Genomic DNA, 72089 nt, shown 5'->3' with positions numbered 1-72089 from the left:
TTCAAAGAACCAGCTTTTAGTTTCATTGATCTTTTCTATTGTGTTCTTCATCTCTATTTCATTTATTTCTGCTCTGATACATGCACCCCAATGTTCATTGCAGCACTATTTACAATAGCCAAGACATGGAATCAACCTAAATGTCCACTGACAGATGAATGGATAAAGAAGATGTGGTACATATATACAATGGAATATTACTCAGCCATGAAAAAAGAATGAAATAATGCATTTGCAGCAACATGGATGGACTTAGAGATTATCATACTAAGTGAAGTAAGTCAGACAGAGAAAGACAAATATCATATGATATCACTTATATGTGGAATCTAAAAAATGATACAAATGAACTTATTTACAAAACAGAAACAAACTCAGACTTAGGAAACAAACTTATGGTTACCAAAGAGGAAGGGTGGGGGGTAGGGATAAATTAGGAGTTTGGGCTTAACATAATCACACTACTATACATAAAATAGATAATCAACAAGGACCTACTGTATAACACAGGGAACTATACTCAATATTCTGTAATAACCTAAATGGGAAAAGAATCTGAAAAAGATTAGATATGTATATGTATAACTGAATCACTTTGCTGTACAACTGAAACTAAGACAACATTGTAAATCAACTATACTCTAATAGAAAATAAAAATTTAAAATATATGCGTTTAAAAAAATAACAAATTTAACCTCTAATGCAATTAATAATTTAACTTCTGATATCAGTACTCCAAAGCTGTGTGTGCGTGTGTGTGTGTGTGTGTGTGTGTGTGTGTGTGTGTGTGTGAATGAGAGAGGAAGATGGAGGAAGGAAGGGAGGGAAGAGGGGAGGAAGGAGGCAGAGAAGGAGGCGGACACAGAGAAATGAAGAGACACAAAGAGAAACACAGTATTCTGGCAAATTCAAAGAAGTTTAAAGGTTGGTTTCTCTCCTACATCACCATCCACACAACTCCACACATACATCTTGATTTTGTGTTCTCAAAACCATGTATGTGTACAAATACATGTGTAAATCCTCCTTTTTCCCTTTCTGTTTTTACATCGTTTCATTCAATTTTATAGATGCAAAGTCTTGAAATATTGCCCAGAATCAAATACAGACTTGGTATCAGAGCTCAAGTTCACACCGGGTCTTCACACCCTTAGCCTTTAGCCTATAAGCCCTCTGATCCATGTTGGGGGCAGAGAGGTGGGGGGAACGGACTTGACTCAGGTTACAAGGAAGCCAGAGGCTTGGTGCTTGCTGTTTCTAGCAATGCGAGATTATGAGGCACAGATATTAGCTAAAATCCTCACGTGTTGATAAGGCAGAAACACAGGGACTATTGATTAAACATATGACTTGTTTGTGAACAAGATATAGTTCCTGTTTGTAGAAACCTAAGAAAATTGGGAGAAACATCTAATTTCAAAAACTAAAATGCCAAAGCAATTTCTCAAAGCCTTCACTGATGACAGAGAGAAAACACTTATGAAATTCTGATATGTGAAAATTGCAGATCTAAACTCCAGAAGGTATTTCTACTCTACATTTGGAATCAGTTAAATTAGTAAACATACCAAAAGGCATTTGCACTTTGCAGCATATTCTGCCAGTGACAGCAGAAAAGGTGAAGAGCACCAAGGGATTAATCAGAGACAGATGGAATTAAAACCAGAAGGGCTAAAACGGCCCATGGGTCAAAGGGAATTAAAATCTGGGCAAAATGTCCACATAAATGAAAATAATGCAATATATTCTATTGGGACATTTAACTGAAAATCTATTACAGTTACCAAGCAGGTTTCAGCTAACCTCTTCATTCTGCAAACCTTGGAGAAGTTTGTAAGTGAACTTGACAGCACATAGTGTGCTTCAGACGGCCCAGTGTGCAAAAGTCTTCATTGAGACTGGAAGTCTTTTCTTAGTTCGTAAAAATAAACTTCCTAGGAAAAGGACATGCACGTCTGTATTTATTTCTGTATTTGTTCTACATAGCACTTTATAAACTTGACTCAGTGCTTTGTGGTCATTTCAATTCAGCATCCCTTGCCACATTCCGAGGAGATAAGCAGTGACTGTGCCCACTTTGCAAACGATAAGGATGAGATTACACACATCATTTTTCTGGATTGCTCAGCATGAGAACAGCGGCCTGGGAACGCTGTGTGTGCCTCCTTGCCACACTGCCCATCTCCTCGCTTTGGAGATGCTCTCTGAGAACCCTGCTTTTCTCTCCACCCAGGTTCCTAAACCTCATGTGCTATGTCTGGTCACCCTCTGCACGTATGAGAACGCTTTTTGACAGCCAATAAAATATCTGCCTTCTACCTCTTCCCCCAGGTCCTCATGTCACAGCCCATGATGGGCAGGTCTGCTGAGTAGAAAGAGCCCAGCTCAGGACCTGGGACAGCCCCCTAGGTCCAACAGTTCACCAGCCCATCCTTTAACTGCTCTGACCTTCGGTCTCCTCCATCATGGTATTGGGGTAATTCTTCCTCTTCCAATTGTTCTGAGGATTATGTAAAGACAAATGCCAAGTGGGAGGGGACTGCCATTGCCAGGGATTAGTTTCCTCCTGCACCCATTATACGCACACACCCTAAACACACACACACACACACACACACACACACACACACACCTGCCATAGGTTCCTGGGAGTGCAAAGTGCTCTACATTTCTAAGCCAGTTTTCACTTTTTAAAACATTTCACATAGTTGACTACAGTGGTCTGGAAGACTGCCAGCTACCTCTAGCTCTCCACCCCTCACATCTGCCTGCATCCTCCTAGAATCTACAGCTGGTGTGTTGCCAGGCACCTGGCCATTCTGGAGGAAGAGCCCATTCAGAACCCAGTTCCTCCAGTCCAGGTCCTGCTGCATAACTGGACTGTGATGTCCAAGGGAGACCCCCCAGGGGAGATGCGCAAGTGAAGAGAAGTAAAGCAAAACCTGAGGACCCCTATTCCCCGTCCTTGAAAGAGCATTGGTCCTGCCCCACCAACTGGGAGTATTTTCCTGGGTACCTGTACTGACTTGCTGCTCACTTGGGCCTTTCTCAGAGGAGGGAGGGCAGTAGAATGGTCGAAGGGAGGCACAGGTGGGCCGGCTTGCCAGGCTGGCAGCCCAGGGGAAGCTGCATCTGCATTAGTTCAGCTTGAGCCTAAGGGCTAGTCAGGCCCACTGAGCAGGCATCAGGGCTTCCACACTAAGCTGGACTGTCCCTCAGAGAGCAGGTGCTCTGGTTCCCGCCTCCCCGCCGCCAGAGGCTGGGAGGTTTGAGGTTTTGTCAAAAGTCCTTCACTGAGTGAGTGCTAGACGCGGAGCCAGCAAGGGCAGTGGGTATAAATCTCATCTGAGCCACAATAAGCGAAATCTTAACTACACGAAAACCCAGTTCGTATATTCTGGAAGACCACACCTGGGTCTGATGCAGCTGGCAGGAAAGCTAATTCTATTAATGCCACTTCTTATGCTATGGTCCTGGAGGCCTTGGCAACAGAACTCATAGTGTGCTGCCTTTTTTTCCCATGTGGGGTGTTCTGTTCCCACATTTAGCAACTCAATATACACTCAATATTTTTAACATGAAGTTTCATTTCTCACAACATGAAAATTCCCAAACAGAATTGGACGAAGTGGTTCTCAAACAAAATTCTCTTATTTGAACTTGGGAAAGACAGCAAGGGGGTGAACAAGTGTGTACAAAAATAGACAAAGAGGAGGTTCCTCTGAGCACGTAAGCAATCCCTGAGAGGTTTTTTAAGTGTCCTGCATCATCTTTGATCAGCGGTGGTGGAATGCGGTACTGTGGCGCTGGGAGCTGCACGGGTACCAGCCAGGCCGACCAACCACACAAACCTGCCAGCAGAGGGTGGGCAGGGGCTTGGGCAAAGAAAACACTAGAAGGTACAAAGGGATGCATACAAGACAAAGGTTCTGTTCCTAGGAGAAGCGGATCCCTGAGCAAAGCCCTGTGGGGCTGCCTCCACGGTAACAGGGAGTTTAAGGACCCCACATCCACCAAGGAAGGCTCCAGCATCGTCTGAAATGAGACTCTCCAAAAGGCCCAGTCCTTCAAATGCCGCCATGTGAAGCCACATTCCATCTATAGTCACTCCACGCATCAGGATCATGGCTCCAAAGGCCACCAACAATGATTCTCAAGCTAATACCACCAGCCTGGATCTGTCTTCCAAACCCCATTCACATGTATCCACAGTTGGTTGCATGTGTCCCTGAGGAATTTAAGTGGCATCGGGACTTGGCATGTGCCAGCCCCAGCTGCTCATGTGGCTGCCCGTCAGCCAGCCCTTGATGTTACCCCACATCCAGTGTCAGCAAATCCCATTGGCTCCATCTCAAAAATGTATCCAGAATTTGACCACTTATGATTGTTCCCAGTGTCCCCAGCAGGTCCAAGCACCCTCTCTAGTATGTGTTATACCCTCTCTACTATGTGTTATTGAACAAGCCTTCACTTTGCTCTCCTCTCCTGCCCCTGTCTCTCTCCAGTCTGTTCATAATGCAGCAGCAGACTGACCATTTAAAAATGTTCCAGACACCCACCCCTGCTCTCAGTCACCAGAGGCTTTCTGGTTTGCTCAGGGCATGATCATGCTGCGCCCCACCGCTCTGGTCTCCCCTCCTACTGGCCGCCCTGCAGTTCTTTGACCCCACCAAGCACACTCCCACTTCAGGCCTTTGCACCTGCTGTTCCTTTGGTCTGAAATGCTGGTTCCCTCACTTCCTTCTGTTCTTTATTCAAAAGTACTCTGAATGAGGCCTTCCCTGACCACTCTGCTAGAAACTCCCTTCCCTTCAATACTTTATAGCCTCTTCCCCTGATTTATTTCTTGGTGTTAGCATTTATTAATGATGGCTCTAGCCACCTCTTCTCTGTGGTTTTAAAAATGCACACTGGAAATTATCTTAGCCTTGATAAGGAAAACAACTGTGTCTTCGTTTTTTTAGGTTCCCCTACATACCTATTAGAACAGCTAAAGTGCAAAATAGTGACAATACAAAATGCAGGCAAGGATGTGGATAAACTGGGTCACTCATCCACTGCTGATGGGAATACAAAATCTCACAGTCACTCTGAAAAACAGTTTGGTGGTTTCTTTAAAGATTAAACATTGACTTGTTAAATGACACATGACTGCACTCCGGATCATTTGTCCCAGAGAATGAAAACATGCAAAAGCCTGTACACAACATTCACAGCAGCTCTGTCTGTAATAGCTAAAACCTAGCCCCCCAAACTGTGGTATCACAGAATATTATTCAGCAGTAAAAAGGAATTACTGATACGTGCAACTTGGATGGAGCTTAAGGGCTTTATGAGTGAAAAAAAACCATCTCAAAAGATCACATACTCTATGATCCCACGTACAGAATGTCTTTAAACTGACAAAATTATAGAAATGGAGATCAGATTAGTGGTTGCCAAGGGGTAGGGATGGTGGGTGAGGAGTGGGTATGACCACAGAGAGATTTTTGTGGTGATGGAACAGTTCTCTGTCTTGATTGCTGTGATGGTTACATGACCTACACGTGATAAAATGACACACTCTGGACAAATGTCAAATGCCTGGTTTTGATGTTATACTGTATCATGTAAGATGTCACCACTGGGAGAAACTGGGTGAAGGCTACACAGAACCTCTCTGTACCATCTTTGCAACCTCCTGTAACTTGAACTTGAATTTATAACTTGAATTTGTAACTTGAATTTATTATCCTGTTTAATGTTGGTGGAAAAGCTTTGTTTTTTGTCTGAGAGATGCTATGTGGAATAGTCAAAGGATCAGGGTATTTAATTATGAGCTCTAGCTATGCCCTATTTGAAGAAAGTTTGAACATACCAAAAAGTAGAAATACAACTAAATAGGGGCTAGTTGTGCAGGAGAAAAAAGACACTTTTCGCCTCCCTGAGTGTTTCAAACAGCCAGCTGCTCAAGGATAGCCCCAGCTGCACATAGCGCGGCCAGCACCAGGTCCAGGGTCACAGTTGTGAACTGCAAATGGAGCCCCTATCCTGGAAGTTAGGGGACCTGTGGTGGGGTCCCCTCTGACCAAACCCCCTGTGCCTGTGCAAACGTCTTAGGACTGCCGGCCTCAGCTCTCCCCTCTGTACATGGAGGCGATGGAGCCCCAAGGCCCCGCCTTGCCTTCACCTGTGTCTGCCTTCCCAGACTCACCAAACAGCACGGGGAGGGCCCTGCACATGCCGACTGTGCCAAGGAGGGGATGCCCAACCTGCGGCAGAAAATAAATGTGGCCATCAACAATGGCTGGGCTGGAAGGCAGGGTGTGTGGCATCGCAGTTTGGCTTGTCAAATGCAAGGCCTCTGCCCGGCAGCCCCACGCCACACAGGAGTAAGAGAAATCCCCAGGCCTGCCAGCGAGGGCCTTCAAAGTCATCTCAGAGGTAAGAAGCCAGCAGCCTCTCCCGTGGGCAGAGTCCACGTGTCCACGAAGGATTCTCCAGAGGCAGCAAACGGAGCTTTATCAGCACAGGTGGCTGACAATGAAGGCTAAGGCCAGATGGCGGGGGCTGCCGATGAAAGGGGAGAAGGCGAGCGGGGCAAGAGGGTGGCGGCGGAAGCGCCTTTCACAAGCGAACAGAATGGTACTCCTTGGAGTGAACACCCAGGACGTCTTTTCAAATTGCGGTAAAATATACATAACATACAATTTACCATCTTAACCATTTTTAAGCGCACACTTCAGTGGCATTAAGTACATTTGCGTTGTTGTGTGACCATCACCACCATCCACCTCCAGAAATTGTTCACCTTCCCGGACTGAAACTCTGTCCCCATTAAACACTAACTCCTCGTTCCCCTCTCCCCTCAGCAACCACGATTCTACTTTCTGTCTCTATGCATTTGACTATTCCAGGCACCTCATATAGGTAGAATCATGCAATATTTGCCCTTTTGTGTTTAGCTTATTTCACTCAGCATGTTTTCAAGGTTCATGCATATTATAGCATGTGTCAGAATTTCATTCCTTTTTTAAGGCTGAATAATATTTCATTGTGTGGATATATCACATTTTGTTTATCTGTTGATCCATTAATGAACATTTGAGTTGCTTCCAACTGTTTGGCTCTTGTGAATAGTGCTGCTATGAACACGGGTGTACAGATATCTGTTCGAGTCCCTGCTTTCAGTGTCCAGGACACTATTAACAGTGCTTATGCTCTGGCTACATCTGGGTTTCCCAGCCCAAGGTTACTTCCAAAGAGGCTATGGGAACTTGCTTCCTTAATCTGTCTGAGCCTCATGATCTCACCTCTAAAGTGGAAATCATGCCATAGCAGATGTACATAGTAGAGACAAGAGTAAGGCTGTGTTTCGGTTTGCTGAGAACTCTCACTTTTCAAACCAATGGAGGCTCATTCAATTCACCCCTGTATCACCAACAGGAAGGACTGAGTTTCCAAGAACTCACTCAGCCAATGTGTGTGTGTAGGTACCAAATGGGTCTGCGTAGGAGGAGTGGTGAGGACATACCAAATCACCTAAAGTGAAATCCAGAAGATTGTAGGAGGCCACATAAGGCAACAACCCAAAAGCAAAGCCCTAGCAGGTCACAGTCCTGCCCAAATGGAGGTCTCTATGGGCCTTCGGAATTCCTCGGTGGGATTCAAGGGTCAGATAATTAATTGTTAGAGATTCCAGGTCAAGACAGCAGCATGGGCTTCTGGGAGAGGAAAGAAGGTGCTCAGCATTCAAGCAGAACTTGAGGGCCCACCATGGTGGCAAGCAGGGTCTGACATGAACAATATAGAGCCCAGGTTTCAGAGTACCTGAAGTATGAAGTCAACTGTATGTCCCCATTTGCCCAAAGCAATTCCAGTACAGGCTTGCTGTTACGGCTTAATCACTTTCAAAAGTGCCCCATTCTTGGTTTGAAAGATAAATTATATGGTCACTCTAGGTATTAGGGAGGTTACCAATGCAGGGGTCAGCACAGGCAATTAGGTCAAAGGTACACAGCAAGGTCTATGTCACCAGGAAGGCAGGAAAAATGCCCTGGCTGAGATGGAAGGAGGGCCCTCCTGGAATGAGCACACTTGACCCTCTCAACAGTGGTCGTGGTGGGTTGAATGGGGTGGGAGCAAGTGTTGACAGCTGAGGGGATTGCTTTCCTACAAAGTGTTTCATCTCTGTTCAATGAAAATTGTTGAAAATTTTTATCTTGCTACTAAAAGGGTAGGAAAGTTGACGCCTTTGGTTTTTCTATGAATCTTGTTTGGCATCTACCATGGAATGCAGTCCCAGTGCACTGTGGTTGACACCTTCCCTTGAGAACCACACAAAGCCTTGGACATTTTTGTTTGTTTGTTTTTGCAAGGCTGGAATGGCCCAGATGAGAACACCCAGCTTTGTCCCCTCGTTCTGTATTTTCACTCACGGTGTAGCCCAGCCCTGCTGGCACAGTGGCACAGCGGGATTCCTCATCCCCAGGATGAGGCCCAGACAGCCAGAAACTTCCGTCAGTCCAGGGTTCGCCCACAGCTCAGGTGAAGGCCCCCATTCTAAGTTCTCCTTTTCCTCTCTCATCATTGCAAAAATCCTTCAAGTATTAGCAAAGAGAATTCAGCAATATATAAAAGAATATACGCCATGACCAAGTGGGGCTTATTCCAAAAATGCAAGCAGCGTAGTTTAATATTGAAAAATTAGTCCATGTAATCCAACATATTAATGAATGAAAAGAAGAAATCACATGGTAATATCAATGGATGCAGAAAAAGCATTTGACAGAGCTCAACACCCATTTATGATAAAAACTTTCAGAAAACTAGGTGTAGATGGGAACTTCTCCAACTTGATAAAGAGTATCAGCAAAAACCCTTCTGGTAGCATGACACCTAATGGTGAAAGACTGAATGCGGTCCTCCTAACACTGGGAATAAAGCAAGGATGTCCCCTCTCACCACTGCTACTCAACATCATCCTGGAGGTTCCAGCCGGTGCAACAAAGCAAGAAAAAGAAATAAGAGGCATACATTTTTCCACCTCGGGAACTGGCCCCAGTATACTTTCCTAGTACCAATGCTGCGTGGGCCCAGCACCCAGGGACTTGTTGAAGCCCTTATCTGGGAACCACCCAAGCAAAGAGGCAAGAGAGCAAAGTTGCTTATGAAGGTGGAGGCTGGAGCCAGGTTGAGCTCTGCCATGTGGCACCTGCGTGACTGTGCAAGTCACTCACCTGGGTGTGTCTCAGTAGTTTCATCTGTGAAGTGGGGTAATAATAGTATCTGCATCATAGGGACCTTGTAAGGCTTTAAGAAATTGATACCCATGGAGCATTTAGAATATGCCCTGTCAAATGGTAAGTTGCATGGAAGTATCAAGCTATTATAAGAGATTTTAGTGGTTACTCTGGGCTTCCTTTATGATAAGGAAGAAAAGAAAAAGTCAGCGGCCTCAAGTGGAGCTATAGAAAGCCGAGGGTTACTTTGAACATCCTAGAATGTGACTTTTTCTGGGGATATTGCAGTTCGACACTGTATAACAACATGGTGGGCAGGCTTTTGATCAATCAAGCAATTTCCAGAGGGGTAAAAGTGGAATATGATCTTTTCCTTCCCTCTTTCTTTGTAGCTCAGGCCACGATCTGGGGAAATATTCCCAGGCCTCATCCCTACTTTCTTGTCCTCCGCCAAACAGATTTTTCCTTCTGGTCTGAAATGCCTTTATTTTCCCCCCTCCATTCATTCCTCTCTCTCAGGCCTCTCCTAGCCTCTCTTCCCACATGCCTATCATCCTGACTTTCCACATTAAAACCTGCTTGTAACTGACGTAGACCCCTGTGAAACTTCCAGGCAATTAATCTAATTCAGCAGAGCTTTGGAGACCTCAGTTTAAAAAAAAAAAAAAAAAAAAAGGCCACAAGCTCATGTTTCTCTCACATACCATTTAAGTGGAAACTACAGAGATCCATGTTGGGCCAAGAAGTGAATAAAGCCACCTTTTATTATTTTATTTAAGGAAGAAATTAAAAATTCAGCTCACACAGTTTGGAAACACTTTCTATCCTTAAACCTTTCTCCATGTTTACTGCCCACTATAAACTGGGGAGGGGCGGAAAGCAACCAATGCAGTAAAATCACAACAAAGCTGGAACAAATATGCAAGCCTCTGCAGAGGCCAGATTTATGGTCAGAAATATGGAGTGCATCTCAGCAGGGGCAGGTCATGAAATAGTATGAGCTAATTTCAGGGGTGTGAAAACAGGCATTGTTGTTTAGTTAACTAAAGTCATACTATTAAGCGATTCTCAAAAATCAATTAGCCATATGTTATAACCAAGATGACATGTTTTTATAACTTCTCTCCCAGTGTTTTATTGCCAGAGGATGCTCATGTGGGCACTAGAACAAAAAAATGAAACACCAACCCAAGAGTAAAAGTGCAGAAATCCAGCCAAGGTTAATTAGAAGAGTCCAATCTGGAAATGACTGAGTCACTGAGCAGGCCACATGGCATTGAAAAGATTCCTTCCCAGGGCCTCCATTCCGTTGCAAAAAGCCATGGGTCATTTTTTTCTTTCTCTTTGTTTTTCTGTCCTTTTTAATTTAGCACAGATACAGCTGTGAAAACTGAATATTCTATTTGAACTCCCACATTTATGCTTATAACTGATGGTTCCAAGGAAACGTCACTTTAAAAGCTTTCCATGGAAAATGAAAAACGTACTCCTCAGGGGGAAACCCTGGTGGCATGCTGTTGTTAATGGCAGATTTTGTTTTCCTGACTTCCACAAAGGGAACAAAAAGTGAGGGCAGAGCTGTACCCCTTCCTCTTTGTTACTTGGGAGCTAGGTAAGAAACAGACCTAAAGAGGATGTACAGAGACTATAATATAGAACACACAGTAGGGCCCATTTTTAAGTAGCCAAAGTTTCCTCCCCTTCCTGTATCCCCTATCCAGGAGTGGGATGTATTTTTCCACCCCTTGGATCTTGGGTGGTCTAACGCTTCAGTCAGTAGAACATGGCACAGGTGATGTGTGTCGGTTCCCCACCGGCCCAAGCACATGGTGCAAGGTTCCACTCTTCTTTCTGGAACCTGCAGCAGCTGTGTGAACAAGGCCAGTTGCCTGCTGAATTATGAGACACCCATAGCTCACTCTCCCATCTTCCTCAACCAACAGGAAGACAACCACCAGACAAGCAGCTGAGGCCACCCAAACCGGCAGGCCCCACCCAACCTGTCAGCTGATCAGCGATGAGCCAGCCCTGCTCCATCAGATGAGCTTGCTCTGAGCAGCAGAGCTGCCCGACTGACCTACAGACTGGTGAGCACTAATAAATAGTTGGTTAAGTCACTAAACTGTGGGACAGTTCCTTACCAGGCAAAAGCTGATGGATGCAGTCAAGATACCCAGAGGGCAGTGTTCGCTGTGACAATTCCAACCACACGGTCCAGCAGTATTATCACCCTTCACACACGCTACTGCACATCACCAGTCCTGCAGCTCTGCAGTTCCCTCAGTTTATGTACAGACAGTCCCCAACTTCAAATGGTTCGACTTAATGATTTTTCTGTGTTATGAAGGTGCAAAAGCAATTGCATTCAGTAGAAAAGGCAGTACTTTGAATTTTGATCTTTTCCTGGGCAAGTGATATGCAGTTCAATACTCTGGTGATGCTGAGCGGTGGTAGCTGCAGCTCCCAGTCAACATGTGATCATGAGGGTAAAGAACTGCTACACTGACCATTCTGTACCCAGACAACCGTTCTGTTTTTCACTTTCAATACAATATTCAATAAATTACATGAGATATTCAACACTTTTCTAAAAACAGGCTTTGTGTTAGATGATTTAGCCCAACTGTAGGCTAATGTAAGTGTTCCAGCATATTTAAGGTAGGCTAAGCTAAGCTACGATGTTTGGTAGGTTAGGTGTATTAAATGCATTTCCAAAAAGAGCTCCACTCCTGGGTGTATCTCCAACAGAAAGGAGTGCTTGTGTCCACCAAAGCCATGTCAAACATGTTCCTGGCAACTTTATTTATAATAGTCAAAAACTGGGGAGAACCAAAAGTCCAAATTCAAATTATCTTTCCAAAGTGGTTGTACCAGTTCACCCTCCCACTAGCAGCAGACAAGAAGTTGTCGCCCTGCAACCTCCCCAGCACTTAAGTTTATCACTCCTTTTTTTTTTGCGGTACGTGGGCCTCTCACTATTGTGGCCTCTCCCATTGCGGAGCACAGGCTCAGCGGCCATGGCTCACGGGCCCAGCCGCTCCGCAGCACGTGGGATATTCTCGGACCGGGGGGCGAACCCGCGTCCCCTGCATCGGCAGGCGGACTCTCAACCAGTGCGCCACCAGGGAAGCCCCCATCACTCCTTTTTTTAAATCAGTGTAATACTATCTCCATGTGTGTTTTTAATTTGAATTTCCCTAATGAGTTACAAACAACTGGTTTTTGAAATCACGTCTATTTAATTGCAAATCCAACCCTTTCCACTGCTCCGCTAGGTAAGATTACAGCTTGATATAACCTCGTCCTTTGCACAGCTCCTATAGCCATCCTCAATGGAGGATCACTTCCTTCAGAGAAGTGATGTTCTGCCCAGTGCTGGGGGCTGGTCATCACCCCCCCATCTGGGTACTGGGCATTGTGGGAGAGGGCAGGCTATCGATCCTGGCACCCATAGCATAGAGCCCATGCTGAGAAGAACCCCTCTGTGATTTGGAGTTTGTCTATAACTAGTTCAAGGTTAATTGCTAATTGTGGTCAATAAAACCCAAAGGAGCTCCAGACAAGTGAGACACATGTGGCTGCATCATGAGAACAGGTTTCTCAGAGGTGAAGTTGGGGCCAAGGCCCTGAGGGTGGGTGAGACCTAACAGAGGAAAACCTGGGAATAGAATGAGTATCACATGCAAGGAAGCCAGGGAGGCAGAGAGAGGTGTGACCGAAAGAGAGTTTGTGCTGGCTTTGGTGACACCAAATCCATGCTTCTGAAATGCTTTCACCGTCTCGGTCATTGACGTTCCAGATTCCTACGGGGCAGAGACTTTGCCTTCTTCTTACTAAAAGGGAAACAATGAGGTTTGCCCTTAGGTCTCTATAAAAGTGAACTTAGAGACATTTTAATCCAGGTGACACAGGTGAGCAGGAAGCCAGGCTGTGGCCTGAACGTTGGGAGACATATATCAGAGGTGGGGAGAGCTTGCGTCTGTGACTGCACTAATGGGGGCGCCGGCGCCCCAGCTATCCTACTGAGAGAGACCTCAGGCAGGGTCAGTACGGGATCAAACCTCCTTTTAGGAACGTCCCGCGGGTAAATGTCCCAGACAGAGTCAAGGCCAGATGGACTTTTTTTTTTATCTTTTGAAGAATGTGAGTTATGTGGAGAACTTCACTGTTTTGTTGTTTGTCCAGTTGCTAGACGCTTTTTTAAAAAATACCATCAGAGAGTGGGTCCATAAAGGTGGGACAAGTTTGAAGTGAGATTTGTAGAAGAAGACTGTACCTGGAACACCTATGAGGAGCATATTAAGCAAGTATTTCTAAAAGAAAAAAAGAGAGGATGAATTAAGAATGAAAGGATGCATGACAAACTCGGGATCTAACCTGAGCTTAGTGGCTTTTAGGACGGAGAGGCACTGCCACCCCTCAGCCACGTAACTTTGGTTCTATCCAACTCTACATGGCCTTGGCTCTCAAATCTTTACAATGACATAAAACCAAACATAAGATAAATAGCTAGTAGGAAGCAGCTGCATAACACAGGGAGATCAGCTCGGTGCTTTGTGACTACCTAGAAGGGTGGGATAGGGAGGGTGGGAGGGAAGAGATATGGGGATATATGTATATGTATAACTGATTCACTTTGTTATAAAGCAGAAACTAACACACCATTGTAAAGCAATTATACTCCAATAAAGATGTTAAAAAAAACACAAAAAAACATCAATTCCATTTCAATTTCCCTGCTTCACAGCACCCTACTGCTCCCTATCGCCTGCAATAGCAAATCCTAAGTCTTCATTGGGGTGGATAAAACTCCATGTTCTGGGCCCATCCTACAGTCCCATCCCTGCCCCACTGCTCCCTACCCTCCAGGCACTGAGATGTTGCACATCTTGTTGGTTCTGCTGCAAACACCCTCCCTCCTTCCCAGCCTGAGGAACTTCTACAAAGTCACCACTCTCTCTCTCTGCATCCAGGAGAGCTCCCTGCTCTGGCTGTTACCACCTTAGGGTGTAACTATGTGTCTATATGTCTCTCCCACTAAACTGTGAACTTCCCAGGAGTAGCAATGAAACATTACTCTTTTATATAGCCTTCCCTCCTTCTGCCATTTAGTACCTGGCACATAGTAAGTGCTTAGTAAACAGTGGTTGAAGATATTAAGTATTTTCTTTTTGAAAAAATGAGCAGAATTCTAAGCCCCACTGCCCCACCACTTCCCCTTTGCTTTCTGAACCAGCAAGGGGGCACTGAGCCAGTACAGCTGAAGACATAGCCTTGAACACATTCCACAAATTGCTATATTCATCCCTATTTGCATTTGGGTGGGTTTGGCAAGTCTTTAATTGCATGCATGCACTTTCTGGGTAGAGTATACAGTCCTGGGATTTCCCTCTCTGCAGGGGTCTGCTGCCATGATCCCTGCTCCCCTCACTCTGAGGACACAGAGACCTCCGTCTGTACAGAGGCACATGGGATCTAATCGCTTTCACTACCTGATTAAAGCAATTCTCCCCAGTGGGGGATGGGGTGTGTGTGCAGAACTATGCTATAAAAAGACTTCGAATTATATACAGTCCCTCTGCACCAATATTTCCAAATCAGTCAATTTGCTGCAAACAACCAAAATCTCATTCTCAGGCCATTAACTAAAATAGGAAAATACCATCTTAAATTCTAAGAATAACAAGGGACATATTGTAATAGGTTTCCAGTTCTGGACAAGTGGATGGGTGCTTAGCGTGATGGAAACCTCAAGAACTGGGAACATGACTTTTTCTTTCCCAAACCCTCTGACTCGGAGGCCGCACTCTCAAGTAGGCCTCCAGCGCTCCTGACCATGACTTCCGTCCCTCATCTTTCAGATTTCACAGCTACGATGCCGCCCAGTAATCAGAGTCAGAAGCCAAGCCAGGAAACAAAATCCTTTTTTTTTAAACTAACTAAATAAATGGACTTGGTATTTATAAGGGGTCTGCTGAAGGCTCCTTCTTGTGTGTTGCTGTTGTCTAGTCTGTTCTGTTTTTGTGGGAAACTGAAGAGAGTCATACATGAGCAGGAAGAGACTGGATCCTGTTGAACCATAAGAAACAGTTCTGCCCTCACTCCTGAAACTCTCTCCTCGAGACCCATTGATGATGGGTCTTTAGTGCCAAAGCCAGAGGCCCTCTCTGCCTTCAATCTGGGCCTGGCTTGGCCTTGACCTGTTAACTAGAAGGTAGCAGGGACATCTGGGTCTGGGTATCTGTTCCAGGAGTCACCAGATCAGGAGAGCAGGGTGTGACCTGGACTTGAATTAATGGGAACCGACACCTTGCAGCCCTGACACTGCATACATCTGAGGTGGAAGGCTTAGGGAGGTGGAGTGTCCCACCATCCTCAGGTACGAGGCCTCCCTGGGGGTCTGAAGGCCCGGCCCCACCCACCATGAACTCCCTGGGGGCCTGTACCCGCCACCATTGTGAAAATCCCTAGCAAGTCCTCTGACTGTTGTGTACCCACAGCCGACCACAGCTCTGCCTCCCTTCTCTCCTCTTCCCTCTGGGGTTCCCCAAGGACACGGTCTGTTCTCTGGGGACCTGAAGCCCTCTCCTCTCAGAAGTGACCTCTGACTTCCTTCATCTATGAAACCTACCAAGGCCCTTCAGCTCCGTGGGTGGTAGAGCTAAAAACTTAGGGAGCAATTGATCAAATGTGCCTGAGGAATAAATGGGTGATGGGGTCTCTGGGACAGGTCCTTCTTCACAGACATGGCTGGAGTGGCGGGGAAAGTTTGCTATTTGGAGGAGACAGTGGGCTCCAGGGTCTTCTCCCTCAGGCCCACGGGGAAAGCCTTCTCTGGAGAGGGAATAATTGAAGGCAAAAGTTATATTATGATCCTCCTCTCACCAGGCCCCTGAAGGAGTGAGCCCTGTTCCCTCCCTTCAGCCTCTGGCCTCTACTGCATCACAAGCTTTGTGAGTGCAGGGCCGGCCTGACCTGTCAGTTCACCACGGTCAGTAAATCTCACAGTTTCATTGATTCAGCACTGAGGATGGGCTGCTGGCTCCCATCCGCTCTCCTTCCTGAAGAGGAGAGTGGGGTGTGGGGAAGGGCAGGGAGAACGCCTTGGCTGAGGCCCACCTCTTTGGCAGCCTGAGCCCTGGAGTCCCCTGTCAAATTCGTTCCCTCCAGAGTTCTTTCTGAGTGCGAGCTCAGTCGCATCATCCTCGCTTAAAGCTTTGTTTTAATAACAACTCATTATTTTCAGGATAGAACCCAAATGCGTTATCTTTCCAAGGTTCTGGTGATTTCACTGCTGGGGCCTCTCTAATATCACCTCCCAGCAACCCTTGCCGCTGTGTTGCGCTCCAGCACAGCAGACACCAATAGCTCTCATTCATCCATGCCTCTCTGTCTTCCCAAGTTCTCTTAGGGAAGCCTCCTGGCACTCTAGCAGCCAGGCTAACTCATCCCTGCTCCAGGTCCGCTTGTCCCAGCCCTGCTGCAGCTCTGCGTGGGCTCGGCGGCTCCCATGGGCCCGTGGCAATGCCTTCCCGGGCTAGTGCCCAGCATCCCCTTCATCTTAACAAGTTTCCCTGTGACACCAAGGCATAGACCCTGCTCAGTGCCCATGACTGTGTCACCTGGTGGTACAGGGGAGTCAATATCCAGTGGAGAAACACTTTAACCAATGGGGGATCAGAGTTTGAGAATATATTGTCCCCCTTTATCCTTTGCCTCTCAATGGACCATGACTCTATGTGTGAAGCTTCTCCGAGAATGGTACCCACTCAACTGAGCCATCCGTTGCACTTAGCTGTGGCCATATTAATAAAGCACCCATCCTCTCACATGTTCTCTCTCCTTCTAATCCCCACTCACTCCTGCTTCCTGTGATGCATTTCTGAATTAGTTTGCTAAGCTTGCCATGGCAAAGGTACCACACACCAGGGGGCTCAAACGACAGAAATTTATTTTCTTACAATTCCAGAGGCCACAAGTCCAAGACCAAGGTGTCAACAGGGTTGGTTTCCTCTGAGGCCTCTCTCCTTGCCTTGTAGGTGGGCACCTTCTCTCTATGTCTTCACAGGGTCTTCCCTGTGTGCACGTGTGTGTCCTAATTTCTTCTTATAAGGACACCAGTCATATTAGACTAGGGCCTTCCCTAAAGACTTCATTTTACCTTAATTATCTCTATAAATACGCTATCCCCAAATATAGTCATATTCTGAGGTACTAGGACTTCAACATATGAATTTGGGGGGGCAGCACACAATTCAGCCCATGACAATTCCCTAATTCAGTAATAGCCCCAAAATCCTCTGCTTTCTAGGAAACTAAGGCTAATACCTTGTCAGCTTGCTCCACAAAACTAAAAAACATCGGAGAACAGGAATCAGGCCTCCTTTCATATTGGAATGCTTGATGCATTAAGTAGGGCATGAAGTAGGCACTAAATAAAAACATCCAGAGGAATGAGTGACGTCACATGATGTAATTCATGAACGCCCAGAGTTTCCCCATTCAGATATGTCTTCTTTGGGGATGGATTGCTTTCAGTGTGTGTAAAATGTTCGCCCCCAACAAAATCCAATATAGAATAGTGTTTATTACTTTCTAAAAAGATGTCATATGCATTATTTTATTTATTCTATTGCAATCACACCCTAAGAAACAGGTGGCTGAGATAGGAAGCTGAGTACAGAGGGGACCGGCCCAAAGTACACCCAACAGAAGTGGCTGACAGTGCCTGCTTGCATCTGGCATCAACCAGGCCCCTTCCCCAGCTGAGACCTGAGTTTGCTGAGTGCCTTTGGCTCAGGCCTGAATGTCAAACCTCTGCCATGCATTCCAGTCCACAGGGCTACTGATAAGTCACCACAGAAAAATCCAGAACAGGGAGAAAAGCCTTTGGGGCTCAGGACCCTCCAAGGTGCTACCTTGGCAAGATTCCTGCAGCCAACAGTGCTGTAGTTTACTGTAACTCATGGAGGCATTGCAGAGTATCTGACACAGATGCTCCAAATAGACCACAGATGGGCACCCACACAAATGTTCATACGGCATTTTGAAAACCTAGTCACCGGCACCATCACATCATCATCATCACCATCATCTTCATCATCATGTCCCCGCCCCGCCACACATGCATGCACATGCACATACATCTCTGAGATCCTCCCAGACCATTTTGAACCTACAGCCATCACCCATCTCTTTCAGCATGACCCACACTGGGCTCCTAGGACTATCTTCAGGTCTCCCCTTTTGGATACTTATTCAAGCCAGTCTGAGCACTTTCTCTCGGGCATGATGTCGATAATCACTTTTTGGCCCCAAACACTGCAGTGCAGGGGCCAGACAACAAAAACAAAGCAAGTGCACTTGCTTTCTCAGATAAATGGCTTTACTGCTAATACTTTCTAAAGGAAATAGCAAACGTGAGCAAGGGGTGAACATTAATTTGGAACTTCTGACAGAAAAGACAGAATGATAAATGAACAAAAAGATTTGCTAATCTTTGTGGTCCTCATAATGAAGTAGAAGGTGGTTAGATCTTAGAGGGCTCTTTCAAACGTCCCAGCAATCTTTTCAACCAATGGATTATGGATTGATTGAACTATCTGTCTGTCTCTCTGTCCGTCTGTCCAGGGGGACTGCTTGAGTCATAATAACCTGCCAGCTTCACTCTAAAGCAGAAACTAAAGAAGCCACGTGTTCTGGGACTCTTAACAGGAAATGTTTTCTCTTCCGTATTTTCTGCTTTTAAGAGAAGATGCCCAAGACAAGGCAGTGAGGGACCAAATCAGTAACAGCCAAGGCAAAGGGGCTTTGGTCTAAGAGCAACCAAGAGCAGTAGCAAACAGAGAAAGAAGAGCTGCTGAAACTTATTTGGGTTTTATGACCCTGAGCACACCTGGTCGCGCTGTTTCCCTTCCCATTAAACTCCCCCTTTCTGAGCTCACAGACATGGTCTTTGGTGGTCCTGGGATAATGGGCGTGATTTGGACTAGGCAGGCCCCTCTTTCCCACGCCATGGGGGAGGGCTCCGCGAGCTGGCTTAGAATGCTGAAAGCCTCTGAGCAGCCTGCTCTGTGGCCCCTTGCTCAGGAGGGGTCGTGCAGGCAGGCTGGGCTTTGAAAATGCAGGGGACTGTCTGCCCCTAGAAGGTGGGTTCAGCCACCAGGGAGACAAGCCAACTGAAAGGATTTCCCCAAACTCACACCAGTGCATCTTCTCCCGGGTCCTCTTAAAACTCGGACTGCAAAAAGATGGTGGTTGTCTGACTCCTGCTGCACATTCAGGACAAACATTTATCACACTGAAGGGCCAGTGAGGCCATTGTTTTGATCTCTTGTTTACATAGTCCTGGTCTCTGCAGCATTCCAAGGAATCTGTGTCCCCTGCAGCCTCAGGGACCTCCTGGGGCCGGCATCACCTCCTTGTGCCTGTTTCCCGCCACATGTGTTTTTGCAGCTTTCACTGCCTCCGCTCACGTGACTTGGTGGCCCTGGCTGGCTCTCACTGGGTAGCAAGTGCACTTGCCCAGGGAGTGGGCCCCTCACATCTGTGCCCAGCAGGGAGCCGGGGCTGCTCATCTGAGTTTGACTTCCACTATTCTAAACAGCGCTCTGGGGTGGTGTTTTTTCTCTTTCTTTCTTTCAAATTTCAAAGTATTTAGTGTCATGTTATCCCCCCAGATGGAGCAAGCCAAAGTTAAATGATAAAATAATAGCCAAACTCGATTGAGTGGTAAGTCAAAGGCATAGTCCTAAATGCTTGGCATGCAGTATCTCAATAAACCCACATTTGACAAAGAACCAGCAAGCTTCCTGAGGTCACACAAGGGCCAGTGAGTGGAGTCACCAGAATTACAGTGCAGGTCTGATTCTGATTCCCAACCTTCCCTCCTAATGACAGCGTTATCCCATGTTTCAAACGATCATCTCCGGCTCCTGTCGGATCCACTTTCCCCGGCTTTGCATCTCCGCTTGCTCCATTTCATTGGTTCTGAGAGGCCCGAGTGGGCTGCAGAGTTCTCCACGTGTGGGGCCTCAGAGACAAAGCTCCAGTGTCTTTTCTATGGTCACAGGGCTTAGCTGGTCTCCCGTTGTGGGAACAGCCAGACCTGCAGACAAGCTTAGTATTTCCTCCTTCAGATGGCGTCCTGCCCTAAGCCCAGTGCTCAGAACCCACACAATCAAAAGCAGATGTGCTATCCTGGAATCTGAAGCTCTGGGGTTAGATATGACTTTACGATCACATCAAGTTCATCCCTGAGGGCCCTGCTCCAGGCTGTTCGGTGAAACCTCCCCCATCTATTCACCCAGACGAGTTTTAAATATCTGGATTACAGACATTTCTACTCCAGTCCAGAAATGAGGAAATGCTCTTACTCCCTTAAGAGTCTGATCACTTACCATCTTCAACCTGATTTCTCTGTCTCTTTGAACTTTAATATTCCCTCTGCACCATAGCAGTCTATGTATTTAGGAACACCATTAAAAGCTGAATGCTGGTGAAATTTGAAAAGATTCAGTATTTCTCCGAAGCACATGAGTCCTAGTTCCTGAAAATATAACTCTTATATTACTTATCATCTTTGTTAACAGCAAACATTTATTCAGCATCTACTGTATATTCATTAGAGTTAACCGTGGGTGGACAGAGTGGTACAAATATACAAATATGTGTAAAAAAATCGTATGTGACGTCAAGGAGCACATGAGATAGAGAACGACCTGAACACTCCTAGCACTGATGTGAAGCAAAACCCGAGTGTGATGAGCTATGACAAAGGCAATGATTTCCACTAGGGTGGAAATACTTTATGGAGAAAGGGGCCTTTGACATTTTGATTGAAGATAAGTGAAACTTTGATGGGTAGAAAAATTACCTATGGAGGATGCTTCCCAAACGAGGAAAGGACACAATACACGGAGCACCAAGGAGTAAGAAACGTTCTGCCACAACCAGGAAGTAGAAGGTGTGACTGTGACTGGGGGAGGTCATGAGGGGAGATGATGGGGCAGCCGAGTCATGTCCAGACTGTGGAGGGGCTTGTGGTTCGGGGGGCTGGATATGCATCCATTGCTTTCAGTCTCCACGTGGTGGCCTGTCCAAAATGTGAAAACCAGGGGAAGAAATGGTCAGGTTGCCTTGGCAGCAATGTGGACGCCACAGCTTTCCTGGCTACACATTCCTTGAGGTGAAGAAAAAGCCATTCTAGGCACCATTCCACCTGATCACCTTCTGGGCCTCCATTAAGGCAGGTAAAACATGGCCTTTCCAAATCTCCACGCCTTCCCCTTCCACCAAGCCCGGTAACAAGTCTCTTTCTCTCTACTCTCACAAACACCCTGTTTGCGTTTCTACGAAGACATTTAATCAATCTATCAGGATGATTTATGGGCCCACCGGCCCGCTCACTGAAGAGAGAACTTGTAAGAGAGGGATGGTTTCTTACTCTTCACACCTCACAGGGTCACTCGGGACAGTGTTAGAGAGACTTGTTTGTTCAGAATCACTTAGTGAGTACACAGGAAGCACAAAACAAATGTCTGTATGTGAGCAGGGGATGGAGGCTGGGTGGGTGAAGGACACACCATTTTCTATTTCCAAGGGGGCGTCAAGGCCATAAACAATGTGAGAAGCTGCTGGAGTCTCAGGGAGACAAATAACTGACAGGAAAAGGCTATTAAATGGGGTGCTGGCCCTCCTTCCATGGAGCCAGGCCCTGAAAGCACATATGACCACTCTTCCCAAACCAGAGATAAACATGGTGGAGTGAACGCCTGGAAACTCAGCTTTAGGGTGGCCTCGGTGGCTCTGGGTGGGTTACAAACTTGCATTAAGTAGTTTCTAGGGACAAAACAGTCAACTGGCTGCCGTGAAGGATGGGAGATGAATAGATCGAGCTCAGATGAGATAAAGTTTCAAAGACCCTAGGAGGACAGATAGAGCCCTAGGCAGTGCCAAGGAGGAAGAGCTTGCCTACAGCTTGGGAGAAAGAGTTGGGCCCTAATCTCTGGCAGAGTGTGCCCGAGTATTTCTAAACCATTCTCCTCTTATACCATGACATTATTATATTAGCAGGGAAACGGCTCTGCAAAGCATGAGAGAATTAATCTCAAGTCAAGGTCGTAGAATTAATAGCTATAAATGAAAACTGGCATTGTATACTGATTTAAACATTTACAAACTCTTAAACCAGGGTTTCTTAACCTCTGCACTATTGATATTTTGGTCTGGGTGATGCTTTGTTGCAGGGAGCCATCCTAAACATTGCAGGGTGTTTAGTAGTATCCCTGGCCTTTACCCGGGAGACACCAGAAGCAGCCCCCACCCCAACTGTGACAACCAAGACAGACATTGCCAAATGTCCCCTGGGGATGCCAAATCACCCTGGGTTGAGAACCACTGCCTTAAGCCCCAGCCAGATAGCATGCCCACCTCTCCAGATGCCTCCCATTCCTTTCAGATGCCACTGCACATCCTCATCTGCTATCCACCCTGGCTCAGGTGATACCCAAGCACAGCAGATGCTGTTCCCATTCACTCTGCAGGCACCATAACCTCTCAGATGTCTCCCGACTCAGTCATGACAAACAGGGTGGCCCTTTGCTCACTCAGCCCTCAGTTCCCATCCCGTGGACAACATCCGTGAGCATCCCGACATCACCACTCCACTCAGAGGTCACTCACTTTCGTCACTTGCCCTGCCCCCCGCCACGCTCACTCCTGTGCCACAATGCCCATTTAGAGGTGGCCCCCTGAACTGATTCCGTTTTATCTTAGAAAGAAATGTATTCCATAAATCAACTATACTCCAGTATAAAATAAAAAATTTTTTAAAAATGCATTCCAGGTCTCAAGTTCTCTCATCTATAAAAGAACAATAAGAAAGATCTTATTAAACTCCCAAAGTGTTTCCTGGCTCTAAAGGTTGCAAGGGAGGAAAGAAGGCAAGTGTGCTGTCTCCAGACCAGATGGTTCCCTGCAGTGGCTGCCCTGAACAATTGAGCTCCCTGGGAAGAGGAGTTCTGGGTGGCCCTTCACACAGAGAGGAGTCCTTAAACTCAGTCTGCTATTTCAGGGCACCCGAAGATTCCACACAACTGTTAGATGCTTGGATCTGCAAATCACACCAGTTTTCACGCTAATATATTACATATTAACATATGTAATATTATTGTGTACATTGTGTATATATATTATATGACCCCCGGTGATGCCTCCAGCTGGTGTGCATACATCATGCATTCGCTCTATCAAGCCTCCCAAACAAGAGAAGCCATGCCTTCCTGTCATACTTTGACATTTCAATGGGGCATGGAGACTGGAAAGCCCTCAATGCGTTTGCCAAGGGCAGAGATTTATTTCACAGATCTTAAGGGGCCATGAAGAGAACACTCAATAACTCTTAAAAGTTCCACATAGTGTGAGATGAAGTCTACGGTGCTCTTAGAATTGAGTCACTGGTGCTTACTCAGCTGACATGAGTTCAGCACCGTGACTGCCAATAATAACAAAGAATGTGTCATCTTCTAAAAAATCCCCACTCTCTCCCATCCCTCCAGGTGGACAGCTACCAGGAGTCACACACTCCAATCGCCAAAGCTGAGGCGGCCCCTCTTTCTGGGAGCCCTGATGTTTGCAAATGTGGCCACCATCAAGGTAAAGGTACACCCCAGGACAAGAAGAAGTAATGGCCCAGGCCACATTCGGTGTCAGGTAGTCCTCGTTCGGTCCTGGGTGTTGGGAGTGATGAGAGCAATAGTCAAAGGCATCATTTCTAAGCAAATGATGCCACGTGGGTCTCAAGTACCTCATTCAAGGCCCTTGTTGCAAAAGTAACTCTTCAAACTTCGGATTCATCATCTGGGAAGTGGGGTTATGCTGCTGGTAATAATAACTCCTGCATCACAGAGCTGTGCAATGATTAAATGGGACAGTATGTGTGATGTGTTTAAAACTCCAGAAGTATCAGTGTTTGTGTATTTAGTACATGCATAAATTTTTTTATTGAAGTATAGTTGATTTACTTTATGTTAGTTTCAGGTGTACAGCCAATTGATTCAGTTATATGTGTGTGTGTGTGTGTGTGTGTGTGTGTGTGTGTGTGTGTATACTTGCATATATATGCGTATATATACATATACTTGTGTGTGTGTGTGTGTATATATATATATATATATATATTCTTTTTCAGATTCTTTTCCATTATAGGTTATTACAAAATACTGAATATAGTTCCCTGTGCTACACAGGAGGTCCTTGTTGTTTATCTATCTTATATATAGTAGTTTGTATTTGTTAACCCCAAAAGTACATGCATAATGTTTTCAGGTGAATGATAGCCTTAAACGTTCCGATATCGTTCATGCTCTAGTTTGGGACTCAGTCAAAGCATTCTCCAAGCAGAAAGAGCAGCTCCTCAAATCTGTGGGGCATACTCACTCCTGGGCCTGTGGACTCAGCCCAGTGGGCTCCTCTCGCCAGAGCAAACTCTCCAGCTGGTTCCACCACAGTACAGAAACCCTTTCTCCTCTCCTCTTGCTTTTGCTTTAGGTCATCACTAAACTGAAAACAAAATAGAAACTATCACTGTTTATTGTTGCAAGTTGGGAGTTGTAATGACCCAGTTCAAGACTGGAAATTGAATCTGATTCCACTTCCCAGAGGAAAGACCCAGATACTATTGGAGTTTTGTTTTTCCCTCACCCTGACTTGGGAAAACTGCCTGAACGTTTTGTGCCTGTGTGCCTTTATCTACAGAATGGAATTTAAACTCTTGGCCATTTTCATTAGAAAACTGGGGAATCTGTTTGGAGGGGAGTACCTCAAGTTCTGAACTAAAATGTTATGTGCCCTTTATGGGTAATTTCATTACAATATTGAGGCAAAACTCCCCAAAATAAAGTCCTCTCTCTCTCTCTGTCTCTGGAACAGCCGCTGGAACTGCCCTTTCTTCACAGAACTTTACTGACCTACACTGAATAAACAATTTGGGAAGCATTCAGAGAACCACAGAGATGACAAAAGGATTAGAGATACTGATAGAGTGAGAATTCATGAAACTCAATCATGGCAGTTTGCCTGAGAAGAAACGCATTACCAGTGTGGATGGTATTAGCATTAAGAAGGAAGACAGTGTTTCAGGATGAACCATGCAGATGCAAGTAGAAAGGAGGAAATTAAAAGGAAAGCAAAGCAGTCAGGTGCTGGATAACCAAGAGGACAAGGGGCCAACCTCGTCCTCTGCATTGGCTGGTCACAAGTAATGCCGAGGGGTGACAATGGATTTGATGACAGAGAACCTGGCTGCCAGGCTTGGAGCTCTGCTGGGTGGGATGAGGGAGGGAAGAAGGCCAAAAAAAGGCAGTCAGTTTCATTGGTTAGAGGCTAAAATCCAAGATGAGTTGTTAGAATGACCGAGCTACACTGGGATGTGTACAGGAGTACCTTTTGAGTAGACCGTGAGTATAGAGCTACTGCAGTGTTGTTGCCAGTGGGCCCGGCTGAAGGAGCTATTGGAGGTGCTGGGTGCCCAGCAAGGGCATGAACACTCATTCAGAGTTAGTGGATTCGTTTATTCCACATGGCAATCCCCACTCACATCCCTGACCAGAAGGATATCCACGATGCTGCTCTTTCTCTCTCTCTATCACTGACATCTCTCATGCTGAGATATGCAAACAGCCCCTGCTTGCCTCTCCTTGGAGCCCATGGAGACACCTGGGATCTAGGACTTCAGGAGAGTTGAAATTATTTTATACCTTGGAGGGACAGATGCTGGGCATAACCCCAGACTTCCAGCTAGACCTGCCTTGAGCTAAAACGTCAGAACAGACAGGTTCCTACAAGTGTCCCTGTTCTCAAAACATGTTTTATTTGAAATAATAATAACAACAAGGTCTTTGGAGAATATTACAAGGATGTGGTTCAACAACAAAAGAGTTGAATCCCACAGAACTTCAAAAATCAAGAGGCACTGGATAGAAACATTAATGCTCTCATGTAGTTTGTCTATCTTCCTTCTTAATAATAATTCCCCAAACTGAACATTAAAATGTAGGAGGGATAAAAATACGGTTTAAAAATTCAGTTGCCAAAGAGCACATCGTGTTGGATATGGCATAAGATCAGCAGCAGTTCAGGGACTTATAAGCGACTGGACCTTAGGAAATGTGCTTTGTTTGCTCTGGGGACGTTGTTGAGAGTTATGTCATGTAGTGGCTTCTGTCAGGACTATGGGAAATATTTACCGTAGGTCCCAGTACCAGGAACAGCTATAATTCTCCCAAGCCACTGACTAATGCTTCCTTTATGTGCCTCAACACATAAATGATTATGCTACCATCTTTCCACTTGTTGCTAGGAAACTCAGAGCCAAATGCATAGCCTGGCAGGGTTACAGGATCTCCAGGAATGCATTTTACCCGCCATTATAACTTTTGGCTCTCTCTATTTTTGCCATTTATACTATCCCTTTGCTAGTTTCTTCAATTAATATTTTTACATAGGGCTGTATCATATTTTGAAAAGTCATTTAAAATCTTTTTGGGAACAAGAAAGCCAAGAAATCATAGTTGAATAAATAAATATAAATAATGGTTTATGTTTACAAAACCACAAACAAAATAGGACCTAAGAATGTGTAAGTTTGATGTATATACACAACATGAGTCCGATGGTGCCAGAAATCTTTAATGATACTGATCAGATCACTGTCTGGAACCTGTGGTCCATTCCAAACACAATGTTTTAAGAGTGATGACCGACAACCTTGAACACATTGGAAGAAGAAAATATAGACAGTATGGTAGTGGCACAAAAACAGAAATATAGATCAATGCAACAGGATAGAAAGCCCAGAGATAAACCCACGCACATATGGTCACCTTGTCTTTGATAAAGGAGGCAAGAATATACAGTGGAGAAAAGACAGCCTCTTCAATAAGTGGCACTGGGAAAACTGGGGGGCTATATGTAAAAGAATGAAATTAGAACACTTCCTAGCACCATGCACAAAAATAAACTCAAAATGGATTAAAGACCTAAATGTAAGGCCAGACACTATCAAACTCTTAGAGGAAAACATAGGCAGAACACTCTATGACGTACATCACAGCAAGATCTTTTTTGACCCACCTCCTAGAGAAATGGAAATAAAATCAAAAATAAACAAATGGGACCTAATGAAACTTTAAAGCTTTTGCACAGCAAAGGAAACCATAAACAAGACCAAAAGACAACCCTCAGAATGGGAGAAAATATTTGCAAATGAAGCAACTGACAAAGGATTAATCTCTAAGATTTACAAGCAGCTCATGCAGCTCAATAACAAAAAAACAAACAACCCAATCCAAAAATGGGCAGAAGACCTAAATAGACATTTGTCCAAAGAAGATATACAGATTGCCAACAAACACATGAAAGAATGCTCAACATCATTAATCATTAGAGAAATGCAAATCAAAACTACAATGAGGGGCTTCCCTGGTGGCGCAGTGGTGGAGAGTCCGCCTGCTGATGCAGGGGACGCGGGTTTGTGTCCCGGTCCAGGAAGATCCCACATGCCGCGGAGCGGCTGGGCCCGTGAGCCATGGCCGCTGAGCCTGTGCGTCCAGAGCCTGTGCTCCGCAACGGGAGAGGCCACAACAGTGAGAGGCCCGCGTACCGCAAAAAAAAAAAAAAAAAAAAAAAGGTGAATTGATATGGGAGAACATAGAAAAGCAAAGATCTGTTGTCTTAACAAACTGAAGGATTAAATGAAGGGCCTAAATTACAGAAGGCATAGAAGTTTAAGTTCAGAGAGTAGTGAGGCAATGGGAGAGGCCACAACAGTGAGAGGCCCATGTACCGAAAAAAAAAAAAAAAAAAAAGAGTCATGGACCAAAATGTTCATTGCAGCTCTATTTACAATAGCCAGGACGTGGAAGCAACCTAAGTGTCCATCATCAGATGAATGGATAAAGAAGATGTGGCACATATATACAATGGAATATTACTCAGCCATAAAAAGAAACGAAATTGAGACATTTGTAGTGAGGTGGATGGACCTAGAGTCTGTCATACAGAGTGAAGTAAGTCAGAAAGAGAAAAACAAATACTGTATGCTAACATATATATATGGAATCTAAGGAAAAAAAAAAAAAAACAAGGTCATGAAGAACCTAGGGGTAAGACAGGAATAAAGACACAGACCTACTAGAGAATGGACTTGAGGATATGGGGAGGGGGAAGGGTAAGCTGGGACGAAGTGAGAGAGTGGCATGGACATATATACACTACCAAATGTAAAACAGATAGCTAGTGGGAAGCAGCCGCATAGCACAGGGAGATCAGCTAGGTGGTTTGTGACCACCTAGAAGGGTGGGATAGGGAGGGTGTGAGGGAGGGAGACACAAGAGGGAAGAGATACGGGAACATATGTATATGTATAACTGATTCACTTTGTTATGAAGAAGAAAGTAACACACCATTGTAAAGCAATTATACTCCAATAAAGATGTTAAAAAAAATTCATGTAAAAAACCAATACTTTAATGAAGACAGTGTTATTTTCATTAAGAAATTATCTTACAAAAAAAAAAAAAGAAAAGATATAAGTGTCTGGAAAGTTTGAGGAAATGTGGTTAACCTGGAAAAATGAAGACTTGGAGAATATTCTAAAAGCCTTCAGATTTTTGAAGAACCAACACATGGAAGAAAGAATGCACTTATTCTATTTCAATTCAGGCAACAGAATTAGAACCAGTGATTGGCAGTAAAAGATCAATTGGGGCAGATTTGAGATGAATGTAAAGAGAAGTTCCAACCAGGATGTCTGTGGAACAAAGGCATCACCGCCTGCTGGGAGGATGAGGAAGCAGAGCCTGCACTGCAGAGAAGGGGCTTCCGCAGTGCCTGGGTTCCCTTTCCAGTGGGAAGTCAGGACTCCATCACTCTTCCAGCTAGGTGACCCTGGGCAAATCACTTTCCTTTCTGGGTCTCATTGTCCTCACGCCAAAAGGCAGGTTGGTGACTTCGAAGGCTTGATGACATACTAGGTGTCCCTTATTCGCAGGTAACTTTCTCTTATGTGATGCACCGTTTTCCAAAGCAAACATTTAGCAAGGAGTGAAGCGCTATTGTGAGAACTAGACCTTCCTGTGACAGAGTGATTGATGTGTGTTTGATAGGCCAGTTGTGCCGTCCACTGCTCAGCCCTGTCCCCTCCGCTCCACCAGGAGAAGGAAAAAAAAAACACATCCCTCCGTGCCACACTGCAGACGAAGGCAAGGTTCACTTGTAATTGCAGCGAGACCGATGTGGTACAGGATGGCCTGGGGGAATTAACGAAAACAAACCAAGGAAAGACTTGGGCAGCACTCTGATGAAGAAACCAAGAGGAAATGAAGTCAGCAAGGGTTCCTGCGTGTTTATTTCAGAGTTGACAGAGCATAGACCTAACCGGACGGAGTTCCTGATTTATAAAGTATTTTTATTTTATTACCTATTTTACATTATATTGGAGGCTCTGCTCTTTGAGGCAGAAAAATAAACAGCAGTCCCACAAGAGCCTTTGGTCTAGATAGAAGAATATAAACTCTTATAACCTTCCCGCTTTGAACCAAGATTTCTGCCAAAAATTGTTCTGGGGTTTTTGAACTTCTGGAATTGGCTTGTGTATTGGGAAGGTAAAGTCCACACAGAATATAAATGTTTCTATTCTATAAGTTTTCAAAAGGTTTAAGGGCTTAAGATTTGTTTGACAAAAACCAACAAAAACACTGCTTCCTGCTGCTATAGAAAATGTGTGTTTCCTATTTTGTCTGTGTAACGGCTAAACAACTCCACTTTGGCATAGCCAATTCCACAAATGGACAAGATCTTATCAGCCAACGTAACCCCAGGACTGTTGGCCCTTCTTTGGGAATTGCAGCCTGACAGAGGCATCAGGAAGGCAGGTCTGCCTTCCATTCCTCACGTGTGTTTTCTTTTTTCAAAGAAGCAATTCTTTGACTTGAGCAGATGCCATTTCCAACAGAAAGCTCGCCTGGGGCTTTTCTGGCTCCAGATAGTTGAACTGAGTCATTGTTAGCAGACGTTTAAGTAAGGTTTATGCTAAACATGTGTTACCAACTTGGAACACGCCCCTCCCTCGGTGCATACCTAGAAGCACTGCTGTGTGCGTGCTCTGAGTCGGCTGAGTGGGCGCCCACTGTGGAGAGGTGCCCAGGACCGCGCTGGCTATTGAGCCATGCTACCCCCAGAGCAGGAGCAGGGATGCAGGTGAAGTAGCAACGATTTTCATCTGCAGGTCTCCTCCCAGCAACCTATGTGCACACATGCTTTCTACTCTTCAACCTCATCTAGTAAAGTCCTATTTATCTTCCATGAGCAGATTAAAAGCTCAAAGTCAGAATGTTTACAGTCTTTAATGGGATGAGTGCCTGTCAAGATTCAACATTCCTTACAGCCTGGGACCTAGGTATTTCCCTAACACAGTGCTGGCCCTAAACTGTTCCCAGTAAAAGCTTGTTAATGATGAAGGAAAGAATGGGCAAGTGAAAAAATAAAAGCATTACTGATTCAACTGCATAATGATAGGCAGCTCATACTAAAGCCAGAACAAGAAACAGTCTAACCAAGCTCCACTTCTTGTCATAGTGATGCATGCCCTTTATTTTAGGCCAGAATCATGAATTAATATTCCTGATGTGACCCAGCAATCCCACTAATGGGCATATACCCAGAGAAAACCATATTTCAAAAAGACACATGCACCCTAACGTTCATTGCGGTAGTATTTACAATAGCCAGGTCATGGAAGCAACCTAAATGCCCATCAACAGACTAATGGATAAAGAAGATGTGGTACATATATATAATGGAATATTACTCAGCCATAAAAAGGAACGAAATTGGGTCAAACATCATATATTAACACATATATGTGGAATCTAGAAAAGTGGTACAGATGAACTGGTTTGCAAGGCAGAAATAGACAAACAGATGTAGAGAACAAACATATGGACACCAAGCGGGGAGAGACTGGGGGTAGTGATGGTGGTGGTGGGATGAATTGGGAGATTGGGATTGACATGTATACATTAATATGTATAAAATAGATAACTAATAAGAACCTGCTATATATAAATAAATAAATAAAATTCAAACAAACAGACAAAATATTCCTGATGAATGAAGACTTACAGTGTCAACATCACCATGGGGAAGAAGATGGAGGCAGGAGATTCCTCCACGCTACAGAGCTAGAGATTCAGAAAGCCTAGTGGCATTTTCCCCACCTCTCAGTAAAACAGGGTCTGGCTATGCTGAATCCCCCCTCTTTTTTTAAATTGTGGTAAAATACATATAACGTACCATTTTTAAACATAGGGTTAAGTAGTGGTCAGTGCGTTCGTACTGTTGTGTAACCATTACCTCCCTCCATCTCCAGAACTCTTTTCATCTTGCCAAACTGAGGCTCTGTACCCATCAAACACTAACTCCTCTCTCCCCTACCCCACCTCTAGCAACCACCATTCTACTTGCTGTCTCTACGATTTTAACAACTCTAAGTGCTTCATATAAGTGAAATCATACAGTATTTGTCCTTTTTGTGACTGGCTTATTTCACCCAGCATAATGTCCTTAAAGTTCATTCATATTGTATGAACTTTAAGGACATTAATGCCACACCACCCCCACCCCCCAGCCCCCACTTCTTTTCTACTCAGGATGGAAACAGTGCCTCGCTCTCCAGGGCCTCAATCTTCTAGCATCCTCATCTCAAACTGGAAGGAAGCCTGGCTGGCTTTTTTGGTTGGCTGAATGGTGCGTCATTATACTGTAAGCTAAACTATGCTTATAAAAATGGGATTTTGCTATATAACTATGGAAAATACAAGCTTAAGCAAAGAGGCATTTCCTCATTCATGTTAGAAGGCCAAGTTGGTTAAAAGGAAAAAGGCTGGGGCAGATCAGCCAGAGGCCAGTTAGAAAGCTCAGAGACGTTTGCTCTCCCAAATGAGGAAAAGCGGCAGCTGAAGCTGTGTGTAGCCTGAGGGTCTGGGAACAATGCACTGGCCATCTGGACGTGCCTCTAATGGAAGATAGAACGGTTTAGTCCCTGAAGCCCCAGGACTGAGGACATTCACAGAGGAAATGTGTATTTTGATGGTCTCTAGGACCCCACCATGGCCCATCCAGCCGCTTGGGGCCTAGGTGGGAATGATGGCAGATGGTGGGTAAGACCAGAAGCCTCCTAATTACATTCCTGAATATGCCCTCTCTTCTCTCTTTTCTACTTTGGGGGAGCCCTTTGATTTCTGCCAGCTGAGGTGGTAAAAACACCCACCCTTGCACATACCTTTACTCTGCTATGGCCTCTGAGCTGTGGACAAAAGGCAGCATCACTAAGGGCTGAGCACAGATGGATGAGCTGATGGAGAAAAGCTCATCCAACCACAGCATCCTATGGACTCCAAGTGGCCAGACCAGCCACCCCTGGAGCTCTGAGTGTCACAGCATTCCAACCCCTGGGTGGACGGCCATGAGTCTATGGAATCGGCAAGCTCTGGTGCAATGGTCTGACCCAGCATGGTCCCTGGGCTCACCCCATTCTCTATGATTGACTCACAGGGGAGATGCACCTGGAGCAGAGGCCTCTGAGATGCAGGGCCCTGTTTCCCACCTGGTTTAAGCTTGGAGTGAGATGCTGACAGGAGCAAATGCCAGGCGGAGATGTGAGGCAGGAAAATACCTCGGAAGACCTCCTAGGCCTCTGCTCAGCTGGCAAAAAGGCTGGGGAGGATGTGGAGGAAAGACCAGAGCCCAGGTACCTCTCTGCCCAAGTCTCTCTCTACCGAACCAAGCTGGGCCTCCGTCGATGCTCTCGTCAACCAAACCCACAAATTAAATCAGGCTGAACTAATATCCCTAATACCCAAAAATCCATCAACAAAAGTTAGGTTGTTGTTTGAAAATCTTTCCCCCAAGGGAGTGGGTGTGTTTTAAAGTGCTTCATAAATTATCTAAAAGGAAATCTGAATCTTTCTAGTTCTTCGAAGAGACCTACAAAGACAGCGGGACACGTACGGTCTCACACTGCGTCTGTGCGTGTGTATGTCTATGGAAGCTTCACCCCCGGCCCCAGTCCAGTTGGTCAGCATTTCGGGAGGAAACCTGACCCTCCCCGTGGCCATTCCCTTCTCCTCCTCCCCACAATGAAATTTTCACCAGGCAAATTCGCAGGATCTTTTTTCTATGATTGTTTTCTTGATAAACAGTCCATGCATAGTGTTTGAATTTTCTAATAGTTTCATTGCTTCATAGTTCCTGGGAAAACAATGCCATAGGGGGAGCCTGAAAAATGAAGCTGGAAATAACTGGGGAGTGAATAAGGAGTCAGTTTCATTCTTACGCCTTGAATTCCAGGAAAGCGGGGACATGGCACAGGCCTGTGCACAGGGAGTGCGTGGCAGCCCGCCAAGCACACAATGGGTCCACCACGATAGGGTCACCAGCTCCCTTCGCAAGAAGGACAATGGGAAGCTGCAGCCACGCAGGCCCTGAGGAGAGCTGAGCCACAGAGAGCCAGCAAGACAGGTACAGGTTCCTGTTATTTTACCCAGAATCAGGACTCAAAATAGGATCTGGGCAGAAGGGCCAAACTGAAGGCCATGTTTTCATCAGGGGATTTGCCAAACCACCTCCTGAGAGTGCTTTGCTCCCCTTTGCAGAATGGGTCTTGGGCCTGGGAAGGGAAGTCACATCATCCAGGAGCCCCAGGGCACGCTGGGGAAAGGGGGAGGACAAGGACGCAGGAGGCAGGAGGCTGGGCTTGGACCTGCCTCTGTCTCTTATCAGATGTGTCACTGGGCCCCAAGGTCCTCCTGTTTGACCCAGTTCCTCATCTGATAAGAGGAGAAACAATGTCTATCTTTGGGAGCATGCTGGCAGTCACGGAGGAAATGTGTTAACCATGAAAACTCAGAACTGAACAGCTGGATGGACAAGGTACTGAGTCAGGATGGAGCGATGGCCGCTGCCCAGGGCTCCCTCATGCTAAGTCCTCCCTACGAAGTCAGACACATTCTGAGTTGTAGGGTGCAGATGGGTCACCAAATACAAGCCCAAACATCCTTTCTTTGGCTATACCAAAGTCCCCCAGATGCGGGCGCACCTCATCACTGGCCTATGTCTTATTTCATGCACATTTCCTCCATTTATACCTTCAAAGACCCACCGAGTACTTTACGAGGAGCCTGGGATGCACAGATTGGGTCCAAGCCATCCCAGGCACAGAGAATCGAACTAGCGTGGGAACAGATACGGCAGGGAGGAGGCTTCTAGCAGTGGCACTCCAGTGACAGGATACAGGAGCAATGTGACGCAGCCAGTGTCCACACAGGGCTGAGCGCTGCAACCTCAACAGCTGCTCTTGGAATCACTACAACCATATCTTTGGGAAGGTCATGGAGGTGATATGGAAACAAAATTGCCCAGGAAATACCTTGGATGCCTAACCTAGTAGGTAGGCAGACAGGGACTCCATAAAGGTTTGAATCAGATAGAAATTGCCATGTCTTCCACCACCTGGCAGTCTATGATTCAATGACTTAGAGCCACTGCTGAAGTTGGATATATTCCCAACAACAACTGTTTTCATAGTAAAATTGCACCATTGGATCACAATGCGCATGAAGTAAACAGATTCACCTACATCTGCATTTAAGCTTCATATAGGGACCAAAAGTGAAGCAATCTTAAGGCAATTCACTTGGGTTTGTAATATATTTGTTTCTGGCTGATTGACTCTTTGAGGCTTTCTTTAGGAAGAACAAGAAAATGTTATTCTAATATCTCTTAGGACAATACAATCACACACCAGCTCTAGGCCCTGCTGGTTACCTTGGCAAGCTTCTGATATTTCCTTTGGCATTTCCATGACTGAATTAGGGGTGGACAAATTGAGATCCACATTTGGATCAATCCATATTTGGTTCAATGAAGGCTTAGGAGAATTAAAATGGAATCAATCCAGGTGGAGCAATAAATGATGGGACTTGAACTAAGCATACAATCTCTTCTAATAAAATTCTACTTTGCATTGCTTTAGTTAATAAGTAGGTTAAGCTAAATTGTATTTTTCCTAATGTGTGTTTATCATTTGTACTTTAATACAACTTCTTGTTATATTCTTTAACCTTTCATCCATTTATGAGTTCTTAGAGTTTTTACGAATTTGGATAAAAATTTAACTGATTTTTGTCTGTCAGAGCTATCACAACCCTTTTTTTTTTTTTTTTTTAGTTTGAATTTTGTTACTGTTTGTGGAACAGAATTTTTTTAATTCCTCATATTTTCAAATTTATTGAACTTCTAAATAATTTCTTCTGTTGCCTTGTTAGGAAATTCTTGTTTCTACACTCTTAGAATAAAATGTGTTTTCTAATTTATTTATTTTATTTTTTATTATTTTATCCAGAGTGACTTTATTTTTGTTGTATAATATGAAGTATGAATCTAAATTACTTTTCTCCATATTATTACAAATTACCCCGACTCATTTTTTTAAATATTCTGCATTGTTTATGAGAGTTATTTATCTATTAAATTTATATCTAAAGAGAGTAAACGTTTTAGATTCTTTGTTTGTTCCACTGGTCCATATCTTATTTCCTAAAAGTATATTCTAATGTCGGATAAATTTGGTCAAACATTTTTTATCATTTAAATTTCCGAATATCATTTGAAATCCTCACAAACTTATTTCCCATACCACTTTTAGTATAATTTTATTAACCTTAAACAAATATCACTACATTTGAAGTAGTTAATTTGAGTAAATACTTATGTTCAAAGATATTTATAATAGTGTCTTATAATCAGATAAAATTTACCTAAATATTAAATAGCAGTTGTAAAATTTATACCCTAATATTAAGTATCATAGCATCATTAAAATATTACAGAATAACTTGTAATAACATGGACAAGGTTCTTAATATGAGCTTAAATAAAACTGGCAGAATACATTGTTCTTTATATACAATGATCCCAATTATAAAATAGGTGCTTAATCTACACTGCCAAATGTAAAATAGATAGCTAGTGGGAAGCAGCTGCATAGCACAGGGAGATCAGCTCGGTGCTTTGTGTCCACTTAGAGGGGTGGGATAGGGAGGGTGGGAGGAAGACGCAAGAGGGAGGAGATATGGGGATATATGTATATGTATAGCTGATTCACTTTGTTATACGGCAGAAACTAACACAACATCGTAAAGCAATTATACTCCAATAAAGATGTTTAAAAAATTAATAAAATAAAATAAATAAATACATAAATTAATTAAATTAAATAGGTACTTATACCCATTCAATCATTTAATAGTTATTTATGAAACATCTACTATGGGCCAAGTGCTATTTGGAGTGTTGAGGTTACAGCAGTTGACAAAGCATTCACACAAACCCCTGCCTTCATGGTGCACCCTCGTGTGACTTCCCAGTGTGGGGAGCTGAAGCTGGCTCAAACCATCTCAAACATATTGTGAAATTTTCAGGAATTTGCAAGCCGATTGTTAAACACAACCATACTTGCAATTGACCACAGTGGGAGTATGCACAGGCCTCCTGCACTATCAGGAGGCCCTGATGTGCAGAGAGTAACACTGCACATCAGGGCCTCCACCCCACACAACCCTGCCCTGCAGAGCCAGTTATTAAACATTTACCAGAACACCACTGGGGGAGTCAAACAATGATGTAGATGACTAAGTCAAAGACACATATGGTAAGTTGGATAGTAGGGTGTACTAAAGGGAAAATTAAAGGAGTGGGATAAGGAGTGTTCAGAGTTAGAGGAAGTATGGAGTTTTGGATAAGGTGACCAGCGCTCACTGAGAACGTGGCATTTAAGTAAAGACCTGAGGGGGCGGAGGGAGGAGGCTTAGTTAATCTTGAAACCTGTGGGCAGGTAGTTCCAAAACAGAGTTTGGAAGAGCAGCTAAGCCAAGCATGCCCACCGATCCACCAGACAAATCACTTCCAATCCCTTAGGGAAGGGTAAGTAAGATGTGGAAAGGAAGGAAGAGAGTTGCCTAATTATCCAAAGAATGAAGCAGTCATTTTTTGAACAGACAGACATGGGGGTTGGGGAAAATCTGGTTCCTCCACTATAATTAGGGAGAGTCACTCAGGTAGAAGGGATTTCCAGAAGCAGAGGGTTCTGCTGGCTTCCCTGGAGAGCCCTTGATGTCCCCTGGTGGTGGAGCCAGGAGTCTTCTCACCTGGCCCTTGCGCACTGCTGCTTCCAAGCCATAACCTTTCCAGCAGACGGAAGTCATTCCCTGCATTCTAGCTGCGGTTCAGCCTCAGAAATGTGGGAGTTTCTCAAGTTGCTCTGCTTTGCTTTGAGCTTCCTTTAAGTTGCAAAATACTTTACTGGGCCCAAGGGTTCTGTGCTATGCTTTGGGCTTATTTTGTTTGTTTTTCAAGTTGTTGTTCTTAGGTTTCCTCTCTTTTCTTTTCTTTTTTTGCAGTGCTTTTTTGGTGTCTCCTGAAAGTCTCTCCTTTGACATCTGACCTCTTGCTTTGAGTCTCTGGGCAATGTGGATTTCTCATGCACGATGCCAGTAAAGACAAGAACTAACATGAAAACCATTCTGGGTTTTAATCTTGTAGAGTTCCACTTTATAATATTGGGAGAAGCACTTAAAATTAAAATGCAATGATGAATGTTAGAGTGACTCACTTACAGCAGGCACTCAATACATATTTGCAGAATGTGAGAGTGTTTTGTAAACTTCGAGATGCCTTTAAAATCTTGGCTATTAATACCCCTTCTATAGTCCATAGCATGCCTCACCTCTGTGGGTAGCTACTGATGTACTTACCTATCCCCCCCAGTGAATGGGGAGTGCCTGGGCCATCAGAGGTAGGAGCCCAGCCCTTTCTCCTCATGGAATCCCCTACAGTCACCACTACGTCAAGAAGGAACAATAAAAGTAGCAACATCCATATATTAAAAGATCAGTAAATTACAGTCCTTGAGAGAATCCATAACATCTGAGCCACGAAACTGAGTTAATATTTCCCTGAGTAGCTCAACATTTTTTATTTTCTTTTGCCTAGCGAGGCATTTATGGCCTAGCCTTCATGGAGCATTGCCACTGAGATTTTCATTTAGGGATCTTATTTCCAAGGGGAAAAAAATATAAACATCCCAAAGTGAAAATATCTAGTTGTATTTTATGAATTTGCATAACGGTCCATTTCCAGAACCTGGTAGGTTGATTACCAAAGGAATGCACCAAAAGGGAATAAGTGCCATTTGGATTTGTTTGTACAATATTCAACGGCAAATCTGTCTTACCCAGCGGCTATAAAATTATCCCATTTTCTATAGAAACTTATTTTTCTAGCCACCATAATAATCACTTTTTCTAAATCAAATCATTGTATTTATTCAGACAAACCACTTTGGTTATTGAAATGACATAAAACATTCTGAACAACATTGAAACCCTGGCATAGAGTGAGCTCCAGGAAATTGAGTAGAGTAATAGGCTCCAAAGTTTACTTGTCTTGCAAATATTTTTTCTTCCTCCATCACTTAACATTTTCTCCCTGACACTACTTGATTGAACTCATGCAGATTCTATTCCTCTAAGGAAACAATTCACTTGGGCAGTGTGAACTCTGAAAGGTCACATCTTTTGGAGTTATCTGCCGCCAAAAAGAATGGCTTCCATTTATTTTTCAAGTTGAAAAAGTTTATTTTTTTCCTGTTCATGAAACTCAAAAGTGCCCAGAGTAATTTAACTCAGACTGACCAAACAGAAAAAGCACGTTTAAGCTGTGACAGGACCTGGAGTGTCTGAGTCTGGAAGGAGAATTATTTGAAATTTTCTTTCAAAAGCCAGGCTTCCAAACGATGGATTTTGTCTCAAAACCTGAGCTTCTCTGTTCTACTGCAATTTCTAAGGCAAGAACCTTAAGACAGAAAGGCCAGAATCCTCTTAGAATGGATAACTAAGGTAAGCTGCATAAAGATGACACCAGTGGTTTCCATACCTTTCTGATTGGACATTCCTATCAGTCTAATAAAAAAAGATGGGAACCATTACCTCTATTCACAGGTAGCTGGATGTCATCATTGAAGTTCTGAAGTTAATGATGGGTATGAAATTGCAAACCAAATACCATCACCAGAATTTACAAAAGAAATTTCTGGGAAGTGGCTCTATTCTTAACCTAAAAGCCTGACCAAGGATCAAAGGACTCAGAAAGTGGGGAAAAGGACAGCAAGCTGGGTGCACGTCTTTGCGGAGAGCTGGGGACCCCACGTGGAGAGGGGCAGATGGCGCTGCTCCTTCCCTCCGGCCTTGAAATGCTTCCCAAAGTCGGAGGCAAGAGGTGAGCAAGATGGATGAAGCTAGGGGAGGGCCAGCCCATTCCTGAGGATTTCTAGGGCCAGAAGCCATGATGCTTCCTAGAGACCAGATGTGTGTCACTGAAGAGAAAGAGACAGGGTGGCAGGAGTGGGGTTCTGTCCAAAGAGCCACCAAGAATCTACTGAATCCTAGGTGCTAAGGAAGGAGGTCCAAGCAACCACCTGGAATAAAGATGCGTCTGTCTTGATTAGAAAGAGACTTCCAGCCAGGACTCTCCGAGGAGCTCTCAGTGGTGTCACCAAAAGAAAAATCCACTTTTACCACCTTCTAGACTCAGAAAGAACAAAGCCCCTGGCTATGGAGCAGCTGCCTCACCCCTGATCTCTCCTTGGTCCTTCTCCCTCCCTCCTCCAAAACAGCACCTAGAAAATGGGAGAGATGGGGCAGAAGCTAACCACACTGTCTCCCTGAAACAAGTCCCAACATGGAAAGGGGTCAGAAATCTTGACTTCTAATATTATTAGAATATTAGAATATACTGAGTATATTCTAATATATATATATATATATATATATATATATATATATACTAAAATATACTGACATATGCTAGTATATACTATTATATACTCAGCATATTAGGATATACTAAGGATATTTGGAATAATACCCTCAGTTGAAGGAGTTCTGAATTGAGCTGTGTTTTCGGATTGGAGCCTCAGGCGTCGTCTCTGCTACCTAAAGCAGGGCTGGTGCTTGGTGGACGTACATTGGCACAACCATTCAGGCTGGCAAAAGCTGCTACCCCCACGCCAGATGACCTAGCTTCCTCCAAGACCCCAAGTTTAGACCATCTAATCTGTACATCCTTAAGCAGGTACAAAGAAACAGTCAAATCCTGATGTGCCGGAAGCAACGAAATGATTAAATAAGCAGCTGTCACCACGCATGCTGGAAGCTCCCTTTCAGGCATTTGTGACACTACATCTTTGACTGAAGGATCCACGTATTAAATGTTATCCAGGCCTAATGTTTGTCTTTACATGAAGCCAATACCGATCGCTAGGTTATCCTGAGCACCCCTGGGTGCATGCAGCACCACACTGGAGACCACTGAACCCCACCCTAGACGTTAGCAACCACACTGTGACCCAGCAGAGCCTATCACAGCCTGGCACTTGTCTTCAGGCTGAGCCTCCAAATTATCCCAGCCCCTCCTGCAGCTCTGCACACCTGGAGCACTACGTGGACCTGACCTTCACAGGTTCCAAGATCATCTCCAGCAGGGTTCCCTGCCATTTTAGGGCGCCCTACACCTAATCAGGCCAAAGCAGTCATTTATTCCACAGATGCACACTCTGCCCCCCACCCCACCCTCAGGCCCTCTCTGCCCTATTCCTCGTGGGTCCTCTTTAAGTTAGTAAATATACAATTAATCACTATTTTTGCCTACCTTCCGAATAATACAAGGATATTGGAACACATCACTTCTGATTTCTACCTTTCTATCTACCATGTTATTGGTTTTTAGCATTTTAATTGCACCTTATTTTTAAGACTTCCAGAATTTGTCTTTTTTGTTTTTATCAATGCTCTTTTTTATTTCCCAATATACTTGCCACCATTTTTTAGTCACTGTTATCCCTGGCAACTGACTTTTACCTCAGGTTCAATTTTCACCTTATTTACTGTCTTTTAGTAGCTACTTCTTGGTGACTTTCTAAGGGAAAAAATTTCTTAGTCCCTGTTTTTCTGAAAATGTCACCATCCCTTTGTTTTGGCATTAATTGTTGTGATGAAGAATCTTCTGTTAATATATTGTCTTTGTGAGAAAGGTTTTGATTCTTTTCTTTCATGTTCTCCAGTCTTAATGGATCGAGGATGGCTAGTTCTATTTACAAACATTCTTCTCAGAACTCCTGTGCTTCTTAGAAATGAAAACTTACTTTTCTTGAAATCTGAAAGATTCTCAGTCATTATCTCTTGAAATATTGCCAGTCCTTCATTTCATTTATTTACTCCCTCTTTCTGGGACCCACATTTCAAGGAATCAGCTCCTTATATCCTCCCTGTCTCTTAGCTGATGGCTCTATACCTCTTCCTTTCTCTGCTGCATTTTATCTGACTTCTTCAGAACTACCTTCCAATTGGCTAATTCTTCTTCTGGGTGCGTACTGTGCTTTATCCTGCCCGTTGAGTTCTTACTTTCAATGACTATATTTTTCACCTAAAGAACCTCTACATGGCTGTCTTAAATCCCTGTCCACACTGACTAGTCCTTTTATTATGGTTTTCATTCATTCCCTTCTCTCTTTAATATTCTGAAATATACTTATACCGTTGATTTTTCAGATTAATGTACTCTTTCCAGTTTGGAAGGTGCTGATTCTGTTTCACGTGTCGACGCTCGCTCATTGTGGTTCATTTTCTTGGGTGGTTAGTTTATAATTCTGATTGTCAGCTCATCTTCAAAGAGGCTGTTTTTTCTGTGGGAGTCCCATGACCCCTGGGTTGTGAAAGTTTCCCCAGCAATAATTTCACATTTGCTCCTGCTGAAAATATAGGGCTTTAGTGGTCCTGAACGGTTATTTTAATTTCTCCACTTGGAATTCCCACTCCAGGCTGGTAGTACAAATTTGGATTGCACATCTGTGTGTGCACAGAGCTGGCATTTCAATTTTTCACGGGTGACTTTCCTCTTCTCCCTCCTGCAGACTGCAAAATGTTTTTTCACAGAAGTCTCGAGGATGTGAGTTTCTATTAAATGGAAGGGACAGCTCTTTGAGGCGCAAGGCTTTATGCAGGGGCTCATTTCTAGCTGCCTCCCTCCAGGATATTCCAATCCCATCTCCCAATCTACACAAGGGTGAGACCCCCAGCCTCCCCCTCAAAGGTTTCAGACCATCAAGCTTCTTCATTGGACACATGAAGATTTCACTTTTTCCTTTTTTTCCTAAGTCAGGTGGGTGTGTGGTTGAGAGGGTGGTAGGTCTGGGAGCAGAACTCGAGGTGACCCTTCTCCCTTCCCCCGTAACCACCTAAGGTTAGCTAAGTGTCAAAATTAGTTTTAGTTCTGTGACACAAATGAACTTATCTACGAAATAGCAACAGACTCACAGACATAGAGAACAGACTTGTGGTTGCCAAGGTGGGGGGGTAGGGAAGGGAAGGACTGGGAGTTTGGGATTAGCAGATGTAAACTATTATATATAGAATGGATAAACAAGGTCCTACTGTATAGCACAAGGAACTATATTCAATATCCTGTGATAAACCATAATGGAAAAGAATATGAAAAAGAATGTTTAGATATGTATAACTGAGTCACTTTGCTGTACAGCAGAAATTAAACACAACATTGTAAACTGACTATACTTCAATAAAAAAAATGTAATTAGTTTTAGTTCTATCTTATGAGACATAGAGTGTGCTTCTCCATTTTCTTACCATATATCCTACACACACACACACACACACACACACACACACACACACACTGCCTGCTGCCTGACTAACTCCTGCTGCCCTCCAGGCCCTAGTTGAGATGCATGTTCTCCAGGAAGCTTTCTCTGACCTCCCCTCCTCTAGACAGCAGGAAGAATCCTTGCCATGTGCCCCCAGGCCTCAATACTCTTACCTATCAGACCATTTGTCACCAATTCCTAGGACTCTGAGACCCTTGAGGCCAGGATTGAGTCTTCTTCCCCATTTAAGCCCAGCAGCTAGGCCAGAGCTTAGCTAGAACTAGGCACTCTACACGTGCTGTGATCATGTCCTACATGCTGGACGCTGTCCTGGAGGATGAAGGTAGGCAGCACAGTTAGACAGAACCCAGGGTCTTAATGAGAGAGCAGACCCTCCTCATGTCCCCATGTGACCCAATCTTGACCCCAGGTAGTACACTTCCTACAATAATTTGCTTCCAGGTCTTTCCCCCATGGATTGTGAGTTAGGTGTGTAGATAAGAGAAGTGGCCAACATTTGTTGAGTATTTCTCATGTTCCTGGTCCTAGTCTAGGGATTTTTATATTTTAATCTCACCAATCCTTACAAAAACCCTATGAAGTAGGTCTACTACCCATATTGCAGAAGACGAAACTAAGTCTCTAAGTGGTTAAGACTCTCACATAAGGTCACAGAGCTAATGAGGGTCCTTCAGTCCAGGTCTGATGGTTCTGACCCCTACATACTCCTCTCACTTCCCTCAGTCTCTTGCCTCCTATTCCCCTGTGTCCCTGACGCTCAACTCAGTGCCTGGAGCAACCAGGAGCTGAAAGTGCCTGTGGGGCAGAGGATGAGGTGAGGGATGCAGATGCTGCTAAGAATGAGCACAGGGACAGTGTCTGGATATTCAGTTGTGAACCTCCAGCAGCATCAGCATCTCCTGGGAGCTGGTTGGAAAAGTTCATGGGCCATACCCAAACCTACTCAATCAGAATCTGCATTTTTACAAAACCCCTGTGTGAGTCACATCACATTTCAGTCTGAGAAGCACTGACCTGGAGGTAATCTAGATTTTGTACCTGAGAAATTTGGAGTCAGGTGGGTGTGTGGTTGAGAGGGTGGTAGGTCTGGGAGCAGAACTCGAGGTGACCCTTCTCCCTTCCCCCATAACCACCTCTCATGGACAAGAAAGGTTCCCCTCTCAGGGGATCCACAGGCCAAATGTTAATTAACCCTGTGTGTTCCCTGTCATAAGGACCCCCCCGCCCCCGCCCAAGCTGAGCACTCCTGAGGCCCCTGAGGCCTTTCTTTATGTCCCTGGCAAAGACAGGCTTGTTCCTCGCTCTGCCCAGACACCCACTGCAGGCAGAGAACTTTCTGAGGATAGTGCTGGGTTACAGACCCCCTCCCTGGCCTTCCTGGGCCTGGATTTTCCTTCCTATGTTGCACTGGATTCCAAGGCCCCTCCTGTGGCTCTGCATTTGAGAAGAGAGCTGGGCCATGAGGAGGGGTCCCATGTTAGGCAACTCGGGCCATAACAAAGTACACAGACATTCATTTCTCACAGCTCCGGAGGCTAGAAATCCAAGATCAAGGTGTTGGCAAGTTTGGTTTCCCCCGATTGCCATTTCCTTGGCGTGTAGACAGCATCCTCTTGCCCTGTCCTCTCCCGGCCTCTTCTCTGTGCCTGGGCATCCCTGGTGGCTCTTCCTCTTCTTATAAGGATTGGGGCCCATCTTGATGGCCTCATTTAACCTTAATCACCTCTTTCAAGGTCCTATCTCCAAATAGAGTCACATTCTAGGGTACTGGGGATAGGGCTTTAACATAGGAATTGGGGGACCGAATTCATCCTATAGCAGGTCTCCTGCTTGCCACAGAGGTAGGGAGTCTGAAAAGTCATTTTTCTTCTACGTGCTGGGCTCCACAGTGACAATTCTTCCTGATGTTTTACCTGCTCTAGCCTTGCAGGGCTTGCTCAGAGGGAAGTGAGATGGGTGAGGAATGTGGAGAAGAGAGGAAAATGCATGAGCATATAAATGTGTTTTCTCTTCTGTCATACCCAGAGTTTTTCACTGAGAAAGTCCCTGGTAGCCTGACTCTCCTTCTCGGGTGTGTGTTTGCAGCTGCTGCCGCCGCAGAACAAGACCTCCTCTTTAGCTCAGGGCAAAACTCAACCCTTTTTGTTGTTTTTAAGCTAGAATGCTTATTCTGACCCCATGTGCAGTCCACCAGCTGGAATTCAAACGCCCATGAAAAATCGTCTCAAACACACGTTTTTAAAACCCACTGTCCGTAAGTCCCCAGAGAGGACCTGTGACCACTCTGGAAATTCCTCAGTCTACTAGGCTCTCAATTTGGCTTGAATGTGGGAGGAAGGGGTAATAATTTATTTCTGAAAAGATTTTGAAGTCTTCAGATACGGCCCCTGGCTAGTGGAAAGTCTGAAAGTCATTTGCATTTCCTCAATGCTCAAAGATCTGATGATCAGGAGAGGCTTTTATCAAGATTTTTGTTTTGATTTCTCCCCATTTTCTATGCTCTTTATTAGCAACTCACTGTTAGACTGTACAGTGACCCAGAGGAGATTCAAAATGACTGAAGTTAAACCCTGAAGCAAATTAACATAGATACAGACAAGCTGAGGAGATTAGACGTTTTAAAAAAAAAAGTGTAACTGTATCTGGAGAGAAGACCTGACATAGCCTTCTGGCTTAAGGAAACACCTTCACTACTTGAGTTGCCCCAGTGACATCTGTGAATCTCCAAGAACGAAACCAAGACAATCACGTGAAGTCATTCCCAGGTGGCGATGGAACAGAGACTCCCCAGGCAAGCAGAAGGCAGCGGAGATGAAGGCCCACCTTTGGCCCAAGACTTGTCTCTGAGGATGTGAAAAGGGGCCAGGCCACTGTTCTGATAGGAATTTTCTCCCTCACGCAAAGGTAGACCTTCTCAGTAAGTTACCCCCTTCTGTCTCTAATGTAATTGTAGTATTTGATCAGACATGTATAGAAAAGGAAGGAAATATCACCAGATTGTGTCAGACTTTACAAGTAAGCAGAGAACAGTGTCAGGACGTTCCCCGCCACCGCCCCGCCCCAGGGACATGCCGGGAGAGCTCTCTTCTCTTCCCCATGGTTTTCCTTGTTCATTAGAAAGCTACCCCTTCCTTCCTTTTCCTTTTACCTCTTCCTCTGATGACTGCTATGCTCCCAGACAACTCTACTCTTAAAATGGGCTGCTGGAGGAATGACCTTCCACCAACAGCTTGCTGTGCTGAATCAAACCTAAACTGGGAATCCATGGACACTCTCTCCTTAGTCGCTGGGGAAGCTAAGGGCCCAGCCTTATCAGGGTCTCCAATTCCAAACAGAGTGTTCTGGTCACACTTGGAGGTCAAGGCTTGTATGCATTTGCCAGAGGAATTAGATTATGATGCTTTCCCCAAGATCTATGTATTTCCATGAATTTAGAAAGGTACAGAGGGGGTTTGGAGGAGGGAAAGACCTGGGAAAATGAGCTCTTTTCCCCCTTCACTGAGGTTCAGCAATATAAAAAAGGAGCTGGTGCACGGAGATGCCCACCCAAGGTCAGGCTGCTGGAACGAACAAGGGAAATTACCTTATGAACGAGGACATTGAGGGCAGTGTCATAACATCCAGCCTCTAAGGGATCCCATTTGACACAACACATTGGCAGTATGGGTGTGCCTAGAGGGAAAAAATATGTCTTTTGGTTAAAAAAAAATAGTAACAATAACCTTTCAGAGTTCAGGCAGATTGCCTTTGAGACACCCCTTAATGATGGATCCAAAGTGATGGCATTGAAGGACATGAGCCTGCACTGCCAAAGAAAGAGGGAAGCCCTAGCGTCCTTGGGGAAAAGGTGCAGTGTCTTTGCTGTATTTTTAATGGAGACAGCAGTAATTTGATCATAATAGCTGCTGGAGAGTTGGGATAAGCTCACTTCAAGTACAGGTCTGAATCCCCAACACCCACACCAGATAAGCTGTGAGGACAGCCTGGCCTGACACCAAAGTCAAGGGTATGCTCCCACTTGGAATTCCTGAGAACGTCTGTGGAGAGGAGTCCCAGGGCAACACTAGAACTCTTGCTGCAAAGGGGGTTAGGAGGAGGGGAGCATGCCATTGTAAAGGAACCCAGTGTTTATGGGACAGAAATGTAAATGGAACCGCCTTTGTCCTTTGGAGCTGATAAAGTGTGAGATTTGCTGGTTCGGTTATAAAGATATTGTTCTAACCAGGCCACTCCTTGTTACTCTTCTGTCCTTAGTGATATGGCCCTGGATCCCTGGATGCCAGTGTTAAGGCAATGAATGTTGAGCCTATTGTATTAAGTTCTCATATGGCTATTATGGGGATGCCTGATAGGCCAGGTGGTTACATAAGGTTTCCCCTAAACAGGGTGCCGGTGGCTGGCAGTCCTGATGTCAATAATTGGGAGAAAGAGTTTATCAGAAAGGAAATAGGAACTTCCTGTCTCTACTAAGACGGACCGATAAGGGACCTCTGCATCTCACTGAGCTCACTGCTTCTGGACTTGGGAGCGTTAAAGACTACATGTGGGCTTCTGGTTGGAAAGCAGAAACAGAGCCCAACATTTAGAGGAAAACAGAAGCTTACAGGCAGAGGTTCTCTGAGCATCCAGAACTGGGAAGCCAGACCACCCAACTTCATGCTACTCTTCATATCTGTCTTCCCTACATTATCCCTGACACCAGCAAAGCCTTGTCTACATGGCATGGCCTTGCCTCAGCTTTGTTGCTAGGGAAGGGGCGTATGTCTCCAGTTAAGCTTGTGTTGTTCAGGGGCATGGAGTCCTCTCAAAGAAACCCAAAGGCAAAGGAGAATCTCAGTGATCAGGGCATGGACTGTTGCCCCCTGATTCTCCCTCCATGGTCAACTTTGGAGGAGCTTTGTTTGACCTCAAGGAAACTTCAATCTCCCTTCAACCAAGACTAGAATTAACAAGATGAGAGGCGGGGAGGGGGAAGGGTGAGCTGTGACGGGGCGAGAGAGAGTCATGGACATATACACACTAACAAACGTAGTAAGGTAGATAGCTAGAGGGAAGCAGCCGCATGGCACGGGGATATTGGCTCGGTGCTCTGTGACAGCCTGGAGGGGTGGGATAGGGAGGGTGGGAGGGAGGGAGACGCAAGAGGGAAGAGATATGGGAACATATGTATATGTATAACTGATTCACTTTGTTATAAAGCAGAAACTAACACACCATTGTAAAGTAATTATACCCCAATAAAGATGTTAATAAAAAAAAAAAAAAAAAAAAAAAAAAAAAAAAAACAAGATGAGAGGCAAGAGAAAGAACTGAAAGCACCTTTAGTGGTGTGGGGGAAGCCGGGTACTTGGGTTTGCTGTTCAAGTTGACAACAGTAGAGCCAACTTAGCCATCCTGAGAAGCTGGATGCTGGAGAGGAGCTCCAGGAGCTCCAGTTCATCGAGCCAGCCATACGGGAAACATACCTAGCGTGTTGTCTGGATAATCTCATATTTGATTTCTTGAGTGGAATTCTTTTGGGACCACTGTTGGGAGCGTGGGCTTGGGAACTTGAGGAATAAACAGTGAAGCCAAATATTTCAGCAGAATTTCTCAGAGGCACCAAAAAATGTAATAGAGTTCAGGAACTGAAAATATACTTTAGCTGCATAACGGTACATAGGGTTTTTTGTCGCTGGGGAGCATAGAACATAGAATGAGAGGGGATGCAGGATGCAAATCAATAGAACATACATTGTGTACTCTTTTTTTGTCTGGTTTATTTCACTCAGTATAATAGTTTTTAGATTCACACATGTTGCCTGTATCAGTTGTTTGTTTTTATTGCTAAGCGTAACCCACTGTATGTATATACTACAGATTGTTTATCCATTAACCTGCTGATGGGCACTTAGATGTTTCCAGTTTGGGGCTACTACAAATAAAGTTTCTATAAACATTTACGTACAAACTTTTGTATGAAAGTTTGCTTTCATTTCTCTTGGGTAAATATACAGGAGTGGAATGAATGGATTACATTAGAAGTATATATTTAACTTTTTAAGAAACTGACAAACTACTTTCCAAAGTGTAGAAGAGTTCCATTTCCTCCATATTCCTGTCAACACTTGGTATATTCAGTCTTTGTCATTTTAGTCATTCAAATAGGTATGAAGCTGTATCTCTTAGTGGTTTTAATTTGCATTTCCCCAAGATGTTAAGCATCTTCTAATGTGCTTATTTGCCATCCTTAAACCTTTTGTGGTGAAATGTCTGTTCAAATCTTTTGCCCATTGAGGTGTTGGTTTTTTTCCTTATTATTGATTTTTTAAGAGTTATTTACATATTCAGGATGTAAGTCCTTTTTTGCATATCTGATTTGCAAATATTTTCTCTCAGACTGTAGTTTGTCTTTTCATGCCATTAACAATGCCTTTTTAAGATCAGAAGTTTTAATTTTCAGAAGTTGAATTCATCCATTTTTTCCTTTATGGATTGGTATGGTACCTTAATTTTTTGTTGTTGTTGTTTTACTCTATTCTTAAAGAATTTCTCTTATGTTTTTGACTAGAAGATTTAGAGTTTTAGATTTTATGTTTAGGTCTATGATCCATTTTGATTCAAGCTTTTATATATGATATAAGACATGAATCAAAATTCATTTTATTTTGCATATGGGTATACCTTGTTCCAGCACCATTTGTTGAAAAGACTATACTTTCCCTACTGAAATGCCTTTGTCCCTTTCTTGAAAATCAATTGTACATACGTGTGTGTGCTTATTTCTTGACTCTTAATTCTGTTCTATTGACCTATTTGTCTATCTTGATGCCACTATCACACTGTTTTGATTACTGAAGCTTTATAAAAAGTCTTTAAATCAGATACTATTGGTTCTCCAACTTTGTTCATTTTTTTCAAAGTTGTTTTGTCTATTCCAGGTATTTTGAGTTTTTACGTGAATTTTACAATCAACTTATCAATTTCCTCAAAAAAAGCCTGCTGAGATTTTTATCAGGATTCCATTGACTATAGATTAATTTGAGGAGAATTGACATCTAAATAATATTGAGTCTTCTGATTCATAAACAATGTATATCACTCAATTTATTTAGGTTTTATCCAGTTTTTCTAAACAACATTTTTTTTCTTAGTGTAGATAGCGGTCTTTCACAATTTTTGGCAGATTTATCTCTGTTTCATAATTTGGTGCTATTGTAAGTGGTATTGTTTTTTAATTTTAACTGCTGATTTTTGTTTGTATATAGAAATGAAATTGATTTCTGTATATTGATCTTGTGTTCTGCAACCTTGCTCAACTCACATATTAGTTCTAATAGCTTTTTTGTAGACTCCATGAGATTTTCTACATAGGCAATCATGATGTCCTAAAATAAAGACAGTTTTGCTTTTTCCTTTCATATATGGATAATTTTATTTCTGTTTCCTGCTTTATTTCATTGGCTAGAACTTCAAGTACAATGAATAAAATGGTGATGGTGAGAGATGATGTCTTTGTCTGTATTTTTTTTTAGAGGAAAGGGGGCACTTTGTAAGTCTTGAAACCAACAAAAATCACTGCCTATGATGGTTAATTCTTGGGACTGATTATTTAATTTCAGATACAGAATTTAGGGAAGGTTGGGTTCTCTCCAGCACCCTTGAAGGCTAGGCGACTATAGGTTACACAACCTGGGGTCATTGTATAGCTAAGATTTATATACTTGCTATAATCCAGCCAGAAAGCTGAGGGCCACGGTTGGATAAGACATGGGTTCAGGTGAGCACCTGTAACTGCTGGATTCTCACTTTAAACACATTCCTATGCCTTACAATCTCACGGTGAGATTGGTGTTTCTTTTGGTCCTAAGCAAACATGTGAGGAAGATCTGCCTAATCAGAGTAAGGTTTTCTTTCTCCTAAAAATCTCTTCCTTAAACTCATTTAGCTTTGGGGTACTTCCTCATCTTGCGATGTCTTTTCTCAGCCAATCTCACAAAGAGATTAATCTACTCCTCTTTCTAGTTCTTCCTCTCCAGCTCACTACGCAACACAATATAGCCTGGCTACAAAAGGAGACTACCCCCTCTGCCCCTGCAACCATGTCCGTCACAGTTCAGGACACAGCCCTTACCTGCAGGTTGAGATCTATCCCAGCACTGACACCAAGCCTGGCCTAAAACAAGAAACATTCCCAATCCAGTCTCCAGAGGGTTCAGCCTCAGGTCTTACTCACAGTACCATTGCCCTGACCCTGAATTCTTGCTTCACTCTTTGTGTTTAGATCTCTGTCTCATTACCCTCTAGGATGCTCATGGCTTGTAACTGCCACATGTCTGGAAGGTGGGGTGAGAGGAACTGGGAATACTAATAGAGCTCAGGGCTTGAAAACCCATCCCCAATAGAGAAAGGAGAGAAGGAGAGAAAGAGAAGAAGACTAGCATTTCTTTAGTATAGTATATCATACTAACTACAAAAGAGGCCCTGGAGTCCCATCGCATGAGTTCCAATCCTGGCTCCACTAAGTACCACCAGCTTGATCATGAGAAAGTTACTCACGTCTCTTAGAATCTTACAGATTCCTCATCTGTAATATGGGGGCAATAATAGTTTTGAGTATTAACTGAAATTATTATGTTAAGTGTTAAGCAGAATTATTTGCACATAGTAAGTACCTAATAGACCTTCACTATTGTTGTTATCATCATCATCATTACTGTGTTCACAACAACTTGCCCATCCTTGTCCTAGTTGCTTGGTCTTCATTATCTCATAAGGCCTCACAGGTCTGTGAGACAGGGGTCACAATTGGGCCTGTCTCCTTCAGTACCACAAGCCTGACCTTGGCGCAGGCTGCAGTCAGCAGAAGGTGCATCTCTGCCTGCAGGGTGAGCTTGAAAGAGAAGAGAGAGCCCAGAAGCTGAAGAACCCAGAGCCAAGGGGTCATCTGAGAAGAGAGACACATGGAAAAAGCCATAATCTGGGGGAGACAGTTCAGAGCTTGAGAGAGGGGCCAGGTTGTGTAAAGGTGCATCCCAGGGCAAACGAGTTGCCCGCACTGAAGCTGGACTCCATCCCTCCTGAATCCCCCACTCCTTGACATCGTATCCAATAAGCTGCCTAGTGCCAAGAGTCATTACGGCAAGTGTCCTGGCTATCCCTCACTTTATATGCGGTGTTGCTACTGCTGTTTTCCAGCCTCTTTTTCTTTTCAGCTTCAATGTCCCATGCATTCTCTTACCCAACACCCTCTCATTCAATAGCCACGTGTTAAAGCCATATGAGACAACAGCCATGAGTTAAAGTCATGCCTGAGCTAGGCATGCAGGATGCAAAAATTAAAAATAAGCAAATAGACTCAAAGATTTAATAAGCAAATAAACACAAGCTCCTACTTTTGTGGAGCTCAGAGTCTAGTGAGGGAGACAGACAAACACAAGTAAAATGATGAAACCATGGGATTAACTACATAGGAAAGGGATATACAAAGTCCTATGAAATTAATAATAGCACCCCTAACTCTACCTGGGTGAGTTAAAAATTGGCCCTTTAACTATATTCCCTATTAGATAGTAAGTTCTTTAGGGAGAGGGGAAGTTGAAGGGTGAGCAGGTCCTGGCTCCATTTATTTCTGAATTCTCCATAGCTAACTCAGGACCTGGCATAGAGCCACAGTTAAAGATGGATTTGAAACTGACTTTGACTTTTCCATTTTCTCCAGTCTTATCTATTCTGTATACTGCTGCCAGGTTTTTCCCAAAGCATAGGGCAAATACCATGCAATTCTCCCACAGTGAGCTTTCAACTGCATCTTCAGAATTAAGAGCATTTTCCTTAGTCCTGTGGATCGCTTTGGTTTTTTTTTTTTTTTTTTTTTTTTTTTTTTTTTTTTTGCGGTACGTGGGCCTCTCACTGTTGTGGCCTCTCCCGTTGCGGAGCACAGGCACCAGACGCGCAGGCTCAGCGGCCATGGCTCACAGGCCTAGCCGCTCCGCGGCATGTGGGATCTTCCCAGACCAGGGCACGAACCCGTGTCCCCTGCATCGGCAGGCGGACTCTCAACCACTGCGCCACCAGGGAAGCCCCGCTTCGGTATTTTTGACGGCCAGCAACAGAAGACAACTGTGGCTCATGAAAGCAGAAATGTTTTGCACTAGAAGGCTATGGACGAAAAGACAACCCTCAGAATGGGAGAAAATATTTGCAAACGAAGCAACGGACAAAGGATTAATCTCCAAAATATACAAACAGCTCATGGAGCTCAATATCAAAAAGCAAACAACCCAATTAAAAAACGGGCAGAAGGGCTTCCCTGGTGGCGCAGTGGTTGAGAGTCCGCCTGCCGATGCAGGGGACACGGGTTCGTGCCCCGGTCCGGGAAGATCCCGCATGCCGTGGAGCGGCTGGGCCCGTGAGCCATGGCCGCTGAGCCTGCGCGTCCGGAGCCTGTGCTCCGCAACGGGAGAGGCCACAACAGTGAAAGGCCCGCGTACCGAAAAAAACCAAAAAAACAAAACAAACAAACAAAAAAAAACGGGCAGAAGACCTAAATAGACATTTCACCAAAGAAGACATACAGATGGCCAAGAGGCACATGAAAAGATGCTCAACATCACTAATTATTAGAGAAATGCAAATCAGAACTACAATGAGGCATCACCTCACACGGGTCAGAAGGGCCATCATCAAAAAATCTACAAACAATAAATGCTAGAGAGGGTGTGGAGAAAAGGGAACCCTTCTGCACTGTTGGTGGGAATGTAAATTGATACAGCCACTATGGAGAACAGTATGGAGGTTCCTTAAAGAACTAAAAATAGAACTACCATACGACCCAGCAATCCCACTGCTGGGCACATACCTTGAGAAAACCATAATTCAAAAGGACACATGTACCCCAATGTTCATTGCAGCTCTATTTACAATAGCCAAGACATGGAAACAGCCTAACTGTCCAATGACAGGTGAATGAATAAAGATGTGGTACATATATACAATGGAATATTACTCAGCCATAAAAAGAAACGAAATTGGGCCATTTGTAGTGAGATGGATGGACCTAGAGTCTGTCATACAGAGTGAAGTAAGCCAGAAAGAGAAAAACAAATATCATATATTAATGCATATATGTGGAATCTAGAAAAATGGTACAGATGAACCTATTTGCAGGGCAGGAATAGAGACATAGATGTAGAGAACGGACATGTGAACGCTGTGGGGGAAGGGGAGGGTGGAACGAACTGGGAGATTAGGACTGACATATATACACTGCCATGCGTAAAATAGCTAGCTAGCGGGAACATGCTATAAGGCACAGGAAGCTCAGCTCGGTGCTCTGTGATGACCTAGATGGGTAGGATGGGAGGGAGGTCCAAGAGGGAGGGGATATAGGTATACAGATAGCTGATTCACTTCACTATAGAGCAGAAACTAACACAACATTGTAAAGCAATTATACTACAATAATAATTTTTAAAAGGCTATGAAAAGCTCAGAGAATAGAAATAGACGTCGAAGGACCAGACTTTCAAATGGATGGGACTCAGGATGGTTCTGGGATGCGGAGAGCGTGAATTGGTAGCCTGTGCCTTCAGAGTGCAGCCCTTGGGGTAAATGAAAGATGAATGACTCATACTTCCAGTTTATTCACACATCAAAAGTTCTAGAAGAGAACGTTGGATCGGCCTGGCATGGGTACCTCCTCCTTCATTGGTCAGCAGAGATGGGGTGGGTCAGGACACCTTGAATATCAGTCCCGCTAGAAAGCTACCCAACGGAGAGAGACAGCTGTAAACCCAAAACTGAGGCACTGGTACCAGAAGAAAAGATGGATGCCAGGTAGGCAAAGCCAAAAACAAACAAAAATCAAACTGAACAATGAAAACAAGCGAAAAAGTAATCACTTTTGGCCACTAACAGGGTCAAAAAATCTCCAAAAGTAGGTACAAGTGAGTTTTCTCAGACACTTCCCTCTTTCATATACCGTGTGCTCCCATCAAACAGGCCCCTTTCCGATTCAGGAACCACCAGACTCACATATGTGCAAACATGTAGCTTCTACTCCCTGGATCTGTGCAAGCCTGGCAGCTTCTGGTCACTCACAGTCAGCCAGCTCAGATGTCACCCCTGCACGGCCTGTCTAAAGCACTCTGGTCATTCTGCAGCCAGACATCCTGACTGCCTGCTAGAGAACTGTTGGACCATCCACTCCACAGGGCAGCAAGGGCTCTTTCTTCATCTCTACACCCTGGTTCCTAATCCGGGCTCTGCAACTGCATTTAAGCTCAGAGAGAGCTGAGCTAACACCACCTCCTGGCACAGCAAATACAGTGACATTCCGAACCCAGGATGGTCTCCTTAGGGAAAGCAGGCACAGCTTCTCCCATTTCCCTCCACCCTGCAACCCTGAGAAGGGAAGGTGGACAGGATCACTTCCAAACCACAAAGCAAGTGTTTTCCATTTTTGCTTCTTTGTGCCTCATTCAGCCTTATAAACTCACTTGAAAATGACCAGCGTCTAAAACTAATAGCACTCATTTCTGTAGGTAATCTTACATTCTTCAATAGCTCAATGTTACATATAAATACATTATTTTTAAATAATTCTAATCATTTATCTAAATTCTGGTGCCAAGAGCAAGTACTATGGCCAGGGTGCCTGGCAGAACAATGTGTACAAGGCAGCCCAGGTCAGGGAATATGCCACATGCCATCAGACCAGAGCTGGGGACTTCGCTTCCAAGGTCTACTTTGATGCTGACTCCTTGTGTGACCTAGAACCTCCCTGAGGCTCCACTTTTCCCAGGATAGAATGAGGGTCTCTCACCAAGAAGACTCCTTGGCAGGAGGACACAGGGCTTGGAGCCAGCTACACCCGAGGGTAAATCATGGCTCTCTCCTCTACCAGCTTTGTGACCCGAATAATTACCTAATTCAGTCCTTCCCAGACTCCACTGATCAACAGAAACTCCTGGTGAACTCTTGGAAACTAAAGATATTTTGACCCCAGAAGTGTTGATTCAGGATATCTGGAAAGAAACCCAGAAATCCATATTTTCCAAAAGCTTCCAGGTGACGCTGATGATCAGCCGGGTTTGGTAATCGTTCTCAGTTACTATGAACTTCTGTTTCCTCATCTGTAAAATGGGGATAGGAACTGTGCCTCCCTTGTAGACTTGGTAAGAGGGCTCAGGAGATAATGTGTGCACATTTCTTGGCACACAACAGTGCACTCCTGCAGCCAGTCAGTCAGTGGGGGTGACTGAGCGCCTGTCCTATGCCAGATACCAAGTCTGGACACAGAGTGTGAGCGTGATGAGTGTGTTCCTGGCCCCATGGAGACCGTGTGCGGGGGCAGGGAGACAGCAGCACACAAGGAAACCTACAGGAATAACTCTCGTTTGATGTCTCATACTCTGGGTCTGCCACTAAACCCCACCTGGTGACCATCACCATGGGGGTGGCCAGGGTGTAGAGGCCCCCGGACATACGTGAATCTAGAGAACAGGTGGAGCTGGAGAGGCAGAGAAAAGACCTCGGTCTGAGTGGGGATCTAGCCTGATGCTGATGCTGCTGGAGATGAAAAGGGTCAAGTGCCTGGTGGGGAAGCAGGGGCCGTGTAGGAAGAATTCACTTGGAGTTTCTGGATGATAGGGAAGTTGGGATGTCAGACGTGGTATCTTGAGGGCAAGAAAAATGGACCCAGGCCCTCCATTCTACTGTCATTCCCCACGTTGAGTGAGTCGAGCTCTGGTGAGGGAAGAAGCTCCTCTGGGATCACTTTTGGTCACAGACAGAGCAATGGAGCGGGGATGACTCAGGATAGGCTTCCAGCTCTACTGGGAACCCTCCACTTCCTGGAAAAGCCAACCCATCATGTACTTCATCCTTCATGAGTGTGCAATAGGAGAGAGGGGCAAAGACTTGGGATGGGGGCTTAAAGCTTAATTGGTAAAGTTTAGAAAAATTTAAAAGAATAAAGAGGTTCTAAAGGGGGAAAATGAGCTATGAAAGGGTAATAATTAAAGGATGTTTATTTGTTCATTTGTTTAAAGCAGGATGGAGCTATAGGGTTGCTCTATTTTGAAAACAAAATGTCAATGCCTAGGCCCAAGGCCGATGGATCAGAAACCAGCTCTAGGCAACAAATTCTGCGCACCCAGGTAGCAAGATGAACCAGTAAAAGGTCAACTGTCCCTAAAATGCAAAAAAGCTTAGAGAAGGAGCTGGGACCAATTTGAGAGGCTGCAAAGGGTCACGTGCACCTGTGTAGCAGCCTGCGATGAGCAAAGACACCTTGTGTTATGTTGTCAAGGGTGACAGGTTCCAGCTCAGGACCTGAAGGTTTTAAGGAAGATTTGACAAGTAATTCACATTTAGCATGCTGGTATCTTTGAGCACCTGTAGGTTCAGTGAGCTGTCTGGGGCACATAGAATCGAAGGACACACATGCTGTAACGAAAGAATGAAAGAAGGACGCTGGGGTGGGTGACACCCCTGATCAGTGCTGACTCATCTGTACTGGCGCCTCAAGTCAGTTTCATCACTCAGGGACAGTGTTGTCATGGATAGCCAGACTAATCGCTCCATATCATTTCGTAAAGCATGAACTAGAATGCCTTTCCACTGCCCCCATCTTAAAGATGGAGAGTGGCAGGCTAAGGTGTGGGTTCAAGCCCCAGTGAAAACTGAGGTGCGATTCCAAAGCTTCCATCCTGGGTCCTGTGTGCTGCACCCCTGTCCACATCAGAGGGGCTCATGCACCTGCAGCAGCCCTGTGTCAGCTGGCGAGCCCGTGCCAATGGAAGGGCCATAAGAGCACTGCAGGGGACCACCCTTCTAGATGAACATGAGGGCCTGGAGAGAGGGGTCAAGTTCAGGCATTTCCTCACTCTTCCAGACAGCAAACCTCACTCTGATCAGAATGATTCCCTGTAGGACAGAATGTTTACCCTAATTCATGATTTGCAAACAACTAGGCTTTAATAAAATGCATTTAAAGCTGGAAGTGTCCAGAACAGAATCGAGTGTGTCTTTGAAGACACTTTTGGATTTTGGCAGATCCTTAGTCCATCCTTGTCATCCTCACCTCACCACCAGCAGACTTCTGAAGCTCCACACTCCCTGCAGTCGAGGGAAGGGGCAGCAGCCCAAGCAGGGAGCATAGGACAACTTCATGATAGTCCAAGCCCAGGCAAGACACTTTTCTGAACAGATTCCTCTTGCTGGCTAAGTCTATAGGAAGACTTTTCAATTTTTTCTTTCCTAAAAACTTGAAGAGTATTTTAGATGTCAGTTTCATGGTTGACTTGCTTCCAGAAAAGCAAATACAATTGACTATATTATGGAGATAAGTCTAGATGTAGCCAACCCTAGGACTCATTGGCTGAAGAATGAAGACAGATGCAGAGATGCACAGAGAGGCTGAGGGGTAAAACATGGATGAAAGAGCACAGACCTGGAACCATGGTGCCTGGCACATTGCTTACTTATCCTGAGTCTTGGCGCAAGTTATTTAGTCTCTTCCTGCCTCAGTTTCCACATACAGGAAACAGGATAATAAAAGTATCTCTTGGGGCTTCCTTGGTGGCACGGTGGTTAAGAATCTGCCTGCCAATGCAGGGGACACGGGTTTGAGCCCTGGTCCGGGAAGATCCCACATGCTGCGGAGCAACTAAGCCCGTGTGCCACAACTACTGAGCCTGTGCTATAGAGCCCACAAGCTACAACTACTGAGCCCATGTGCCACAACTACTGAAGCCTGGGTGCCTAGAGCCCCTGCTCCGCAACAAGAGAAGCCAGTGCAATGAGAAGCCCGTGCACTGCAAGAAGAGTAGCCGCAACTAGAGAAAGCCCGCGGGAAGCAATGGAGACCCAACACGGCCAAAAATAAATAATAAAATAAATTAATTAAAAAAAAAAAGTACCGCTTCATGTGTTTGTTGTGAAAAATAAATGGATTAACACATGTAAGTGCTTAGAACAAAGAGCCTGGAGTGTAGTAACACTGTGTGGAGTAGTTATTCATATCATTCTGCAAAACTCTGAACCCCAGGCACCCTTTTTCACTATTGACCTTCAGAGGGAAACTGACTTCAGAAAAGATGCCAATTATCAATTTCTGTGATCTTCCGCCCTCGAGCTCATGAATCAGAGCTCATAAAATGACTCAGGCACTCACCCTGAACTCAGACCATTTCTGGCAGAACTTTTCCACTCCAAGGAGTCGTCAACTAATTATACTGAATGAGCCTTGCTCTGAGCCAGAAATGTGATAACAAATTTCCTTAGAGGGATGGACCAGGCAGCGTGAAGTCAAAACACCAGGGAAGCTGATGAAACATTCACGCATTGCCTCCATGTAGAAGGGGAGGAAGAGGAGGAAAGGGAAAAAAATAAGGAGGAAGAAAAAGAACACAAATATTAAAGAGGACTTCAGATTCACATCATCTTCACCCTGAGGTAGAAGTACACATCCAGACCTGCCTCCCCACTTGTACTCCATTCCCGGTCCTCTGTGGCTGTGGCCAAGCAGAGGCTGGACATTAGGATTTACCTCTTCTCTTTGCTCTTCACCCACGTCTGACAGGTCATTAAGTGCTGCCGATTTTGTCTGACCCTATGTAAGTTCCAGATTTCATTCCCAACCAATGTCTCACTTAAGGAAATCTCACTGCAGTGGTTAGGATCTCCCAGGCCAAAGGAGTGGAGATGGACTCGAGTTATCAAGCAATGTCAGCTAATTCTATCAGGGAAGTAGGGAGGAAAGAAGAAAATTTAGCATCCACCACTGGCTCTGCTGTCTGAGAGCTTCTGCTCATACACTCGCTCTCTGTGAGTCATCTGGCATGCACTATTCCAATGTCTGCAACCCTGTGTGTCTCATTTTCAAAATCCAGAAGAAAGAGGACTTAACTGAGTCAATATGGTGCCACATGGAGCAACCCTGCTGGGCAAAGCTGTTGTAACAGGCCACTGCACAGAAAGCCTAAAGGTAGCTGCTTTGAGGCAGGCTCAGACCCACTGTCCCATCATTTGTGGCAAGACCATGTAAAAGTAAAAATCTTTGTTGATTTTCAGTAGTCAACACGTTCATTTATACTTCTAGATTTTTTGCATGAGCTGTGGGTATTGGCACGTAAGGAATACCTAATTACATGGAACGCTTTGCAAGTGATATCAGAAAGATGGGAGCAAGGCAAAGAACAACCATTTCACGAACAAAGTTGGGGATATTGCAGGAATATTAAAGCTCTTTTGGCGTCATTTTGCATTTCATGAATCCAGAACTATGAGCGAGCAGAACAAGAGTTTGTCATATTAGCTATTTACAAATGGTTTCTTTTAAAACATCCTTTCTGATTAGCAGTTCATAGAAGGAGCTTTCTACCCCAATAACCAGAGCAGCCCCTCATGTGAAGTCAGCGTTTAAACATTCAGCCAAGATGTGTTGGACCACCCAGGCTCTCCCAACCTCCCAGCCCGGCTGCCACGCTGGCTGTCCCTGTGCTGGCTGGAGTTCTGGGATCTGGGCCGCAAAGACGTTTCAAGATTTCTGACTTTACCGCCATGGTAACTGATTGCATCATTATCTATAATACATCTGGAGGGAGAAGCACATATTGAGGTGAGTGAGAGAGGGAGGTGATTTGAGAAAAATTTCCAGATCTTGTTAAAATCTTTTGTGGTCTTGGGAATCTTATTTAACCTTCAGCTTCCTGTCCATAAAAGGAGATGTAGATGTGCACATCATATGCACATGGATTTCAATGGAGATTGATAATAGCAACCACTTATAAATAAAATGTCTGAGGAGGGTAATTTGGCAAAGGGAGACTTCAGTTTCTCAAACTGGCTTCAGTTTTAGTAATGATAGAAAGCAAGTGAGATCATCACTACAGCCTGACAAACCCCTTCAATAGATCCCATTATTCTATTTAGCTCTTTATTTTTAAACAAGATATAGCTAAAATTGTGACTTTCACGGAGTTACTCAGGGGCTAATCTATTGTATGGGTCACTCCATTTCCTTCCTGGGGTAGTAAATACTTGTACTTTTATGGTGCGGACTTTTGCTGGTTGTAATGAGTTTCTCTATGTTCCTCTGGGCTCAGAGCAACCATGGCGGCCACTCATGACTCAGCTTCCTGTGCACCTGGTCTTGAGTCTGGTCTCTAGGGCAGGTGGCCCAGGGAAATAGCACCCCCTTCATGAGATCAGCCTGGCTTCCCCCGACCTTGCTGGGCAGGCTCCAAGGCCCTGCTCAGCCACAGTGGCTCGTGAGTCCAGTCTGCCTTGTGCTCACAGAGGGCTGCTCTCAACTAGATGAGCCAACCTCACAATCTCATCCTGGCTGCCCTTGGCACACAGACTGGCCTTCTCACACCAGAGACAGACGGCTGCCGCCAAGAGCACGGGGCCAGCTGCTCTCACTCTGCAACAGAGAGGAAGGGTGTCTTTTCCAGCCCCATGGAGGCAGGTGAGCACTTGCTGGGAGCCTTAGTAGATATCTGAGTGCCCAAGGACCTGCAGGAGCTCATAGCCTAGATCACTCCAAGAGGGAAACCAAAATACTCCAGAAGACCCAACTGAAACGGGGCTTGAGGAAACAGGCCAAAGTCTACTTACAACAACCTAGGCATTCACATCCAAAATGTATCCATAATTTAATAAATGGCTAAAAGCATTCATATGTGATATCAGCTTTATCTCATGCTCCCTTGAATAAAATCAAGATCAGAGTGTCTTAGAGCAGAGGGGGAAATCTGAATGGGCTGGATAGATACAGATGTGATCAGCCTGGGATTTGGCAGAACTTGGTAAGATCAATTGCACACAATGCAATGAAAATGCTCAACTATGGAGCGGAACTGCCTTATATCAGAACATTTGATGCTGAGGGCTCACAATTATCTGAAAGAAAAACCCCCAGAAATAAGATGTCAATAACCTCATTTTTTGCAGCCCATATTGATGACAGTGAAAAATTCTTTGGCATCAATGAAACTTCAGTGATTGCCTTTTCCAGTTGTCCCAAATGAGAAGCAGACCCAAACAGGCACGTTTCTGCCAAGGGAGAGTTCTCTTAATTAACCCTGAACCTCATTTGCTACAGGCCTAGTAAACAATTGGAGCCTTGCCTCTCTCTACATGACCCCATATACACACACATTCTCATGTGAACATCCTTCTGCACACACATGTATAAAATACATACCTATGAAGATAAACTAGCAGGGCCAGGCTGACTGGAAAAAACAACTATTGGACTTGTTACATAAAAATATGGGCAGTGCACAGAACAGATAAAATCTTTGCCAAAAGCTTTATCGCATGGGGCTAGTTTGCTAAAACATCCTTCAGCCTTTGTGTTTGGATAAATAAGGGTTTAAATTACTCAGAGTGACTTGCCTTCTAAAACCACACGGAATTCTTCTTTTTGCACTAAAACCTCAAGACTCCTAAATCTCATAGAAGTAAAAAAAAAGCCATGTCCCTCAGGACTAAAATAGAAAGAGAAGGAGGTGGCAGCCACGAACATTCTTTCCAGCATACAGGGGACCACCTCCTTGTTCACATACCCATCATGATTTGTAAAGAAGGTTAAGGGTCCAGCTTACACCACCAAGATTAAAAACTTGAGGCCAAGAGGTGGCTGTCCAGAGCTGGGATGAGCAAGGCTAAGGAGAGCTTACATCTTTTCTGAACCACGCCAAGGATGCCATTCCCTTGGTGCTGAAATTCAAGAAGCCAAAGATAACTTTCTAAAAGACTGTATTTTCTAAGGCCAGAAGGTGAAGGGAACAAATGATGCTTCATCTCCCTGAGGATTTTGAAGATTATTAGATTACCATTTCAAGACAGGAACATTCTGACATGATGTAGTATTTGGACTAAAGAGTGGAAGCCTGAATCAAAAGCAATTCTGTTGAGTTTGGATGTTGGGGAAGCTATTTCTCTTTGCCCAACTTGACTATTTTCTTCTTGTATTGATTCATTACATCTACAAACCCTAGCACTTTTACCACAGGACTTCTATTACTCTCTTTGTCTCCCAAGTCCCCTTTTTGGGATCAACTGTTGGTCAAACATGTTAGTGTGCCACGACAGGGACAATCGCAGGCTGTGACCGAAAGCCAGTACTCACTGGTCCTTTTCCCCAACCGCATTCTTTTCTCCTTTGTCCTCACTCTCTCATGGCATTGGCATCAAATGAACCTGTGTAAGCTTCTGCCCGCCTCTAACTAGTGCTGAGGGCTTAAGCAAGAACGACTTTCTGAACTTGTTTTCTCATATGTGAGATAAAACCCTCCAGTGAGGATTAAATGATGTAATTAATAAGGTTAATGAGAGCATCAGAGTAGTGCTATCCTAATCACACGAGCCTTTTAAATAAGCAGAGAGTTTTCTCTGGTTCCCTGTGGCATGTCAGCCTGTGAGCTCCAAGGGACTCATTTCATCAAACTTCACCACAAAGCTCTACAGAAAAGGCAAGGAGAGGTCCCTGCCCCCTCTGAGAGAGTTGGTCAAGACCACTGGACAGCAGTCTTTCCAAATAAGTAAAAATATGGAACAGGCTGGCATATGTTTGTTGAAAATCTGACCCATGTTTTTAAGATTGCCATTGTTTTCTTAAATTCACTATCCTTCCTTTGCTTCCTGTACCTAAAGAAAGTTCATACTCACATACCCAAAACACGTCACTACACAGAATGAGCATGATGTCATCTCATGAGGACCTCTGCAGGGGAATTCCAAGTTACAAGCCACGTGTCCGTTAGAAGCCATCACTAATCTTAAGCCACTTTCTAGCCCATTATCAGGGAGACCAGCCCCACCATCCTCAGCATGTGCACACATGGGTCTGAATGACGGAGGAAGCTGTACTGGCAGAGAAGGAAGAAAGGGGAGCAACAGAAGGATCTCTCCACTGATGGGCTTTCCAGATGGCAATTTAAATAGTTCTTTTAAAATAAATAAATAAATAAATAAATAAATAAATAAATAAATAAATAAATAAATTGTTCCGGATTGTCTGCGATAACATCGGTCCTATGTGCTTATCTTTTTCTTACAGACTTTTAAATTATAATAAATAAAAGGCTTTTAAATGGTTTTCCATAAAGGTATAAAATTACCTCTGGAAAGAGAAAAAGCATTAATGCATGCAAATAAATATATTCTGTTTATAATTTTTGGATTGAAGGAAAGGCCAGGGCTACTTGTTTTCCTTGTGTACTCTTATCCCTTCCATTTAGAATGAATTCCTCATCTTCTTTATCCACTTTCTTCTGCTACCTACCCATCTTTGTGTTCAAATATCACCTCTTTGGTGAAGATGTTCTCTCCACTCCTTTCCCTCCTAATAATATAATAATATAGTTATTCTCTACTGATGGCTTTGTTACTTGTTTCCTTTACCATGGCTACAGCATGGATAATCCTCTAGTTATCTCTGTAAAACTGGAATCACTCAAGTACTTCATGAAGACCTATAATGTTGGTATCATAGGAGGGCTGCTGGTCCTGGAGAAAAACAATGAATTTGAAAATTGCACAACAGGAAAAACTCTGGACTCCGTAGAGTGGGCTAGTCATAGTATGGGTTGATCAAGTCATTGAGGTGAATGAATCTTCCCCAAGAGAGTACGTTGAGTGATTGGAAAGAAAAGGCAGATGATCTGCTGAATTTTAGGTATGTGTGTAGGTCCCTCAGGTGGATGAGTCATATTCATTCCCATATCACAAAGGCCAGGGATAACCAAAAGCCAACTTCTCAGCCTGGTTTGCTTCATGGATGTTTGCACTACCCTTTCCATGAAGGCAGAGCTATAGCAAGAAGGGAAAGACTGTGGTTCCAAGAGTCTCCCTCCTTTCCTGAGAAGGAACTTGATAGAGAGGTAGTTTCTCCAGGGCTGACTTTAAAAATCTGAACTGCAGTGGTCTCTTCACCCATCCAACCAACCGGCATTTAGTAATTACCTACTGTAGGTTAGGGGCAATGCTAGATTCTAGGAATAGAGTACAAATTCCCCAATTATTGCTGCATACAATCTTCTAAAGGAAGATAAAAAAAGGTCTTGTTTAAAAGTTTTTTCATATCCAAGGAGGAAAGAACAGCCAAAACAAGTGAGACAGGGGTGAGAGGGAGAGGACCCCCGCAGCATTAAGTCTGAGTGTTCAAGGAAGGTGAGAGCAAGAAGAGAGGTCCCCCCAGGAAGCCCGGGGCAGGGTCCCTCTGGTGGTGGTCCCCGGGACTACAGATGGAAAATGATCATCTTGGGGGGTTAACCCTGAATGCAGTAGCCCCAGTGCTGTGACTCAATAGGTAGAGCCAAGGCCACTAAAGCGTGACATTCCTACACAGTCACCATTGAGGGGCTGTCTAGGCAGAGAGGTGCCTTAGCTGGAAGCTGCTTTCATCAGTCCGCAAAAACACACACAGTTGAGAAAGAATTCCCTGCCAGTTTTTGAGACACTGAAGCCGAAATATTAACTTTACACAAAATGAATGTATTAGGAAGCTGCGGGAAAGGGAGACATTAGGGACACAGGGAGGGAGAAATCAATTCTACTCCATTTGGGGAGGAAAGAAGAGAGGTTTCAGAGAGGAAGTAAACGTGTAGCTAAAGCTGGAAGAAGATACATGCATTTGCCACGTAAAACGGGATGGGGTAAGAGAAATCTTGGCAGAGAAAACTGTATTAAGAAAAACATGGCAGGATGAAGTGTGACCAGAGCATGGGTTTTGAGAAAAGACACTGTAAGAAATAAGATGAGGGCCAGACCTCAGGGGCCTTGTAGGACATACTGGGAAGTTTGTATTTCATTGGAAATTCAAACTGTTAAAAAGAGAATGATCTCATACCCCCTAAGGGTCTTAGGTCATAGCCCAAAGGGAGCCCTGTGTACATAATTTACTTAAAATATCTTAAAATATTCCAATTGTACCTTCTACTTTGTAATAAATTGATACTTGTTTTAATATTTTAAAATAGTTCTAACCTTCTAGTAAAATTGTTACTCCCGAATAATAGACCACATCTCTCAAAAGTTTCAAGTGCCCTGGAATACAAAGAAGTACCCCCCAGAGGTCCATGTAGTTCAGTTTGAGAAGAATAGTTGTATGTAACTGGAAGTCCTCAAAGCATTTTAAGAAGTGGAATAATTTTAGTGAATTCAGAGAGCACTTAACTTATGAGATTTGGAGTTGGTGAGGAGTGGGAAAATATAAAAGTCGTCAAGGTGGAGACTGTTAGGATATGGTGACTGGTGGGAAAGAATGGGCCAATAAGAAGATGTAGGATGTTGGCTTAGAGGTCCTCCACTTGGGTAAGGAATGTAGGGGAATCAAAACAAACACGAGGTAGGGGCAGAACAGGAGGTTCTTGGTTTATGTCTGCAGATGTTAGCCCTGACTGCCTGTGGACCAGCCGGCAGGAGATGCTTGGGAAGACAATGGGTCTGCTGTTCGGGAGCAGTCTCTACTAAAGACAATATCTGAGAGCCACTGGCCTTGCAAGTGGCCAGAGGAAAACCGTGGGGAGAAAAGGCCAAGGAGAGAAACCAGTGTATTGGGGCCTCCAGAGTGGGTCGGGGACATAGGGATGAATCAGATGTTGCCCTTCCCCCTGCAGAACTCAGCTTAGTGTGGAAGTGAGGATGGCCACTTATGGCAATACCAGCTATGGGTGATCCATGGTAGCCGGCAGGCACACCGGGAATACTCAGGTTTGCCTAAAGCAGAGCGGCAACTTAAGAAGTCATGGAAACTGAGATTAGAAAAGGTAAGTCAAGGCCAGCTTGTGAATGACCAAGGAATCTGAAAGACAAAGGAAAATGTCAGAGTTTTATGAGCAGGGTAATGCGAGGTCCAGGGCTCTGGGAAGCACTGTCAAATTCGACTAGGAGGAAGTGTTTCATGGTCAGGTGACCAACGACATGTAGAAAACAGGGAGACGTTTATATACAGGGGAAGGGAAGAGGCAGTGTGGGCTGGCACCAGGCAGGGGATACATTTTAAATACCTGATGACCCTAATGACATGGGCACCATCAGAACAGATGCCAGCCAGGGCACGATACTGGCACAGTATCAGCAAATGTGAGCCCTTGCCAGAGAATCAGCAATGGAAAGAGTGAGGGGGAGGTAGCTATAGAGTGACACAACCCTCCTCTTAGGAGGCACAGAATGTAAACAGGAGATGCAGGTGGCCGCTGTGATGGTTATGAAGCAACGTCAGCAAACAAGGGAGGAATGATTTCTTGATAAACCATAGCTCTGCCCTTCACATGTGCTTTCCTGGGACAAAAGAGAAAAATGAGGGGATTCAGATGCAGAAGGCCCTTATGATCTGGGAGCAGCTGGGTCACTGAGAAGCACCGATGGCTTCAATTTCCCGTTCACAAACTTGGCATGTCTGTCTTTCACCAGACCTGGGACCAGGTCTCTGAGGTAGAACCATACAGATGGGGTGAATGCAAACAGTCTCCTTCCTCCCTCCTCTCCAGTCTTGTGTTACTTCAGAACTCTAGATATGAGCTGTCCGTAAAGCATTTATGAAAGTTCCAGAGCTGGGCCTAGTGACCAAGCTCCTTATTTCTAGTGTTAGAGGCTTTGCACCTTCTTTATTTCCTGGGAACTCCTGTGGAGGGTGGATAAGATTTAGGCATAGATAGCAAGTCTCATTCACAACCTGGGAATCTCATACTGTATATATTTTATCTTCACATATGACTCGTGTTTTTGTAAGTTTTGTAAGACTTTATTGCATGAAGTATGTTACACATGAACAAAATAATTAAAACTAAACACAGAAGTCTCATAAAACCAAGATTCTAATGCTCGATAAAGTCAGAAGCAATTTTCCAAAATACATGACCATATCTATTCTTTATAATTTTAACATAATACAGCTCTGTTAAAACCCATTAAGTGTTTTCATTAAGATAGATTATCTAAATTTGCCCTTGCTTGGCTTATTAACAGACTAGCATACCTGAGCATAACTCTCTGGAGGTATGTTTTGAAAAGAAACAGTCTATCGAACTTGTAGTTCTTGTTAACTTGCACACTCAAGTTCACACAGCAAACTGGCAAGTGGGGATTGCTCATGATTCTTATAGTGGTTCTAGTCTGAGGTAGAAAGTGTGTCTCTTAAATAAAAGCAATAATAAACAAATGGGACTTAATCAAACTTAAAAGCTTTTGCAGAGCAAAGGAAACCATCAACAAGATGAAAAGACAACCTACTGAATGAGAAAGAAGTATTTGCAAATGATGCAACTGACAAGGGATTAATATCCAAAATATACAAACAGCTTAAATAACTCAATATCTAAAAAACACAAACAACCCAGTCAAGAAAATGGGCAGAAGACCTAAACAGACATTTCTTCAAAGAAGACATACAGATGGCCAACAGGCATATGAAAAGATGCTCAACACCGCTAATTATTAGGGAAATGCAAATCAAAACTATAATGTGGTATCACCTCACACAGGTCAGAATGGCCATCATCAATAAGTCTACGAACAATAAATGCTGGAGAGGGTGTGGAGAAAAGGGAACTCTCTTGCACTGTTGGTGGGAATGTAAATTGATAAAGCCACTGTAGAGAACAGTACGGAGGTCCCTTAAAAAACTAAAAATAGAACTACCATATGACCCAGAAATCCCACTACTGGGCATATACCCTGAGAAAACCATAATTCAAAAGGACACATGTACCCCAATGTTCATTGCAGCACTATTCACAATAGCCAGGACATGGAAACAACCTTATTGTCCAATGACAGAAGAATGGATAAAGAAGATGTGGCACATATATACAATGGAATATTCCTCAGCCATAAAAAGGAATGAAATTTAGGTATTTGTAGTGAGGTAGATGGACCTAGAGTCTGTCATACAGAGTGAAGTAAGTCAGAAAGAGAAAAACAAATACCGTATGCTAACGCATATATATATGGAATCTAAAAAAATGGTACTGATGAACCTAGTGGCAGAGCAGGAATAAAGACAAAGACATAGAGAATGGACTTAGGACACAGAGGGGGAAAGGGGAAGCGGGGACAAAGTGAGAGAATAGCACTGACATATATACACTACCAAATGTAAAATGGATGGCTACTGGGAAGCTGCTACATAGCAAAGGGAGATCAGCTCGGTGCTTTGTGACCACCTAGAGGGGTGTGATAGGGAGGGTGGGAGGGAGGGAGACGCAAGAGGGAGGAGATATGGGGATATATGTATAGCTGATTCACTTTGTTGTACAGCAGAAACTAACACAACATTGTAAAGCAATTATACTCCAATAAAGGTGTGAAAAAAAACTCTTCTCAGTAATTATATTGGTAGTAGAAATATTAGTAATAGATTAATATTTTGAGACTGTTATATATATAATTTAAAATAAAATAAATAAATATGAGGTTTTCTAATATCCTCTGTGCCCTTAAGAAGTAGCATTTTTAGCAGGTGGAAAAAAGGAGATACAGATAAATACAGAAGAGGTATAGCTGAATTTGAACTGGAAGCATCAATATGACTGCATCAGATATTTTATTTAACAGACTGTTTTTATTTGCTCTATCCACTGAAGAGTCTTAGAAAAAATGATCAACTCATTAGCAATGAGCATCTCTGCTGCCCAGCTTGTGGCACTGAAATTCCAATTCTCATTTCAAGACTTCTTGAAGAAATGACAAATTCCACGTCTGGGGAAAGAACCGTACAAGATGAACCTGGAACATCATGTCATACCAGATAGCAAGAAAGCTGTCAGAGACTCAGGAGCCCACGTGAAAAAGCTCCCACTGGCCAAAAAAATGGGACAATTTGAGCTCCCAGTTGGATAATAATCTCAATGGAATGAAACAAAGCAAATATGCTTAAATCCATGCATTCATATTGATACTTAGAGAAAAGAAAGTAAATGACCATATTTTGGAGGATGAAAGGAAACCAACTCATTATTTTGAACACTGTAAATAAAAGAAAATATTTTTTTTTTAAAAAAGTCTACAAGTAACAAATGCTGGAGACAGTGTGGAGGAAACGGAACCCTCCTACACTGATGGTGGGAATGTAAATTGGTGCAGCCACTGTGAAGAACAGTATGGAGGTTCCTCAAAAAACTAAAAATAGAGCTACTGTATGATTCAGTAATCCCACTTTCAAACACATATCTGGAAAAGACGAAAACTCTCATTTGAAAAGATACATGCACCCCAGTATTCAGAGGAGCACTATTTATAATAGCCAAGACATGGAAACAACACAAATGCCCATCAACAGACAGTTGGTTTAAGAAGATGTATATGTATGTGTGCGTGTGTGTGTGTGTGTATGTATATATTACTCAGCCATAAAAAAGAATGAAATATTGCCATTTGCAGCAACATGGATGAACCCATGAACCCAGAGAATATTATACTTAGTGAATTAAGTCAGACCAAAAAAAAAATATGATATCACTTATATGTGGAATCTAAAAAATAATACAAATGAATCTATATATAAAATAGAAACAGACTCACAGACAGAAAAAACAAACTTATGGTTACCAAAGGGGAAAGGAGTAGGGCAGAGGGATAAATTAGGAGTTTGGGATTAACAGATAACAAGCTACTATATGTAAAACAGATAAGCAACAAGAATTTACTTGTATAGCGCAGGGAACTATATTCAATATCTTGTAATAAGCTATATATAATGGAAAATAATCTGAATATATATATATGTATAATATGACTAAATAACTTTGTTGTACACCTGAAACTAACACAATATTGTAAATCAACCATACTTCAGTTTTTTTTAAAAGTGTGTCCCTTTTAAAGGTTGACCAAAGAACAGTAAATGGACCTCTACTCGGGGACTATTTAAGGTAAAATGCCCTCAGTGGATGGATCTTGGACCAGCTGCCCAACAGTGGAGGCTTTGCACATTTAAATGGCTTCCTCACTGGCTGAGACCTTATCTAAGGCCAGTGTGTCCCTCAATGACCCTTTTACAGAAGACACTGAATGCATCTGCCAGGTGCAGTGGATTACTGCTCTACAAAGACTCTAGGCTCCTGACATCAAAGTGAACCTTCAGTTGTAATGTTGGCATTTTAAAAAGAAAATTCTGAAACCAAAATGGTCTTTCTCTCCCAGCTTTCGCTTTGGAATGCACCAAAGCCAGACCCAAGGAACGTGATGACATCCTAAAAGCCTGTGATTAATTCATGCCGGTCCCCAAGCCTTTGCCCCTTGGTGCCACATGGTGAAGCATTTACCACCACCTGGTTTTGCTCCACAGCCAGACAGCACTTCCAAGAATTCCAGTCGTCACTTGAATAGAGATAGGCTTGAGCTCATGGAGTTTCTTACAGGGCTATTTTATGCAAATCTCTTTTATCCATTCCCTCATTGAGATTCCCTTGCGTTTACAACCCTGTTTACCAGTGGATTATTTACCCATGTATTGCTTGTTTATTCAATGAGTTGTTCAGTGTGGGGTTTTTAGTTCCCTGTTCCAATGTTTTTGTATAAGTAAGAGGATAAGGTGGCAGGAAATAGGAGCTCCCCAGAGAAGAAGTAACTGTGATAAATGAGACTATGTCAGGCTATGTACATACAAGAAACAATACAAACAAAGGAATGAGACAAATCCTCAAGGTTTGCATGTTGCATTAAGTCAGTAGTGCTGAATTTTTTTGCCCAATTAAACTTTTTGAAACTTGTTGATTATTTATTATCTTTGGTTTAAAAAGAATCACTATAAATGAGAAAAATTTGATTGCAATTGTTTAAAGACTATACATAATTAAATGTGAGTTTTTCTGCTGGGAAGCATAGAAGATTTGCACAACAGGGCCCAAATCAAATTACTGGCTTTTTCATTACAGTCTGGAAAATAAGAATGTATTTGGTCAATTCCAGAGTGATGAAAGACTAAAGAAAGGCAAAAGAGCATTGTCAACTTTTCTCCAGAGAAACGGAGTAGTATTTCTGGGATTATTCATTTCTGGATGGCCCTGTCTGG

The sequence above is a fragment of the Delphinus delphis genome, chromosome 16 (assembly GCF_949987515.2).
Source record: "Delphinus delphis chromosome 16, mDelDel1.2, whole genome shotgun sequence".
Classification (NCBI taxonomy): domain Eukaryota; kingdom Metazoa; phylum Chordata; class Mammalia; order Artiodactyla; family Delphinidae; genus Delphinus; species Delphinus delphis.
The sequence above is the reverse complement of the archived record's forward strand: the minus strand, read 5'-3'. Positions refer to the sequence as shown.